This window comes from Cupressus sempervirens, chromosome 2 (assembly GCF_028749045.1).
Source record: "Cupressus sempervirens isolate cs-2001-9-10 chromosome 2, ASM2874904v1, whole genome shotgun sequence".
NCBI lineage: Eukaryota > Viridiplantae > Streptophyta > Pinopsida > Cupressales > Cupressaceae > Cupressus > Cupressus sempervirens.
In genome coordinates, this window is record NC_143119.1 from 426,263,321 (window position 1) to 426,335,409 (window position 72,089).

The 72,089-nt window shown below is 35.0% G+C and overlaps 1 protein-coding gene across 1 annotated transcript; it reads right to left on the reverse strand.

Annotated features, from left to right (window-relative positions):
* Positions 1 to 10,705: 10,705 nt before the first annotated feature.
* On the reverse strand, positions 10,706 to 15,315 carry LOC149572909 (uncharacterized). The gene is made up of 4 exons (XM_089815896.1): positions 14,193 to 15,315; positions 13,281 to 13,706; positions 12,477 to 12,720; positions 10,706 to 11,909 (listed from the first exon to the last, which is right to left on the reverse strand). Exons 1-4 carry the CDS (start codon positions 15,313 to 15,315, stop codon positions 10,706 to 10,708), a joined length of 2,997 nt encoding a protein of 998 aa, XP_089672022.1.
* Between the last annotated feature and the right edge of the window lie 56,774 nt (positions 15,316 to 72,089).

Sequence of the window (72,089 nt, forward strand, 5' to 3'; positions counted from 1 at the left end):
AGTGAAATCACTTGATCTATCATACCATGTCCCATAATCAGATGGTTCCTTCAAATATTTGAATATCCTCTTTACTACTGCATAGTGACACTCCATAGGATTAGCTTGAAATCTAGCTACACTCTCAACTACATTTTCTATATTTGGTTTGGCATGAGTCAGATATTGAAAACCTCCAATCATTGATCTATACTTCTTCTACTCAATTGTAGGTGTCTCATCTTTGCTAGATAACTTGTGACCAATTATCATTGGTGTACCAATACACTTACAAATTTCCAAAATCAAATCTTTGCAACAAGTCTTTTAGATAATTAGCTTGTGAAATAAATATTCCATCACTATTTTGCACAATCTATAAACCTAGGAAAAACTTCATTTCTCCAATCATGCTCATCTCAAATTCATTCTTCATTTCTTCAGCAAACTTATTGCTTGCTTCATCATTGCCTCCAAAGAATGTGTAATCAAAAAATATTACTATTATTTGCAAACCATTCTCAATTTATTTCAAATTCAAGTTATTATCTTTTTCACCTTTGGCAAATCTGAGTTTTTCCAAATACTTTTCCAATCTTGCATACTAGTTTCTAAGTGCTTGCTTTAAACCATAGAGTTCTTTCTTCAATTTGCACACCATATCCTTGTCATCTATCAAAGGAAACCCTTCAGGTTTTTAATAGAAACCTCTTCTTCAAGTTCTCTATTTAGAAAGGGTGATTTGACATCCATCTGATACACTTTGAATTTTTTATTTGTTGTATAACCCAAAAAAATTCTCACTACTTCCATTCTATCTATAGGGGCATATGTTCCCTCATAATTTATTTCTTCTTTTTATCAATAGCCTTTGCATACCCATCTAGCTTTATTTCTTACAACTTCACCTTGTTCATTCATCTTGTTTCTGAATATCAATTTAGTTCCCATAACATTCTTGTCTTTAGGTCTAGGAACCAATTCCATGTGTCATTCTTCACAATTTAATCTAGTTCTTCCTTTATTTCTTGAATCTAATGATCATCTTTACATACCTCATCTACACTCTTAGGTTTAACTTGAGAAATCAAACATAATTCATTATTTACTATATTTCTTGTCATCACTCCTTTGTCTTTGCTTCCAATTATCTTCTTTGGAGGGTGATTCTTTGTTAGGTTCTTTTTAGAAATAGGATTTTCTAACTCACCTCTTATCTCATCTCTTGGTTTAGATCTTTGATCTCCTCTTTGTTCAACAATTTGCACATCATTCTGTAAGTAATTGTTAGTCTTAAAGAAAACGTCCACATTTTCTCTAACAATTCTAGGACATCATAATTATAATCCATCATTTTTTCCTTAATTCCAAGCTTTTCATCAACTTTCGCATTAGCACACTCAACAATTATCTTAGTTCTATGATTAAATATTTGTAAGCTTTTATCTTCAATTAATAACCAAGAAACATAAATTCATCACTTCTCAGATCAAACTTACCAACATCATCATCTCTCTTTATGTAACACTTACTTCCAAAAATTTTGAAATATTGTATTGAAGGTGTACGAAAAAATCACAATTCATAAGGATTCTTATTCATACCTTTTTTGATCTGTACTTTGTTCATGGTATATACTATTGTATTGACTACTTCTCTCCAAAAGGTCTTAGATACATCATTCTCACACATTACTTCTCTTACTGCCTCTGATACTAATATGTTTCTCCTTTCTTCTATCTCATTCTTCTTAGGGGTCTTAAGTAATGATAATTGTCTCTTAATTCCATTCTCTTCACAAAAAATATTAAACTCTCTATAAGTAAATTCTCCACCTCTATATGATCTCAAACATTTAATCTTGACACCAAATTCATTCTCAACTCTATTCTTAAATAACTTAAACTTCTCAAATTCTTTCAATTTCTCTTTAAGAAATGCTACCCAAATCATTCTAGTAAAATCATCAACAAAAAGCATAAAATACCTTTCTCCATAGAATCATCTTTCTCTAGTATAGGGCCACTCAAATTTGTATGAACAATCTCTAGCTTCTCTATACTAGTGAACTTCTTGCTAGAAAAATGATACCTTCTTTTGTTTAGCCATGATACACTCTTTGCAAACAACATTATTAGGCTTCATGACCTTAGGAAAATCTCTAACTACAAATGTACTACTATCCTTCACAATGTTATCAAAATTTATATAAAAAAACCTTCTATGCCACAACTAGTTGTTATCCACTTTTGCAAACAAAAATGTCATCTTAGTAGGATTCAACTAAAATACATTATCTTTCAATCTTTTACATGTACTTATCATCTTTCCATATTTATCTTTGATAATGCAAGTCTTCTCTGTAAATTGTAGCTGATAACCTTTATCCACCAACTATCCAACAGTCAAGAAGTTATTAAACTATCAACAATGTAAACATCATCAATATTAGTTTTTCCACCAAGAGTAATAGATCTTATCCCTGTGATGTGACATGCTACATTGTACCAACTCTAACAATACCTCCATCATGATTTCTAAATTTAACAAACCTTTTCATATTAGTAGTCACATGTTGTGAACATCCACTGTCTATTATCCAATCTAATTTATTTTCAACTTGGGAAACTATAGCCTTTTCATCTCTAATTTCTTTATCAAGATCAATTTATTTTATGGCTACAAATCCTAGCTCATCATCACTTTCACTTTGAACTCTTTCCTCAAATTCCTCATCTTCATTTTCATATAAACAATTTCTAGGTCTTCTAGGCTTAAAATTTCCTTTATAATTTTTCTCTTTTTTAGGACACTTACATATATAATGACCAAATTCATTACAAGTCCAACATTTAAAGATTCTCTTACCATTTGGTTCTCTTCTTACTATAATACCCCAAAATTGGCACATTGCTATTTTAACCAATTCTGTTCTATTCAATCATTCCTAAGTCCTATTTGTAAGAATTTTCCTTAGGGAAAAATTCACCCAAGACCAAGAAGCACAATAACTAGCACAAAAGACCAATAGAGTATGATCAAAATAACAATATAAAATTTAATTAATTATAATTTATTGATGTACAAGTACACTAGGAGTGCCTGTATATAAAAGCCTCTATGATGCATCTAGAATATCTAGGAGTTAGCAATATGATAAGCCTCACAACTAAGCACATGTCCACTAGGATTGGGTTATCCTCCATTAAGCACAAGAGTTAGTGCAATGATGAGAGGATAAGCCTACAAAGGTGTGTCATGTAAAATGATGTTGTAGACATCATGTGCTTAATTAAGAGTGCAAACAACTGTGTTGTCAACATGATAACTCAGTTGATTATGCATGCTCTAGTGTTGTACACACCATGTGCTAAATTAGAGTTGCTTACTCCTGTGTTGTCAACAAGACAACTCATATGAGTATGCAAACTCCTAGGTGTCTAACCTAAGAAATAATAAAATAATGTATTTATCCTAAGTAAACTTAAGTAAAGTGTAAATAATTATTATTTACACTAACAACCCCCTAAGTGAAACTTAGGGGAATGCACTTAAGCTCACAAAAGCTATGATGAAATGCATAATGGGTCCTAGCTACTAGGCCATGTTAGGTACCCGGGTAAAAGTACAAACCCGTTTCACCCTTTTACAAAGGAAAAGGCTAACAAAAGTATAACTGTTCAACTTCAATGACATAAATATTGCATTATTATTTAGAATTTGAAAATAAAATAAACTAATGAAATGTGTAGAAATGGATGAAGTTTAGGATTATAATTTTTAATAATTATTTGCAAAAAAAATGATAGATTTTCCTATTTTAAAAAAATTACTTTTTAGTTGCTAAAAAATGCTAAAAATTAGGGGTCTAGTTCCCACCACAAAACTACAAGGAAATAAACATATTTCCTTTTGATCTTAGATTATGCTATAGATAATATATGTAGCTAAGACAATCAAAAACAAAAATTGACTTTAGACCTATATTTCCTCTTTTATAACGATTCAAATTTCAACTTATTCAAATTGATAGTTTTCATCTCCCACCACATTTTTGAAAATAAATCTATTCCAACCAAAAGAAAAATTATAGATTCTTGAAGAGGACTCTCTCCTCTAGAACATCATATAATTTTAAAATTTTTCTGATATGATTTGCTATTTTTTATCTCAAACTTGACATCTTTTAAAATATGTACTTGTAGAATTTTTTAATTAAAATACATTATATCTAATTAAAACACTATGAACTCTATATGAGAATATTCTTGACTATGAGCTCTATAAAATGGTGTTTATATGTTATTACAAAAATATCATAAAAAATACTAATAGTTATTGAAATGTTAGTTTTTTGAAATAATTTAATCTCTTTGGTAATTAGATACTATCTACTATAAAACATGCATTTAATAGACATTTCAAATTGGAAAAGTGTGAGACCATATATAACTTAGTTAGAATAATTTTAACAAGATTATATGCTTGAAAAAAAATGATTTTTAGATAGAAATACTCAAATTTAGTCATTTTGATTAGTCAACATAAAAGGTGACATGTCTTTGTAATTTCACCCACCCATGAACAAATGTAATGGTGAAATCCAATGAAATATCTCTACAAATAGGGAAAGAGGGAAAACCTCATGGGAAAAACCCTCCCCAAAAAAGAGAGATAAGTACAATAAAGAAAGATGCATGTATGGATGGAGTAATCAAGACCCCCGCTCCCCCCCCTCCCCATTATGACATACATAATGCATGTACAATAGGGAATCCCTCCATGAAATCCCTCCCTTAGTGAAGGATCTCCCGATCATGAGTGCTTGAAGACAAAAGAAAATCCGATTCCTACAAACAACATTTCTCCCTTTAGGAAGAAGATACACCAAATATAGGTGCAAGTATGCTTCCCATTGTGGATAAGAAGATGGAACAGTGATCCAGATGTAGTATGCAGTAGATGCTACCTCTGAAGTCTGCTTAAATGTTGATAAGTCCTTGATGAATGATGATGCCATGAACCAATCTGGTGGATGCCCAAAATTAAGGTGGTAAACAAGGCAACATGACTATGTATGAAGTTAAATCAAACTCTGAAGACAATGAAGCATCCTAATAGGAAGATGTAGGAAGAGAAGCAATGTCACCTCCCCTCAATACTATAGGCACACCTATGAAAGAAGCTTCTTGATAACTAAAGAAGCTACCTCACAATGAGTAAAGAAGTCTCCTCAATAAAGAGAAGATTGATTTCATTAATGATGTCTCCCACATCTTCAATGTGAGACTCCACAAACAACCCTGCAATGTCTAGTATAAAGTCATCCCATGAAGCTGAAGTAGGAAGACATGGTAATACCTATTGTACTGAATCAAGAGCATCTATGGCTAGAATTGGATCAATAGAATCAATAAGAGCATCAGGATGTGTGATCTCATCTGGAGTTGGAGTTACCATAACTGAAGTGACTAAAGATATAATGTCTACTAGAAAGGGATGAATATTTGGATCTCCATATGCTTCCGAAAGACCTAGCCAAATATCATAAGGATAATTGTACTTGTCAATGACTTTAACACAAGGATGAGTGACATTGAAATAAATGATGTCCAAAAGTCTTGCAACTAGTGACTATTGAAAGGAAGAGATCAATTCATTGAAACATAAATAAGGAAATACTTCCTTATGCTCTCTTCTTAGATGATCAATGATTAAGGCACTCCATTTTTTATAGTTCCTCTTTGTCAACTTCAGTTTAAGACCACGCCGACATATGAAACAAACCTCCATGAGATCAATGTTTGTATACACCCCCAAAAATGTAAAAATAATAAATCAACCCCCCCTAATGCATGATTTGGCACTTTAAGGGTAGTGCATTTACAATAGGCCACTTTCCAATTTTGGCCTTAGTGGACTTCTGATTTTCTTGTTTACAATCTCCTTTTGGAGTCCAAATTTGGAACTAAGAAATGTACAACAATTTTGAAGCAATACAATGCAAAGAAAGGACCTAATTCTAAAAGTGGTATTTTTTTCCATACAAGCCTATAATCTAATTGCATACATGGAAAGTAGATGAAAAATTATTCACTTTCAAAAAAAATAGAACCTAATTTGGAGTCCAGATGAGCCCATACTAAGCATTTGAAGTTGCAAAAATTAGGATTTGTGAGTTGAAAAAAAAATTATCAATAGAGGTATAAAACATCCTGCACCAATGTGTAGATTACAAAATTCTACCCCAAAACAAAAAAATTGCTTGAAAAAAGGATTTTGTATGAGGGAGATATCACTGTTTGAAAATCACCTCTGTAATTATTTTTCCTGAATCACCATCATCGCACCTCCAAAAATCAATTGACCCTAGATTTCACCTCAGATGTCCAATTTTGATGAAACAAAAGTCAATTTGTGGGTTTTTTGACCTTCTAAATATGATGCTAATATTTGATTGGCACCAAAAAGCTCCAATCTTGTCTTGCAAAAAATCTCTCCTACTAGCTTGATGGCCAATTTTTTTTGGACAAAATACATAGATCCAAAAAATAATAAAGGGAAATTGTAGAGACTGAAATGATAAAATATGCAGATTTGAAAATTAAATTCAAAGATCTGAAATGATCATACCAATTCTAAAAATTGGGCCTTTGTGTGTCGATTTGCAAAAAAATTTGCCTCAAATTTGACTATGGCCCAATATAGGAAAATTTATAGTTAAATTTCATCAAATTAATACTCTAGACACAATGGTGAGGTCTACTTTGGCTTTAGATACTCCCAATAGCTGCGGATACTATGGATCTGAATCGAGGTGTTCTCAGAGTAGTGAAGCAAGAATGGTCTCCAACGGCTATGAAATGATGCTCCTATGGCTTTGATACCATGTAATATTTTTCCTTAGGGAAAAACTCACCCAAGACCAAGAAGTACAATAACTAGCACAAAAGACCAATAGAGTATGATCAGAATAACAATATCATATTTAATTTATTGTAATTGATTGATGTAAAAGTACACTAGGAGTGCCTATATATAAAAGCCTCTATGATGCATCTAGAATATCTAGGAGTTAACAATATGATAAGCCTCACAACTAAGCACATGTCCACTGGGAATGGGTTATCCTCCATTAAGCACAGGAGTTAGTGCAATGATGAAAGGATAAGCCTACAAAGGTGTGTCACATAAAATGATGTTATAGACACCATGTGCCTAATTAAGAGTGTGAACAACTATGTTGTCAAAATGAAAACTTAGTTGATTGTGCATGCTTCAGTGTTGTAGACACCATGTGCTAAATTAGAATTTCTTACTCCTATGTTGTCAACAAGACAACTCATATGAGTATGTAAACTCCTAGGTTTCTAACCTAATAAATAATAAAATAATTAATTTATCCTAAGTAAACTTAAGTAAAGTGTAAATAATTATTATTTACACTAACACTATTTTACTAGACAATTCTGATTTTGATTATCACTACTTGACCTAAGTGTCAAATGTAGAAAACCCTAATCTGCATTAATCACACTCTTTATTTAATTCCTAAGGATAGACTCAAATAGCTACATTAAACGTATTAATTAAGTTTAATTTAATTATAAGTTTTCATACTTTAATTAAATTAAAATTACCTCTTTAGCTAATGTACAAAGGGATTAAATGTATTTAATTATTCAATTAATTAAAGTGTATGCATTTATGAGGTCATGTCTTATTTTATTAAATTAAATATTCTCTCCAAGTCTTCTCTTCAGTTTAGGAATGGAAATTCTGAGTGAACTAGAACTCAAAATAGAATTAACTTAGTTAACTCTCTCTCACACTCAAAAGAGAACCTGTTAACTCTCCATGATGCTCAAATTTGAAATAGTTAAGTTCACCTGCACAAGGAATTTTCCATTCTAATTGAATCTCATCTTCAATCTCAACCGTCGATCAATCCTGGGATTCTATTTAAGGAGCCTTCAATTCTTCATTAAGGAGTTTGAATTGATTTTGCACCGAATCTATGCTGAAATATCTATCCATTATTATTGCATCCATAGCTTTTACAATTTATAGTATATTAATATTATCTAGATTCTAAAATGGATTCATTTTAGCATAGTATGCTCTTTTATTTCTTAGCTTAATATGCATTTCATATAGTATAATTTACATTCACATTTAGCTATAAATCCTTCTTACTAGAGGTTTGGTTGCCACCTTCTTGTTCTGAGAGCAACGACAAAATCCATCTAGTTAGGAGGCAATAGGTCAACTTGCTAAGTCATTTCAGCTGAACAACTCAATGTTAATTTTGGGATGGTTTCACATGTAAGGACCATGTTGAAGTATGGTTGATTATAGGCCATAATTAATGCATACATTTCTTGCACCAATTGTGGGGCCAAGAAATCAGGTTTTTGGCCTCATTTATTCTTTTTTTTTTTGCATTTTTTATTACTTTGTCCCTATTGTCAATATAGTTTTCTAGATTCTCATGTGAGAAATCTCATTTTTGTGTGAAGAATATGAGATTTCACCTATTTCATTGCATGTCCTCACACAAAAAAGTGTATAAATGCATGATTTCTCATGTGGTACATGCCATTTTCTCACGTGAGCTTGTGTGGGATTTTGTGCAAAATTTTGCATCAGCAAATGCAAATGCAGTTTTTAAAATTTAGTTTTTATCATTATGTTTTAACTAACAGTATTTTCTAAAGAATTTTCATTCTAATTTCTAGTTTTCAAATAGCTTGACAGTGGTTTGCAAGATGCTTGTCAAAGATACCTTATCAAAATACTTGAAACATGTACTAATTGTGTAATTGTAGGACATTTGTCAAAGATACACATGTCAAAGAGATCTTTTCAAACCCACTTAAATGTCATTTTTTCTTTTACTACTTTCCTAAATAGTATAATTAGGGCTTGTGAACTTTGTAGGGTGCAAGATAGAGGAATAGGGGAGTATGCTCTTTGCTACTTGGAAGTTGATGCAGAGTATGCACAAGGGAAGCGTCCTCCTTCCTAGAATGGCTCTAGGACCTCCAAATGAACAAATGAAGTCTCCAACCTCTAAGACCTCTTAAAGTACTTTCAATACACTATAATCAACCTATCCAATAGGTTTCTTCACTCCTGCAACACCAAGAGTACTCAATCAAAGGTCTTCTCAAAAACCGGTTAAGGGTCACTTTCCCTCAACTAGGCCAAAAGTGACATCAGCACCTTCTGACCTTTCCCAATGGAATCTAATGCTTGGATCACCTTCACAATGCATAAGACACCACAAATTAACCAAAAGTTAAGCCTCTTCAATCTTGGAACACCTCTTTCCAATAGATGGCTAGAAGGCTCTTGTAGCCCTGCTGAACTGGTTTTTCCACCACAACTTGTGATTCATTCAAACAACCTGCAAAAAAAACATCATCTCTAAATACCCTTTATTGAGTTCTATTGATTCCCCAAAAACCAAATCTAGACTCCACTCCAGCATGCCCTTACATCTACTATGCTCTCAGACCTATTAGGCCTAAATAGGCTTGGATTACAAAGCAAGTGTATGGATAGGGGTACATGGGACAAAAATGGCTATTGGAGGATGTTAAGGAAGTCCAACTAAGACAAATCCACCAACTGGTTGCAACCCAGCATCAACTTTCCTTGCCTAATTCCAATGTCCTAGTTCAAACCAAAACATTGCCTTGAACTAGGGCTTGCAAGGATAAAGCACTCCCACCATGGAAATTCGGCCAAAACTCATGAAATGAAATGGAATGGTATATACAATGAGATTCATTGGGTTTCGTGCCAAGGATGGCTTATTTGTGCACAAAACAAGCCATATAGCACCAAACCCTTGGTTTGAGAGGGTTTTAAAACTGTTTTCACTAAAATTGATGTATCTTCCAAACCAGAACTCCAAATTGACCCAAATCAAATGAAAATGAATTTTAGAACACCCTACTTCCTTCCCCAATCATTAAATGCATAGGATCAGGGCCGTACAACACGTGTGAACTCTGCACAGGCTGAAAATGCACAAAAAATAGGGAGTTTTGTATTCATTCAAAGCAAAATCCGTACAATGAAGTTCCTCTGTCCTTTTGGGAAGAGGATCAATGTATTTATAGCCTAAGGACACCTAAAAAACAACCTCCAAGGCAGTTAGAGGTCAAATGCAACTAATTTGCAAAAGTTGCACAGTTTTTGCAAAAGTTGTCAAGCAACTTTTTGCAAAACTGCCGATATGAGCAACTTTGCATTTGAAGACCTCAAAACTCATTCTAAACTTGATATTAATGAGCATCATGGCTATTTAGGCCATATGACACCCTCCTAAACACCTAAAACATATATGCCCTATAGGCTACTTACATCCTTGGTTTATAGGGTCACCAAATAGGATGAAGTGCCTACACAAATGGGCTCATACTTATTCAAACCTTACATAAAACTTCATGAAACCTCTAATTACATCAAAAAGGTATGAGGAAGGATCTCCCATGTAAAAAAAATGAGTATCTCCATTACATGCTATTACATGCCAAGTTAGGCCATGTGGAACCATAACAAGCAATACCAAGAACAACCAAAATGAAGCACAATCAACTGAAACTATCATTGGAACCATCATGGCACTTGACAAGATGAAGAATGAAAACAAGATGAGAAGACAAGATGGAGTTTATCCATTCCTCCAATACCAAGCTTTGTGCTCTGCACCATGCTACCCCCCTCCAAAAGAACTCAAGTCCCTTGAGTTGGGGATAGACTCCAAAGTGTAACCTGCTTTTTCAATGTCTGATTGAGTCATCCAAGTGGCATCTTCATCAGGCATTCCAACCCATTTGACAAGGTAGGAATAGTAGGTTTCTTTCCTAGTCTTCTTGGAGACTCTCTTGTCCAAAATGCACTCTATTTGAGGCTTGAGTGCTTGAGGTAAAGGAACATCCATAAATGGTTCATTATGACCTGTACCTGCATCCACAACATTAGTAGGTTCTTTGAAAGCAAACAAATCTGAAACATTAAAGATAGGGGATAAACCAACATCCGGTGGAAGCTCCACTCTATATGCATTGTTCCCACACTTTTGTAGGATCTTAAATGGACCAATTTTCCTCATTTGCAGCTTGGTATGTGGCCATTTAGGAAACCTTTCTTTCTTCAAGTGGATCATAACAAGATCACCCACTTTGAATTGCACATCTCTCCTTTTCTTATTTGCTGATTCCCTATACTGATTTGCTGATTTCATAAGTTTGTCCTTGACTTGTTCTTGTAACTCCTTCATAACTTGGGCAAAATCTTGTGCTCGTGCACTTGTCCTCTCCATTTGTTTGATGTCTCTTAATTCAAGTATACCCCTGGGATGATTTCCATAAACAATTTGGAAAGGAGTCAATCCAGTACTCCTATTTACTGAATCATTGAATGCATATTCAGCTTGAGGAAGGATAGTATCCCAAGCAGCCCCATATTGCTGAGATAGACATCTTAATAGGTTTCCCAAGGACCTATTTGTAACCTCTGTTTGACCATTTGATTGTGGATGGTATGCTGATGAAAAATTCAGATTAGTACCCAATCTCTTCCACAATGTTCTCCAAAAGTGCCCCAAGAACTTGGAGTCTCGGTCTGAGATGATTGACCTTGGAAAACCATGAAGTCTAACCACCTCTTTGAAGAAAAAACCTGCAATATTTGATGCATCATGGGTGCTCTTACAAGGTATGAAGTGTGACATCTTGGAGAATCTATCTACCACCACAAAAACACTATCATTTCCAGACTTGGTCTTAGGCAGCCCCAAAACAAAATCCATACTTATTGAGTCCCAAGGTTTTTCAGGTATGGGCAATGGAGTATACAAACCAGCATTGGTTGATTGCCCTTTGGCCTTTTGACACACCATACAACTCTCTACAAACCTTCTTATATCAGATTGCATCCTAGGCCAATAGTAGAATCTCCTAACTTGTTCAAGTGTCTTATCTAATCCAAAGTGTCCAGACATAGAGCCACAATGTTTTCCCTTTATTATATTCTCCCTATAAGATCCTCTAGGGATACACAATTGAACACCCTTAAACAACAAACCATCTTGTATTAAAAAATCAGAAAAATCAGAATTATACCTTCCTTCTTTTGTTTGGAAAACCTTGTAGATTTCTTGAAAATATTCATCATGCTTGTAGAGATCCTTCATGGCTTCAATCCCTACACTCTCCAACTCAATTGATTGCACAAGTAGATTCCTCCTACTAAGAGCATCAGCAACTTTATTAGTCACCCCTTTCTTATGCTTGATTGTGAAGGTATATGCTTGGATGAATTCCATCCATTTCATGTGTCTTTGGTTAAGCTTTTCCTGCCTATTAAGGTAACTTAGGGCCTGATTATCAGTGTATACAATGAACTCCTTGGGCAGAAAATAGTGCCTCCATCTCTTTAGGGAATGAATCATTGCATAGAGCTCTAGATCATACACTGAGTACCTTTGCTTTGCTTCATTTAGCTTTTCACTAAAGAAAGCAATAGGCCTTCCATCTTGACTGAGAACACCACCAATATCTTTGGTGCTAGCATCACATTCTATCACAAAAACTTTGTCAAAGTTAGTAAAAGCAAGGACTGGTCCATCAGCAATTTTCAATTTCAGCAACTCAAAAGAATCTTGTGCTTCCTTAGTCCAAACAAAATGACATTTCTTGCCTCCCTTAATAGTTTCAATCATAGGGCCTGATATTCCACTAAAATTCCTTATAAACTTCCTATAAAAATTGCATAACCCATGGAAAATTTTTACCTCACTTGCATGTGAAGGAATAGGCCAATTCATGATTGCCTCAATCTTGGATGGATCCATTTTCAGACTTCCACTTGATATCACAAAGCCAAGGAATATTAGTTCTTGTTTTATAAAAACACACTTTTCAAGATTAATTCTCAACTCTTCTTCATGCAATCTTTTCAATACCAAATCAATATGTTTCATGTGATCATCTCTATCTCTGCTGAAAATCAGAATATCATCTAGATATACTACCACAAATTTATTGAGAAAGGGCTTCAATACCTCATTCATTAACCTCATGAATGTGCTAGGTGCATTGGAGACACCAAATGGCATTACAAGCCATTTATACAAGCCTTCATTTGTCTTGAATTCTGTCTTCCATTCATCTCCCTCTCTAACTCTAATTTGATGGTAACCGCTCTTCAAATCAATCTTGGAATAGAATGTTGCACCTCCAAGACAATCCAATAAATCCTCCATTCTTGGCATAGGGAATCTATACCTGATAGTAATCTTGTTGATGGCTCTTGAATCAACAAAAGCCTCCAAGTACCCTCCTTCTTTGGTGCAAGAACGGCTGGGACAGCACAAGGACTTATGCTCTTTCTTATGAGACCTTTGGACAGCAGCTCTTCAATTTGTCTTGCAATTTCCTCATTTTGTTGAGGAGTAAGCTTATAGGCAGCCTTGTTGGGAAGAGTGGCCCTTGGTATGAGGTCAATTGAATGACTCACATCCCTCTTTGGTGGTAAAGAAGAAGGTAAACTGCCTGCAACAATGCCCTTATATTTCAGCAGCAAGTCCTTCACTTCCTTTGGTTCCACCTTGTTCACATCATTGGTCATGGCTGCGTCCACCTTTGGTTTAGTAACAATTGCAAAACATGGCATATCATCAACCTTTAAGGACTTTAAGAACTCCTTCTCTCCTAGCAAAGTAATGTTACTAACAACATGATCATTTTTACCATCATCCGGTAATGGGTTCATGACATAGTTTACTCCATTTTTCATGATAGAGTATACATTGGTGTGACCATCATGCTTGGCATTTACATCATATTGCCATGGCCTCCCAAGCAAGAGGTGGCAAGCATCCATTTCCGTTACATCACAAAGAATTTTGTCAACATACTCTCCTAGTTGAAACTCTACCCATACTTGTTCATTTACCAATGTATGTTTATCCTTAGTTAGCCAAGAGGCTTTATATGGACATGGATGAGGTATTGTATTCAATTTCAACTTATTTACCATCTCTTTTGATGCTATGTTATCAGTAGAACCCGAATCAACAATCAATTTGCAAACTTTACCTTTAACCTTGCAATGTGTTCTAAACAAAGATTTTCTTTGTGGAGGATCAGATTGAAGAGGTACCTTAAGGAGTGTTCTTTGCATCATCAAGAACTCACCTTGCTCTGCATTTTCTGGCTTTGAAGTGGATGTGTGGTAGGAAGAACAACTTTGGCCATCATCATCATCATGGAGCAAATTAACTCTCCTATCTGCTGGTCTGCTGGTTTCTCCTGCCTTCATTGGACATTTGAAAGATTGGTGGCCCGGTTGGTTGCAATTAAAACACTTTCCAGTAAAGGTCTGATTTCCTCTACCTCTTCCATTATATCCACCTCTATTTGGATTGGATCTTCTTCCTCTAAATGATCCCCTTTGACTGAAATCAGATTCTTGTGTCTTGTATTCATCTTTATTTGCAGAATTTCTCCCATTGAATCTACCTCCTCTTCCTCTAAAATTTCTGTTGTTATTGTTACCTCTGCCTCTTCCTCCATTGTCACTTCTCCTCTTGTGTTTGTCTTCAATCTTCAAGGCGAGGTTGAAGCATTGATTGACCGATACCAAGTTGACAAGGGTCAACTCATCTTGTATGCTGAATTTGAGGCCATTCACATATCTTGCAAGTTTTTGTTTGTTAGTCTCATTCACCTTTGCTCTTAATGTTAGATTATGAAACTCTTGGGTATAATTGCTGACATACATATCCCTTTGTTTCAAATTTTGTAGCCTTTTATTGATAAGAACCTCATAGTCCTCGGGAACAAACTGCTTCTTCACCTCGGTCTTCATTCTTTTCCATGTGGTAATAGGCTCCTTCCCATCATCAACCCTTTCATTTTGCAAAAAATTCCACCAAGTGAGGGCTGGCCCCTTCATCTTGGCCTTTGCTATCTTCACCCTTTGACTAGGGGGAATACAATCACACTCAAAGTGATTGTCAAGTGCTTCAATCCAATCCAAGCACTCATCAGGGTTTAGTTTGCCATAGAACATGGGGATATCACCCCCTTTTGCACCAACTCTCTCTAGTGCTTGTAGAAGAGGTCTTTGCTCCAATGGTATCTCATTTGCAAAGGTGTCTCCTTCCACCTCTTCTCCTTCAGACTCATAATATTCACCCTTTTTGAGTTTTCTTTTGAGCCTTTCAAGCTCTCTCTTCATATCTCTGTTCTCTTCCCTAAATGCCCTGCTCTCGGCCATTTGCTCCTTAACCAATTTGGCCAATTCAGCATTTGTCATTCTCATGGGAAGCTCTCTTTCTCCATCTTCACCCTCAGATATATTGGATGAATTTGGTCAACTCCAAGGTCTTTCTGTGCTCTGATACCACCTTGATGCAGAGTATGCACAAGGGAAGCATCCTCCTTCCTAGAATGGCTCTAGGACCTCCAAATGAACAAATGAAGTCTCCAACCTCTAAGACCTCTTAAAGTACTTTCACGACACTATAATCAACCTATCCAATAGGTTTCTTCACTCCTTCAACACCAAGAGTACTCAATCAAAGGTCTTCTCAAAAACCGGTTAAGGGTCACTTTCCCTCAACTAGGCCAAAAGTGACATCAGCACCTTCTGACCTTTCCCAATGGAATCTAATGCTTGGATCACCTTCAAAATGCATAAGACACCACAAATTAACCAAAAATTAAGCCTCTTCAATCTTGGAACACCTCTTTCCAATAGATGGCTAGAAGGCTCTTATAGCCCTGCTGAACTGGTTTTTCCACCACAACTTGTGATTCCTTCAAACAACCTGCAAAAAAAACATCATCTCCAAATACCCTTTATTGAGTTCTATTGATTCCCCAAAAACCAAATCTAGACTCCACTCTAGCATGCCCTTACATCTACTATGCTCTCAGACCTATTAGGCCTAAATAGGCTTGGATTACAAAGCAAGTGTATGGATAGGGGTACATGGGACAAAAATGGCTATTGGAGGATGTTAAGGAAGTCCAAATAAGACAAATCCACCAACTGGTTGCAACCCAGCATCAACTTTCCTTGCCTAATTCCAATGTCCTAGTTCAAACCAAAACATTGCCTTGAACTAGGGCTTGCAAGGATAAAGCACTCCCACCATGGAAATTTGGCCAAAACTCATGAAATGCAGTGGAATGGTATATACAATGAGATTCATTGGGTTTTGTGCCAGGGATGGCTTATTTGTGCACAAAACAAGCCATATAGCACCAAACCCTTGGTTTGAGAGGGCTTTAAAACTGTTTTCACCAAAATTGATGTATCTTCCAAACTAGAACTCCAAATAGACCCAAATCAAATGAAAATGAATGTTAGAACACCATACTTCCTTCTCCAATCATTAAATGCACAGGATTAGGGCCGTACAACACGTGTGAACTCTACACAGGCTGAAAATGCACGAAAAATAGGGAGTTTTGTATTCATTCAAAGCAAAATCTGTACAATGAAGTTCCTCTGTCCTTTTGGGAAGAGGATAAATGTATTTATAGCCTAAGGACACCTAAAAACCAACCTCCAAGGCAGTTAGAGGTCGAATGCAACTAATTTGCAAAAGTTGCACAGTTTTTGCAAAAGTTGTCAAGCAACTTTTTGCAAAACTGCCGATATGAGCAACTTTGCATTTGAAGACCTCAAAACTCATTCTAAACTTGATATTAATGAGAATCATGGCTATTTATGCCATATGAAACCCTCCTAAACACCTAAAACATATATGCCCTATAGGCTACTTACATCCTTGGTTTATAGGGTCACCAAATAGGATGAAGTGCCTACACAAATGGGCTCATACTTATTCAAACCTTACATAAAACTTCATGAAACCTCTAATTACATCAAAAAGGTATGAGGAAGGATCTCCCATGTAAAACAAATGAGTATCTCCATTACATGCTATTACATGCCAAGTTAGGCCATGTGGAACCATAACAAGCAATACCAAGAACAACCAAAATGAAGCACAATCAACTGAAACTATCATTGGAACCATCATGGAACTTGAAAATATGAAGAATGAAAACAAGATGAGAAGAAAAGATGGAGCTTATCCATTCCTCCAATACCAAGCTTTGTGCTCTGCACCAGAAGTGATGCCCAAGAGCAAATCAGAAACCTAGAAACCTTTGAAAGATAGTACTTGAGGGAGGCAAGAAAGTTAGTGGTTCTCCTATATGAGTCTTTTCTATGAAAGGATGATGATTTCCTTTTAGGAAATAAAAATCTTGAGAAAGGATAAGTTAGGATAGATTAGGCTAACTCAATGATTAACATGTCTTGCATGTTTGGGCAAGGTGATGAGGTAGAGGAGTATACTCTTTTCCCTTGAGAGAAATTAGAATCTTAGACCCTTAGATCTGAACCACCAGTCCTAGTCAACCTTGAGAGGGCCTGCTTGAGCAATCCAACCTTTGAGAATGACCCAATGAGCACACTCCTTTTGTTAGAGATTCCAACTCACTATAATAAAGAACCTTTGTAGAGTGAAAGACTCCAAAGCCAGATTAATTTCTTCCTCTTGATTCTTGATATTGCATATCAAGAGGAGGCTCTATTTAATGTACTAGCTAATGCTAGCCCCAATCTTGCTAGTCAAGTGTGTTCACTTTTAGATGTTGGTGTGGGCTACTAGTCTTAACCTTTTTTGCAAAGCCAATGGGGATTAATATGAACGGAATCCAAGTAAAAACCTCTTAGTTAGCTACTACCCAGTTCACCTCTAAAAGGGGGCATAATCTTTGTACAAGGAAGGGGAAGAATCTCTCTTGTAGATTCTCACCATAGGCATGTACCTAGATGTTGGAAGGTGGTATACATGCTTGACCCTTGCCAGAAGGGTGTTAATTTAGCGTATATGTTATTAAGTAATTAGAATACACCAAAAACATATGCACCCTCTAGTGGGGTGACATGACTATAGAGATAGATGTGCTTATTATTCTATGGCCCCTATGCTGAACCAACCAAATCCCTTTATTATTAAAGCCTATAATTCAATTCTTACTAGGTGATAGGTTTCAAGAGAGCTAGTGTGAGGTGTGATGTGACTCAAAATGGAATTCTCATTTTGAGTACCATTCCAAAATTTTGAGTCACTTTGAGCCCTATAAATGCATCTTCTTGCTTGTGTACTTGGCTACCATATTGAGGCCTAAGACATGTTTTATGTTTCTAACACCTTGCATTCAACATTTCTATGTTTTTTATAATGATAAATTATTATTCTGAGTCATTCTATGAAGTTTTATATTGACCAATGTTCAATTTTGTAGTTTTGCCTAAGTGTCAAATAGCGACATGAGGCGCAATTTGCATTTGAATATCTTGTACATAGTAATGTTTCATGATTTTTCACTTTGAAATTATTTAGTATGCATATCAATGAACCTATGCTTCAATTTTTGAGTCATTTTGATATGTATAGATCAAGTTTTGAATCCCACAAAGTTGGTTACTTATCTCTGTCATGCTGATGCATATTTCTCAAAAATATGAGAAGCCCTATTTGACTGATTATAACCTTGACCTACTTGACCATACTGAGAAAATTAATTTTGCATTGCATTCTAGAGGTTACACACTTGCTATGCTCTAGATTTGAGCTTATGAAAAATCCATTCGATTAGTTTTCAAACATGATTCTGAATGCAATTTATAATTTTTACTGGTGTCATAAAATGCAGATTGGTTAGTACTCCTGTTCATGATGTTATAACTCTAAATTCATGATTTCTTGGATCAAATGGTTTCTACCACTTCATTACACTAAAAAATACTTCAAGTGTGCTAGCTTATAAATATTGACAAATCTATCTGCACACTTTCCCAGGGCTATTCCATTTGCAAAAAATACTTTTCAACTGATGTTTCTAGTTCTGCAATTCTAAGTACCTAACTTCATGCACTTGCCAAATGCATCCCATTATTTTCCATGAGCCCAAATCATAGATCTACATTCTCCTCATGGCTATGAACTAAGGCTCCAATTTTCAATCCCTTAAGCATCTTTTTGCCCAATTTCCAAAGCTAAAACCAAATACATTTTATGATTTTATGACAAGTTTATCTATAGGTAGTTTTGACTAGGCAATTTTGATGGTCGTCTTGAGACAAAATTTGACAAGGTGCAAGAAATTGCAAAAAAGAACCAACATATTAGTTTTTAGAGCCCAATTATCTATTTGGATCAATTTTTAACGCTAATTTTTAGGCCTTCTTATTAGCAAATTAGAGTTTGCAGATAAGTGATAAAACAAGTTCTAAAGGATAATTCAGTGCTTGATTTTGAAGTCAAACAGTTTGAGAAGATCAATGGATTAGTTTGCAATGTCAATTGTTTGAATACAATTTTTTTTAGCTAGACCCACTCTAGGTCCCGACTGACTCATGTCAGATTGTTAAGATGTTTGGGTGTTGAAAGAGACATTCAAAAGTTGCAATGTTTGCAATGATCAAAATTTAGATATATTCTTGCTTTTGGGATGAAAGGAAAATGTGGATTATAGGCAGTATAATTGGATTGAGAGATTGATGAGCTTGCTGGTCATACTTACTTATTTCTTGAGGAGTAGCTTGAGCTATCTGTTACACTTGTTTCATATGGTTTACTTCATGGAACTATTATTAATCAATTTCTATCATGTGGTAAAGAGAGGGATACTACTCATGAGCTTGCATCAAAGTTTGGCTTGTGCTGATCCTCCCATTACAATTGGATTGGCATTTATAAGAGAAAAGGTCCATTTAGATTTGATCCTCCCAACTTTGTTAAACTTCTCACACCATTTCTCATATAAAGAAGCTCATCATCCATAAAGGAGATGGCACTTTTTAGGGAGCACAGTCACAAGGAGGGCATGTGTTGCAAAAGCAGAGAGCATCCACTTCAAGTGTGTATGGGTGGCATTGTAAAACATAAAACTTCACTCTATAGTCCATGAAATTTCCATTGTTTAGATGCAAAGCATCCATACATAGAGAGGAGGTAGGAGCAATCTGTAATAGAAAGAGGATTTCCCACAACATTTATGACAGTTGGGGATAGAAGCCATAGCATACAAGAGTGGTTCATGTCATGTAGAGGAGCAATCCACAATCAAAAGATTAACCATTTAATACAGAGCAAGTGATCCACATGAAAAGAGGGAATAGTTAGATTCAAGGTAATCCAAAAGAGGAGCTAAATGGTTTGTGGCAATAGAGCACCCACCTCCATGCAAGGAACATTGATCAATTTTTGAAAGGAGCAAGTGTGTTGAGTGGTAGGGCATCCACGACAAGCAAGGAGTGGATTGAAGTTCACATTGATGCCATATACCTATGGATGGAGATGACATTGTAGCCATAGCCCATGAAAAATAGAATAATCCATGACATAAAAAGGGATAGTAGGCAAAAGAACACCCCATCATAGATACAAAAATCCATAGCATAAAAGAAGATCCCCACGCAAGGAAAAATACTCTACGATGTTGATGGACAATAAGGTTTGAAGAGGGCCATGATAAAAAAATAGAAGAACATCAAAACTATTGTATCACGTAAGGATTGGAGGTGGAATTCCATAGCTAGGAACAAGTGCATTGAGTAGTAGGGGAAGACATGGTAGGGCAGGGTCAATGAAGGAATCATAAGATCCCACATTTCTTATGGGATATAGATCTTTTGGTTTAAAAGCCCAAAGGCACAATGTGTAAGTGTCTAAGGAGTCTATGCTTATGGACACTATGGAGCTTGTGTGGAGGGGCCTATCCATCTAGCCAATTGAAGGGAGATAACGAGTCAGTGAGTTTTGACCATTTTAAATGCCCAAAATGGAATGCCACGTGGCACATCCAGGAGTCATTTCATAGGATCGAAGAAAGAATGTTGGGGAACTCTAATACTATGACCATCATAAGGTCAGGAGAGTCAAATTGAGATGATGTGATGCTACGACTAGGATGCCTATCATATGATCATAATATCAAAGGTCATTGTAATATCAAAAAATGAAAGGTTAAGTCTTAACATAATACGATTAGCGTAAGGTCAAAGGAGGAAATGTTAAGAGATAAGATGCTATGAGATTGTAAGATCATTGTAACATCGTACATTGTGAGTTCAAAGTTAAAATATTTCAAGTGTTATATAATGTTAAGTAATGTTGAGAGGGTCCCACCTAGGCATTTCAACAAATGGGATTCTGACAAATGGTGCCAATGGATTGGGCAGAAATGGAAAAGGAATAAAAAATTAATTTTCAGAAATAATTGAACTATTTCAAATGCACAAATTTCAAATATTAAAAGATTTAAATAAATTTAAGTTTTTATATAGTTTTAACTATATAGTTAATAGAAAATTTTCATTTTTAACTCTATTTATAGCCTGGGGGTTGGAATTTTGAATTAATCTTAGAGGCATGATTTTTGTCCAAGATATGCACTATAATATACCATTGGAATCAACAAGAGATGAACTATCCATTTTTGTATTTTGATTTTACAAAGGTATTCACTAGAAGTAGCTACAAGAGGATTTGTAATTTTGGATCATCCCCAATTTAAAATGTAGACTTGATGGTTCAGATGAAGTAATATCAGGATTAGATCAGATCTTGATGTGAACAAGTGTCCTGAGCAGTTGTAAAGGTAAAACTAAATTTTTTAGAGGTAGTTGGTGTAGTGCCTCTCCCATTTGACTTCTGTAAGTCATCCTGATGGATGCATCCTTGTTGATCTTTTGTTGTGATGGGTCATGATTGTGACCATTTGTGGTCTACGCTGTTGAGTTGTTTAGATTTATGTTTATGTATCAGTTGCTTTGTTTATGCTTTTGACTGATCTATGAGATTATGAAGTGATTTATGGTTCATTGAGGTTTGTACCAATGCTTACTAGGAACAATGTGGTTGTAGGACCAAAAAATGGGTTAAATGCATAACATACTATGAGAAAATCACAAAACTCAATCAACATACATTAGCAGCCACTAGTCTACCATGAAAGCCAAACTAATAAAGAAAGCAATAGAAACCCCCTTTTTCGCTTGTAGCTCCCATGTCCTTCTTTCTTCTCCAAATGATTGTAGCTCCAAAGTTTCCTATAGTGCACAAAAAATTGAAGCAAAAGTCTATGATGTGGATAATGCCATGAGAATACTTGAAGTTGTGATTTGAATGTGAGAGATGGAGTGAGAAATCTAAAAGAAATTAGGACCTATATGCTTCCAAGACTTCAAGAGGGCCCAAAATGAGAGAAAGAGTGTCCATTTTATAATCAACACTCAAAGTAAGGGCATTGGATTTGTCACCCATAGATGTGTGATGTGGCAAGAGATTCCTTTGAGAATCCATGATGCATATGATAAAATATGCCAATTGTAAGATTCTATGACACATGAAAGTCAAACTTGGCTAAATGCGAAAGAGAATCTATGACGCGTCATAAGACACCTCAACCCACTTAAAGTCAAGAATCTATGATGAATAAGCCAAATAGGGATGTGTGTAAGAGGTAAGAATATTTGATTATGACAAGTCTTAGGCAAGTGTCAAAGGAGAATCCATGAGGTGTCATATCCAAGTGTCATGATGATGCAATATTTTATGGAATATCCAAATTAAAAATCCCTTTATTGTACAAAATAAGAATTAGTAGAAAATGGAATTAATGATGGAAAATGGAACTTAGGAAATTGTACATTTCCATGGTTTATAGATAATGAATCAATTAATTAATAAAATTAATTAATTGAGGATGATAATTAGGAAGAATAATAGAATTAAATTATGAGTTATTTAATCCTATAGAGAGAATTAGTAAATGATTGGCCAAATTGATTAAATGAATGCGACAGTACCTTTGATGAAAATGTGAGAATGATAGATATGGAATAAGATGATGAAAAGTAGACCAAAGCCATGGTCAAATTGATTGATACATTGAAATTGATAACATGCCAAGGACACATGACATGAATTGGTTGATATCTAACATTTAATCGACATCGTAAATGCTATAGAATTGAAATCAATTGATAAGGTTTGATCATAATAACATCGATGAACATTGTCAATGTTATTAAAATGGTTGATGATGCCATGATCAAACATTGAAAGCCTCAACAATGTCAAAGATTGAATGACATGAATGATAGTTTGACCTAGCATTGAGAGCCATGATAGTACTAAGGTCAAATTGATAAGATTGATAGGTTAATAGGTTTCCAAGGCACTGAAAGCCACAAAAATACCTAGGAATTGGATAAATGATGATTGATTTGGGATGTTTGATAAATTTTAGGTTGATTAGGACTGATTCTGAGTGATTCCGAGTTGATTTGGGGTGATTCTGAGTTGATTTGATATGGTTTCGAGTTGATTTGATATGATTTTGAGTTGATATGAAATTCATGTGAAAGTGGATACAAATTATGAAATATGGTCAATCTGGCCAAAAGATCAAAGTTAGTAGAATGAGAAAATGGGACAAATTAGTATCTAGAAGTGATTAAGTCGTATATGTGAACCATTTTTGAGTGTCTACATTTTGCCCCTCTTTGATACAATGTGATTTAGAGCGTTGTATCAAAGAATGCTAATGAAAAAGCCACAACATGCCCCAGTAGGGATGATATATATGGGTGCCCCCTCAAGAAATTGACTAAGATAAACATATGATAAGTCAAATTTTCAACAGCAAGAAGACAAAACTATTGCAATTGACGGATCGCAAATCAGAGCTAAGATTTGAAAGTTATGAGGTCTAGAGTGCAAAACAGGGTCACTCTGGAGCCCGAGAATGATTGCATGGGTTACCACTCAAGAAAAACACAAAATGATGAAAATGATATCTCATGTTTTCCACAATGAAGATATGAATCCAACACAACTTATGGATTACAAATCTAAGTTAAAACGCAAAAGTTATGGGCTTCAGAGTGCAACATAGGGGCTCCGGGAGCAGTTCTGGGTATCCTAGGCCCCCAACTGCACCCAAAACTCAACCAAGTGCATCATTGATGCACTTGGTAAGCCCAAAAAATGGGTTAAATACATAACATACTATGAAAAAATCACAAAACTCAATCAACATACGTTAGCACCCACTAGTCTACCATGAAATCCAAACTAATAAAGAAAGCAATAGAAACCCCCTTTTTCGCTTGTAGCTCCCAGGTCCTTCTTTCTTCTCCAAATGATTGTAGCTCCAAAGTTGCCTATAGTGCACAAAAAATTGAAGCAAAAGTCTATTATGTGGATAATACCATGAGAATACTTGAAGTTGTGATTTGAATGTGAGAGATGGAGTGAGAAATCTAAAAGAAATTAGGACTTAAAGGCTTCCAAGACTTCAAGAGGGCCCAAAATGAGAGAAAGAGTGTCCATTTTATAATCAGCACTCAAAGTAAGGGCATTGGATTTGTCACCCATAGATGTGCAATGTGGCAAGAGATTCCTTTGAGAATCCATGACGCATATGATAAAATATGCCAATTGTAAGATTCTATGACACATGAAAGTCAAACTTGGCTAAATGCGGAAGAGAATCTATCATGTGTCATAAGACACCTCAACCCACTTAAAGTCAAGAATCTATGACAAATAAGCCAAATAGGGATGTGCGTAAGAGATAAGAATATTTGATTATGACAAGTCTTAGCCAAGTGTCGAAGGAGAATCCATGAGGTGTCATATCCAAGTGTCATGATGATGCAATATTTTATGAAATATTTAAATTAAAAATCCTCTTATTCCACAAAATAAGAATTAGTAGAAAATGGAATTAATGATGGAAAATGGAACTTAGGAAATTTTACATTTCCATGGTTTGTAGATAATGAATCAATTAATTAATAAAATTAATTAATTGAGGACGATAATTAGGAAGAATAATAGAATTAAATTATGGGTCATTTAATCCTATAGAGAGAATTAGTAAATGATTGGCCAAATTGATTAAATGAACGCGATCATATCCTTTGATGAAAATGTGATGATGATATAGATATCGAATAAGATGATGAAAAGTAGACCAAAGCCATGGTCAGATTGATTGATTGATCAAAATTGATAATATGACAAGGACACATGACATGAATTGGTTGATATGTAACATTTAACCGACATTGTAAATGCTACAATATTGAAATTGATTGATAAGGTTTGATCATAATAACATCGACGAACATTGTCAATGTTATTAAAATGGTTGATGATGCCATGATCTGACATTGAAAGCCTCAACAATGTCAAATATTGGATGACATGAATGATAGTTTGACCTAGCACTGAGAGCCATGACAGTACTAAGGTCAGATTGATAAGATTGATAGGTTGATAGATTTCCAAGGCACTGAAAGCCATAAAAATACCTAGGAGTCAGACAAATGATGATTGATTTGGGATGTTTGATATGTTTTGGGTTGATTAGAACTGATTTCAAATGATTCTGAGTTGATTTGGGGTGCTTCTGAGTTGATTTGATATGGTTTTGAGTTGATATGAAATTGATGTGAAGAAGGATACAAATGATAAAGTATGATCAATCTAGCCACAAAATCAAAGTTAGTAGAGTGAGAAAATGGGACAAACTATTATGAAGAAGTGATGAAGTCATAGACGTGAACCATTTTTGAGCATCTACATTTTTCCCTTCTTTGATACAATGTGATTTAGAGCGTTGTATCAAAGAATAACTAATGAGAAAGCCACAACATGCCCCAGTAGGGATGATATATATGGGTGCCCCCTTGATAAATTGAATAATATGAGCATATGATAAGTCAATTTATCAAAAAAAATAAGACAAAACCATAGCAATTGATAGATCACAAATCAGAGCTAAGATGTGAAAGTTATGAGGTCTAGAGTGCAAAACAGGGTCAATCAGGAGCCTGAGAGTGATTACATTGGTTACCACTCAATAAGAACACAAAATTATGAAAATGATATTTCATTTTGTCCACAATGAAGATAAAAATCCAACACAATTGACGGATTTCAAATCTGAGTTAAAATGCAAAAGTTATGGGCTTCGGAGTGCAACATAGGGGCTTCGAGAGCAGTTCTGGGTATCCTAGGTCGCCAACTACACCCAAAACTCAACCAAGTGAATAATTGACGCACTTGGTAAGCCCAAGTGCACCATTAAAGTACCAAGTTCATCAATGAAGCACTTGGGAAGCCCAAGTGGTCTCAGAAAGTGCAAAAATGTGCTCGAGAAGGCTCTGGGGGCCAAAATCAACATGACGGGGGGCAACTAGGAGCCCAAGAGTAATTGCAAGGATGAACACTCCATACAGTGACCAAATAATAAAAATGATAGCTCACTTTGTTCACAAGAAAGATATGAGTCCAACACAACTGACGGTTCATAAATTAGAGTTGAAATGCAAAAGTTATGGCCTTCGGAGTGCAACCTAGGGGTTCCGAGAGCAATTCTGGATAACCTAGGTCCCCAAGTGTGCCCAAACTCTACCAAGTGCATCAATGACGTAGTTGGCATGAGAAATTTCATCAATGACATAGTTGGGAACCCCAACTACACCTTGAAAGTGTAGATTATGCCCTTAAAGGCTCCGAGGCCCAGAATTAGCTTGATTGGACTCAGAATGCCCCGAAACTTTGCGTGCATGCCCAAAATGATTGAAAGATGTCATAACATGAGGGAAATAGTAAAAAATGGTCATATTTGGTTAAAGATGATGAGAAAAATTTTAGACTAAGGTTGAACTAGGTGGAAAGCCACAGAAAGTTGATTGACAATACAGGATGATGCAGGAATGCATGAATGCGAGATGAAGATGATTTGGTGAATCAAAATACATGATTATGGTGATGGAAAATGAAACAAAGAAGAAAGATGAGATGAGGAGATGTTAGTATGATAGAAAGACTTTTTCTTGTAGAAAGTGCACTATATGTCAAATGGAGCTTTATTTTGATATGGCAAATGGAATGCAACACATCATGGCATAAAAAGCCAGAGTGCAAATGCAAGCCTTTTGTGTAAACAAGCATGATGTAGACAGAGAATGACCTTGTCCTTTCTAAGGCATATGTACATGCCCCAGAATCTCAAAGGTGCATTGTAATAGACAAAAATGGAAAAAGATGACCATGAACCATCCCGGCCAGTCTCATAGATTAGTTTTATATCATCGAGTGGCATAGGAACATGATCAAAGAAAAACAAAGAAAAAAATAAATCACTCACTAAACAACGTGAGCCAACAGCTATCCTTGTCCATTATTAATTGCTTTTTAGTGTTTTAGGTGTTTAGATGGTGTTTGATAGGTTGATAATGTGATAGAACTATTTGTGGATTTGGTTGATAAGTTCATAGTGATCTATTGGATTGATTATTGGTTTACATTGCTCAGATAGTGTGATTGGCATTGAAGTGTAGTGCTTTGGGTTTTTGGCTGCAAAGTGCAAGTGTTTACACAAAAGGGGTGGTTATCCACAGTGAGTATGTACAAGGTTTATTGCAAATTTTGGATGGGTTTTGTGATTTTTAGGGTTTTTGAGGATATTTGATGTTTTTGCATGACTAGTTTCTTCAGGACATTTTACGATTTTTAGGGTTTATTTCAGGAAATTTTATGATTTTTAGTGATTTTTTCAGGATCATATTTGAATGTTTAGGATTTTTTTAGGACATTATGTGATTTTTAGTGATTTTTTTCAGGATCGTATTTGAATTGTTAAGGATTTTTTTAGGACATTATGTGATTTTTAGTGATTTGTTCAAGATTGTATTTGAGTGTTTAGGATTTTTTTCAGGACAGTATGTGATTTTTAGTGATTTTGTCAAGACATTTTATGATTTTTAGGGATTTTTTTAGGATCGTATAAGCATATACAAGTGTTAGCTCCAATCCGTTATGTGATAGGTCCAATGGATAGAAAGCACTTAGGGATATGCCCCTAGTTCAAATTCAAACTCATGCACCATGTAGGTAATATGCCCCCAGACAAGACACACACTATGCACAAAGGCCAATGGTAGGGTGTGTGTGTAGACTGGTGATGCTTAGGCAAAGTAACAAAGGACATTAACCAGTTTGTGAGCCATGATAAGGGACTAAGGATGTCTTGCAATATGAAGGATATGATCAAGGAATGATGGAGGGGGAAAAGACAAGATGGGATCTTGATAGATGGAGGAGCAATACTAATTACACATGGTGCCTATTTGCCAGGTTTTCACCATGGTACTTACCCAAAGCGCCTATTTGCCAAGTTTTCACTTTTGGACAAAATTTTTCTCTTGACTCAAATTTTTGTGCCAAGATGCGTGTTTGCCAGGTTTCCATCAAGGCATCCATTTTTTCATGACTTTTTTCACTTTTTTCTTTGCTTTTTTTTCATGAATTTTTACTATTTTTTTTTGATATATTTTTTTTTCATGACCTTTTGCTATTTTTTTGATATTTTTTCAGGACTTTTAGATGAAATCAAGAATATCACTAACAAATGCCGAGAAGATATCTGTTGTTGGTGCTGCTAGCTAATGAGCTCTAGATCCATGACTGACCATAACTATGGAGGATTTGTTCCGAGTTTGTAGCTAAAATCAAACCACTAGAAAGGCCTCGAGAGATACCATTGTGTACCGTATGTAAGACAATGTCTATCTCTTGCAAATCAAGGCATCTAAGGATAATTGGGTCAATAGAAATGTCATGTGGGATGTCATTGATGTGACATATGCAAAGGCTTGTTGGATAAAGGGCTGATTTTGGTTATAGGAAAAATTAGGTAGCTGGATTGGGGGATAAACAAAGGGATATAAGGGAGGGTTGGGAGGGTTGAGACCAATGACCTTCCACATGAATGCTGATTGAGAGAGCTCCAAAAGACTTTGTGACATGTTGAACGCTGGAACACTGATATTCATGGCATCATATTTTTCATTTTGTATCATTGGGAGCTTCTTAGCTTTTGATTTTTTATGGTCTAATGGTGCTTTTTGGTTTTCACCAAGAGACCTATGCTTGCTATCTTTTTCTCTTTTTGCTTTGTAACTAGAAAATGGAGTTGGCTCCCCAAAATATGCCAATGTGTTCTCTTTAGGAGAAATTGCTTCTTTATGATCTTCAGTCATAATGCCTTCAAATTCTATTATAAGAGTGTCATTATTGTCAAATCAATCAAAAATTGGTGGTCCATGTTGGTCCCAATCCAAAGGTTCAAGATAACTTGAGGAGATGTCATCATCAGTGTTGAATGGGCTTTGGTTGAAGGTAGATATATGGGTAACTGATTCAACTGGGTCATTGGGGTTATGCTCAGAGGCTAGGGGATTGTTGGTTTCAAGTGGGATATCCTCAAATGCCTTTTCATCATTCAAAACATCCATAGTCTTATATGTAGGTACCGTGGTACTAGGAGGACCTATTCGTAATGGTTTAAATCCAAGCCCCAAACTAGGAGGTTGTCCTTCTGTTGATAGGTTCAACGATTCCTTGTTTTTGAGATCCAAGACCACTATAGCCATCATAGCCTTGTTTCTACATGATGGTAAACCCAAGTCCATACTTGCTAGGAGATATCAAAGTGGGTTCTTGTTCTACTTTTGCTTTCTCAATACATACGGATGTATTCTCATTGATAGAAGTATCATTCTTTGTACTAATGGGAGAAAGTGGTGACTCCCTAATGTGAGAGACTTGAGACATAAAGTACTCTCCACACCCATTGTCTTCAATCTTCATCTTTTCCTTGGCTTTACTAAGCAGTATATCGGCATCCACATACTTAGAGGGATTTGTGGGTTGTGCTTCATTGTTTGTTGGGATTTGGAATGCAGTAGCATCTCTTAGATTAGCACAAAACTGGAAAGGATCTAGATCATCGAGGATGGTAACCTCTATGTTGTGATAGTAAAACTTCAAACATTGATGATATGTAGAAGGAACTACTTTCATAGCATGAAGCCAAGGGCGTCCTAGTATCATGTTGCAATTCATTTCAATGTCTAGGACATGGAAAAATGTGTCTTCAGTAGCTGGACCAACTCTGACAGGTAATGTGATGATGCCCCTAGAGAAGCATTCACCATAATCATAAGCTTTTATTGTGATTCTTTGAGATGGATCCACATCATCTTCAGAATAACCCAAATTGTTGACAACCTTAAGAGTACAGATGTTTATTCCTGCTCCTCCATCTATTAAGACACATCTTACTTTGGCATTATGGATGAAGACTTTGAGATAAAGGGGATCATTATGGTTAGGTTTGTCCTTAGGAATATCTCGAGGGGAAAAGGTGATATGTTGTGATGTGGATAGGTTCCCAACCATGGCTTGGAACTGGGCAACATCAATGTTATCTGGGACAACTGACTCTTTAAGGGCTTGATCCAAGATCTTCTGATGTTGGGGAGATGCACGCAGTAGGTCCAAAATGGATATTTGTGTAGGGGTTTTTTCAAGTTGTTCAACAAGGCTATAATTAGATGAAGTAGGAGCAGTAGGTCTACTTGGAGGTGCAGGTCTAGTAGAAGCAATAGGTCTAGATGGGGCTCTGGTAGGGTGATCTTGCTACGATGTGTAGTGATAGCACAACGAGGGTCTTTAGCCTTCAATGTGAATGTGGATATGTGAAAGTTAGACTCATTAAAGAAATTGATGGTGTAGTCATAGCCGGTGCATGTGTAATTCACATTACCTTGTGAGTTTGAGTTTGAACTTGAGGTTTTCTCTTTGTCATGATTACCCAAAGGATCTTTGAAAATAGTGTGATCAGAGTTGGATGCTAATAGTGATAGATCAACTATGATTACACCATCATCAATAAGGTCTTGTATTGCATGTTTCAATTGGAAGCATGATGAAGTCTTATGTCCTTTGGTGCGGTGGTAATCACAATACTTTTTGTCATCCCACCAATCTACTTTAGTTACTGGTTCATCTTTGATTGGGGGTAGCTGTAGGAAGTTATTACTCAGTAACTATTGTAATGCAGTCTCAAGTGGTATTCCCAATGGTGTGAATTTCCTATCTTTAGTTCTAGGATGTCTTTGAGGTTTGTCTTGCATGGAAGTCTCATTTTTCTATTGTGGAGCTGATGTTTGATTAGAGGTTTGTGAATTTGTAGGGTTTACACCTTTCAAAGTTAGTTGAGGTTGCATTGTGCTAATCGTGCGGGCGTCTACAATGCCATCATTAGTCACATTCTTGTTTTTGGAGAAAATTTTTTCCTTGTCATTAGACGAGTTGGTGTTTTTGTTTTCTTTGTTTATCTTGAGGATTCCCTTATGGATAAGAGCATCTTCAATACTAGCCCCTTTTTTCATCAATTTAGAAATGGTGCTTGGACTCTTGATTTTTAGTTCATACATTAAGTCCAAGACTAAGTTTTCAATGCACAAGTTTACTTGTTATTGTTCAGGAATGTCTAGTGAGCATTGACTAACTAAGCTTCTCCAACGTAGTAAGAATGTGATGAATGATTCTCCCATCTTCTGTTTAGTTGAGCACAAATCAAAAAGTGTCACCTCATTTGTAATGTTAAAGGAAAAGTGGGAGATAAACTTGTCTGCTAGTTTTGATCAAGATTTGATATTACCAGGAAGTTTGGAGTACCATTCAAGTGCAGGCCCACCTAGAGAATGAGGGAACAATCTCATAAGGTAAGTGAGGTCATCGCTAAGTTTATTACATGAAGAAAAAAATTCTCAGATGTGATCAATAGGGTTTCCTTTTCCTCGATATTTTTCAAACCTTGGAGCCTCAAAGTGTCTTGGGAATGGAGGCATATACAAACTTTTATCAAATGGGTTAGGACATAGGTCCCTTTCTATATATAGAGCCTGTTTCTTTTGGACTCCCAATGCCTTGACTTGTTTGGAAATTTGTTTGAATTGTTGTAATAGTTCTTCATTGGGGTTTTGCATGATGGTCTTTCCTTCAAGTCTTTTGTGTCTGTGAGTAGACTGTTTGCTATGGCGAGAACTATGTCTACTTTGTTCTAACATTTCTGTGTCTGATGAGTCTAATGAAGTGTCGCTAGGTGGTGGAGGTATGTTGGCACCTTGAAGACAGAAAGGTCCCTATTGTTGGGGAACTTGTTGTGGTATTTGATGTGGCACTTTTTGTGGGATTGACTGTGATTTTTGTACCATGTGTTGTTGTTGTGCCATGTGTTGTGGTTGTTGTTGGGATACCTCTGTTGGTTGTATGTGAGACCATGTGTGTGCTTGTTGTTGTAGAGGTTGTTGTGGCACATGTTGTTGTTGTAACAAATGTTGCTGGTATGCGATTTGTTGCTCAAGGCATCTTTGGTATTCCAACTATTTCTTGAGTTGCTCTTATTGTTTAGAAAACATCCTTTTTTGTTGTTGGAATTGCTGCTGAAAATTGTTGTTCATAAATTGTGTCTAAGTCAAGTGGGTTCACATGGGACTGCGTATTAGGAATGTTGGATGTTTGCCCCACTTGCAGTTGTTGTCATTGTGGTTGATGTTGTTGTTGATATGTGGGATGTGTGTTAAGTTAATGTATACTTGATTGCGCCTTGGAAGTGTGGAATCCTTGTACCACTATAGATTGTTGTTGTCATGGGGGTTGACTAAGTCCTTGAGAATTGAACGTCACGTTTCAATTGTGGTTTTGGTACCTTTGTGTGTTAGATGTTCATGCTTGTGACATAATATTGACTTGACTATGAGATGTGTCCTTGTTGGGAATGGGCGTAATGTCAATAAGATTTTTCCTTTGTGTGTCTATTGGGATGGTTGCACTTGATGTTTCACATGTTGTATTTATGAGAGGCTCCATAGCATTTGATGTCATAGCACTTGGTAAAGTTAGGAGCAAAGGTGTACTTTATTGATTTGCCTCCAAAGGAGGTATGTTTGGCATCCCTAGAGCACAAGTCCCTTTAGGTGCATCTTGTTGTTGCATCATGTGACTAAAATCATGTCTTAATGTCCTTTTGGGGTGTTTAGGGATTGGTGGTATTTCATCAAACAAGGGATTAACATTGATGTGTTCAAATGTACTTTGGAGGATTTTGATAGTTGACTCTTGATGGGACCTTAGAGGTGCCATTATTATGTTTGAAAACTCCAAAGGTTTTTTTCACTTTTCTAAGTCCAAATTTATCATGGGTTGTATGTTTTCAATAGTTCTGTTGGTTTGATGTTTGGACTTAGGACCTTCCAAGTTTAGGTTAAATTTGATAATTTCTTGGGCTGCCAAACGTTTGAAGTTCTTGTAAAAACTTTTGTCTTGACATGCCCTAGCCATTTCTTCATCAGTGATGCCATAATCAGTGTTAGAGTCATCACTTAGGTGTATAGTACCTTTTTGTATGTTTGATGTGTTAGGTTGGCTGAATTCAAAGGAATGTGATTGTTCATCTTCAGGTGTGGTTGGTAGACTTCCTCCTCCTAGTGGTATTGGCATGAATATAGGTTCAAAGTCAGGATTCCATTGAACCATCCCATGTGTGGGGGAAGTTTTTGGAGGAAATCTAATGGTAGGTGCATTGTTCAAGGTTTTTTGTGCCATAGCTTGATTATGAGGATCTTGCGGATACATGTTCAAGGGGTCTACTAGTAATGGTTGTGATGCCTCGATTTGGTCTTTGTCAAAGGTTTTTTGGGTTTTCTTGCTCTTTTTCTATCTTGGGTGAGGTTTTGGTTGTGCTTGTGCCTCAAAAAACAAAGGTTTATAGAGTTCCTTAGATATTTGAGCTGATTGTGTGCTAGTAAGTGCTGGCATGATACCGAAGAGTGCAAATGCAATGGAATTTTTGAGTGTTTTGAGTGATTTAGAGTGGTGGATATGCAAGATATGAGTGTTTTTTGGATTTTTAAGTGTTTAGGAATGTTATGCAATGTGAGAAAATGCTAAATGAATTATGGTTTTGATGTAAAAAGTGAAAATTTCATAGGGATGTTATGTAAAACGCAAAATGTAAGGTGATGTTTTGAAGTTTGACTAGAGGGGATGAAAATGACTCTAAGGTATGACAACTAGGGTTATGTTTTGGACTTCCTAAGGATGCTAAAGGTTGGTGTGTGCAAGGTATACTATGCAAAGGATGGTTTCCAAGGGTTGATAATGATGTTTAGGATATGGAAAATGAGGGTAAATGATCAAGAAGGCAATTTGGTTGATGGATAATCTAATAGGGTTTGGTAGTGAGAATGATGCTAAGGTTTGGACCATGCAAGATGAAGGGGATATACCACTAGGGTAAGTCAAAATGATGTTTGGGGATGCTAGGGATTTGATTGTGCTATGACAAGGTAATAGGGAAATTTTTGAACTTAGGTAAAACCTTTTAGAAAGTATTTTGTCTAGGAGTTTAACCTTGTGATAAAGGACTTTGGATCTTGACCAAAAACTAATAAAAGATGAAAAGATCAAATTGATAAAAGATGAAAAGGTCAAATCTATCAAGACATAGATAGATTTTGACCCAAGAAAATGACAAGAAAAGATAAAAAAGACTATTCAAGATCCATTGTTCGTCAACATGAGGAGATACTCTAAGACTCATACTTTGTCTAGATTTTTGACTAAATTCAAAAGGTTTTGGGGGTTCAAAATGATGTTTTGGGGACTCAAAATGGTGTTAATGCTGAAAAAATATGTGATATGGACAATTCCTATAATTTAAAAGGGGATTTTGGGTGCAAGATGCAGTTTTGGGCCAAGTGCAAAACAGGGAGGTGTAGAGGCTCCTAGATGCAGTTTTGGGGTCCTAAAGTGCAGTTCAGAGGCCCAAAATGGTCATGAAGGTACCCAAGTGCACCCTAATAGTGCCAAGTGTGCCCTAATAGTACCAAATACATCATTGATGCACTTGGAGCTAGTTTGGGTGTAGTTGGTAGTTTCTAGGCGCAGTTGGTAAGTCAGAATGAAGGTTTGCTGATTTTGAGAGGTATGGTTGCCAAACTAATATGCAAGGAAGCTAGGATGTTGGGGTTGATGTTAGAATGGTTTGGGAGATGAAAAATAGAAGTTATGACCTATATAATTATGTCTTAAGTGAAGGTGATGAAGACTAGGTGATGTAGAATGTAGATCTGGGCAAGCTAGTGCAAGGGGAGCTAACCAGGTACCTGAGGACATTGTTGAAGCCCCAAAATGTTATCTGGAACCCAAAATTGGATCTCAAGACCACCAAGTGAACCCAAATAGTGTAGAATATGTCAATGACATAGTTGGGGCCCAATTGGGCGTATTTGGTAGTTTCTGGGTGCAATTGGTAAATTGGGCTGAAACTAAGGCAATTCTAGGAGCTATGATTTTAGGATTGATATTACAGAGAGGCCAATAGTAGGGGAAAGTGTTAAGAATAGTATGAATTCTCAAAATGATGGTTAGGACACCTAGAATGAGGGTTAAAGTAGTCAAGATGATGAATAGGTATGCAAAGATGCAAGGTGGTGAATGCAAAGTGTTGATTTTGAGATGGGAATGCAAAAGACTAAGGGAGGTAAACTGAACCTAAAAGGATGCAACATGAAAGGTAATAGGTAATAAATGAGGACTAAAAGGTGCAATATGAAGTCTATATGATGCATGAATAAGGCCTATACTAGGGTGAATTCAAGTGAAGTCTATGCAAGTGTGAGATCTATGTTTTGCCAAGCATGTTTAAGAGCACAAGTCGCCATGTTTTTCAAGGTTTGAGTGTGTTGAACCAAAATTTGCAAAGTTTGATAAAGGTTGAAATGTTTTGGCCATGTGTGATATTTTGAAAAGTTCAAATGATATCCAAGGTGTAAATTTAAAAATTTGGCTTTTATCTTGATTATGTTTTACACACACACAAGACACATTAAGACAAGAATAGCTGTTGTTAAAAGTTAACAAACACACCACAACCTAGGCTTTTAGGACCGTATCCATTGAATTCCTACTTGAACCAAAGTTTAGTCACGCTTATCCAGAGTAGACAACCTAGGATCTTGGCACCACAAGCTCCCCCTTACAGCTCACTCACTTCTCAGGGCTACCAAGATCCGCTTCCCAAGGGGCATGACTTCCCAAGGGACTGTTGCCTCTACTAAGGACTGCAAAAATGTAGGATGTCTTCACAGGCATGGGTGACCCCTTGAGCTAGTGGATAGAAAGGATTTTGGCCACTAAAACATAATTTTTTAGTAAGGGCATTCTATTCAGCAAGTGAATGATAAACTTCCACAGAAGGTCTCCTAGCCTCAAGAATTGGGGTTTGACGCACCACAAGGGTACTGGAGGAGAGCTATCACACAACAATACCGCCGACACGGCTTTCACTGTAATTGAATTTTATATAGCGGCTAGAATGTTGACCTAGCTTTTAGCCCATTACCGCTCTGAGGTCATCCCCTGGCATACCCAATATCGAGTATCTTGGTCCAAGGCAGGCCTCTTATAGAAGTTACATGGATTTCTCTTACACCCAAGATCCACGAATGGCGAGGGGAGAGGATACCTCCAATGCAACTCCTAGGTATTTAACACCATTGACATGCTAGGAAAAAAAAAAAAAGGTTCTTTTTAAGCACCAAACGAAATGTTATCTAATCTAGGAAATCCACACACATAGTTTTGAAAGACACACAAAGTCTTCGACAACATCCTACAAATAAAGCATTAGTAGTTTATGATCATGTCTTCATCCCATGATTGCCACATGTTGCAAATAGAAAATTAGTAACACAAAATAATCTAATCTAAGTTCCAAAAGGAAATAGAAACCTTATGTGCAGATTCTGATTAATGCATATGCTTACTGTGAACCCGGGTGTGCTCTGACAGAGCAGATTGCTCCCCAGAAGGCCAAAATAGCTCTAAACATCCCCAAGTGCACCCAAATAGTGCAGACTACATAAATAATGTAGTTGGGGCCTAGTTGGGCATAGTTGGTAGTTTTAGGGTGCAGTTGGGAAGTTAGGTGCAAAGTGTGGGGAAATGGTGCCTAGACAAGACCTAGAAACTAAAATTTTCAAAGCTACACTCCCAAGTGTGCCCAAATAGTGCAGATTGCATCAATGAAATAGTTGGGGCCTAGTTGGGTGCATCTGGAAAGTTAGAAACAATAGAAGGAGGTTTTGGTGGCTTCTAAACTTCTAAAACTGTTCCTAGGGGTCCCAAGTGCGCCCTGACAGAGCAGAGTGCACCCTAGGACAGCAAGCTAATAGAACGCATGAAACAAGAGCACATAAGCCTTTTACTAGACCCACTAATTAATCTAGGTGTGAAAAGGAAGAGCAGATAGTCGTTATACCCTTCCAAGTGAGCTCCTTCCTTGCACCTACAAGCACAAAACAAGAAAACCCAAGTTAGATATGCATGTTCATGTCGGGTTCACCAAATGTAGGACCAAAAAATGGGTTAAATGCATAACATACTATGATAAAATAACAAAACTCAATCAACATACATTAGCAGTCACTAGTCTACCATGAAAGCCAAACTAATAAAGAAAGCAATAGAAACCCCCTTTTTCGCTTGTAGCTCCCATGTCCTTCTTTCTTCTCCAAATGATTGTAGCTCCAAAGTTGCCTATAGTGCACAAAAAATTGAAGCAAAAGTCTATGATGTGGATAATGCCATGAGAATAGTTGAAGTTGTGATTTGAATGTGAGAGATGGAGTGAGAAATCTAAAAGAAATTAGGACCTAAAGGCTTCCAAGACTTCAAGAGGGCCCAAAATGAGAGAAAGAGTGTCCATTTTATAATCAACACTCAAAGTAAGGGCATTGGATTTGTCACCCATAGATGTGTGATGTGGCAAGAGATTCCTTTGAGAATGCATGACGCATATGAAAAAATATGCCAATTGTAAGATTCTACGACACATGAAAGTCAAACTTGGCTAAATGCAGAAGAGAATCTATGACGCATCATAAGACACCTCAACCCACTTAAAGTCAAGAATCTATGATGAATAAGATAAATAGGGATGTGTGTAAGAGGTAATAATATTTGATTATGACAAGTCTTAGCCAAGTGTCGAAGGAGAATCCATGAGGTGTCATATCCAAGTGTCATGATGATGCAATATTTTATGAAATATTTGAATTAAAAATCCTCTTATTCCACAAAAAAAGAATTAGTAGAAAATGGAATTAATGATGGAAAATGGAACTTAGGAAATTGTACATTTCCATGGTTTGTAGATAATGAATCAATTAATTAATAAAATTAATTAATTGAGGATGATAATTAGGAAGAATAATAGAATTAAATTATGGGTTATTTAATCCTATGGAGAGAATTAGTAAATGATTGGCCAAATTGATTAAATGAATGCGATCGTATCCTTTGATGAAAATGTGATGATGATATAGATATCAAATAAGATGATGAAAAGTAGACCAAAGCCATGGTCAGATTGATTGATTGATCAAAATTGATAACATGCCAAGGACCCATGACATGAATTGGTTGATATGTAACATTTAACCGACATTGTAAATGCTACAATATTGAAATTGATTGATAAGGTTTGATCATAATAACATCGATGAACATTGTCAATGTTATTAAAATAGTTGATGATGCCATGATAAAACATTGAAAGCCTCAAAAATGTCAAATATTGGATGACATGAATGATAGTTTAACCTAGCACTGAGAGCCACGATAGTACTAAGGTCAGATTGATAAGATTGATAGGTTGATAGATTTCCAAGGCATTGAAAGCCACAACAATACCTAGGCGTCGAACAAATGATGATTGAGTTGGGATGTTTGATATGTTTTGGGTTGATTAGGACTTATTTCAAATGATTCCGAGTTGATTTGGGGTGATTCTGAGTTGATTTGATATGGTTTTGAGTTGATATGAAATTGATGTGAAGAAGGATATAAATGATAAAGTATGATCAATCTGGCCAAAAAATCAAAGTTAGTAGAATGAGAAAATGGGACAAATTATTATGAAGAAGTGATGAAGTCATAGATGTGAACCATTTTTGAGCATCTACAGTGGTATCATGAGGTTGTTTCGTGATTACCCTGAGATGTGTGCAGAGATTGCACTGTGTACTTTTTACCATGCTACACTGGACTAGGTTACTGTAGCAGTGGGTAGTTATATTTATGACTATGGTTGTTTATGTGTTTTAAATGCCTTTTTAATGTAGAGTAATCAATCATCATTAAATTCTTAAGTAATTAGAAATGGATTATTCATGTTGGATTATTTGGTTATGTGCTGCAGACATTTACCTTGTGATATTTTGATCTAAGAGTTATGTGTTACTTTATGATGATTTACATTTGAGACAACCCCAAGGTCAGATGTTATACCTTGATTTCAGTATCATAGATATTAGACTTCTATTTTGTTTAGTTAATCATATTGCATGATGATGCCATTTTGAGATGATAGTGTGTTTTATGATGATATCTGGTTATTTGGAATTTGGACATACCTCTGATTATGTTAGGTGATGGATTTAATGCTATGGTTATTTACTTCATTCTTGTGTTGTTATGCTTTATGCGAACTTGAGTGATGTAAATAGATTATTTTAATATAATTAAATAAATGGTTAAATTAGGTGATTTAATGCATTTATTGCTTTGGCTATGTTATTATATGCAATTGCACATGATAATGTTGTTTAGTGTGCAGGATTTATATCCTTGGCAATGGCACATGGAGTTAGTGATTAACCCATTCATATTTTACCAATGTCATCCTTGTATGGTCGATGTATCCTTAATTAAATGTTTAATTTAAACCTTTTCGAGATTATCAAATCTGAACTCATTTGCATTATGTGATTTGACCAGTGAGCGTGTCTGTGCATTTAGAGTTTCGCATTGTCGCGAAAGTTGTTAAGGACATTTCTGTGTTTTTGGGTTTTTGGTCTTTTGATTGATTTATTTTAATTTTTGGTAGCTTTACCATAGATGAATTCCTATTTATAGGAATAGCCTATTTTCATTTGGTTCGATTTGGGGTTTAACTAGGTTGGCTAGTTAAATGACCTAATCGATTATTCACCTAAAAAGTGAATAAGTATCCAAAGAGGAATTTAATTCCTTACTTCTCACTTTTGAATTAGAAAGTTGGAGAGTAAAACCCAAAATCCTCTTCATGAGGATTTATTGTGGGAGCTATGGGCATGGGATCATCGTGAGGTTGGGCTTGTTGGATCCAGCTTAGGGAAACCTTCGATTGCACAATTTTTAGCTATTTTTGTGAGATATTTATTTTATGGTTCAAATTCCTGTTTTGCCCTTTTGGCTATGAGGTAGGGCTTTCCTGTTTTATTGTTTCTGCTCTGTTTTTGCTTTTGTTTTTGGTAGCCATTTTTTTGGAGGCTGAGAACTAGTGTTCCCCTCTGTTTTTGTATGTTAGTTCTACCCAGTTGGGTGGGTACGAGCATTTCCTTATTTTTTGAGATGAGGGTTTGGAGTTTTATGTTGTTATGCTGGCCATTTTTGCATACGGTGTCCAAACTTGATTATTTTTGGATTTTTGGGGTTTTTGTGCCCAAAGGCCAAATGGGTTTTAATTTTTCTATTTTTTCAAAATTTGGAGTTTTTACCTCATTTTGTGTGCCACCTTATTTTCTTAGGTTTTCTTGGCACAATGTGGGTCGTGGACCTTGATGATCCATTTGGATATCAGTCAGATCACTATTGCACTTTTATGTTGCATTGGGATGCATATTGCATCTATACTCCCGATGTTGTGTTCAGTTGAGTGATTTTATACCTGGTGTTATCTTTTCTTTTAGACCTTTGCTTTTGTTTCATGAGTGCTAGGATTCATGTAGAATCCATACTCTCAGATTGAGGTCGATTGATTAAGTTCATGATGTTTGGTCTTGTTGTATCATTGGGATTTGTGTAGAATTCATTCTCTTAGATTGAGGCCAGTTGAGTGATTTCATGATGTATGGTTTTTTTTGACTTTGGGATAGAATCCATTCTTCCTGTGTTGCTTTCAGTTGGGTGTTTTCTTTGCATTGTGTTCTCATCCTATCTTTGTGTTTTGATCTTTGTGATGGTGGTGTACCACACACGAGTACATGCATGTAAATTTTTTAGGTGACTTGCAAGGCCTGATCTTCCATGGTAGTTTTGGAACTTATGATCATTGGGGTCAGGATGGGAGTATGCATGCCCATGGACACTTGTCTTAGGATGAGCATGGGTAGGGTAGGGTAACATATGGAGGGGGCTTCTATCTCACAACCTGGTAACCTCAGTCCTATAGGGTTGGCAGAGGATAGGAAGTTTTAAATAAGTTATAACTAAATAAAATGTGTAATTGGTAATAAAAAAAAAAAACTTAAGATAATAAAATGTGTGAGCACCCAATTAAGTTCGAGGAGACAATGTGTGAGCACCTATTTAAGTTTGAGAACACACGATCTAAGCTTGGGCTTTTTGATGCCAAGTGAATCTCCATGATGTCAGCCCTTACTTAGTAGCCTATTGAGTGTCTGACTAGGGCCTATACTCCTTGCATTGTCTTAGGTTCTTGGTTGCAACCATCATATTTTCTGGCGTGAGTGTTAGCCTTCGATGTTGTTTTTGTGTGTTTGTGGTTGGATCATTATCTCCATTAGCATGACAGGTGTGGACCTATGGGTTCTACATGGTTGGGAGGCATAGCTACCTTCACCACTGCTAGGGACCAGTGTACAGAGATGGTCTTATCCTAGTGTGATTGTTGTTGGATGTTTTCACTTGGTACTTTGAGTTTCAAAGTATTCTTTCTTGTGATTTATGCTTTCATTGGAATGCTTGGATATTATGTTTAGATGATGTTAGTTTACTTGATACATTCCCATATTATGATGTTTAGCATATGATTAGATGATGTGAATTGCTATAGTATCATATCTATTGCTTATTGATGTTTAGCATGTGATAGGTGATGTTATCTATTGTAGGATTATCTTATGCTTTTCTACTAGCATTTTAGATTGCTTATGGTTATATGGTTGCATATTTTAGTAGTGACATCCCTATTATGATAGTACTGATGATTTGGTCATTGGCTTGGGATGTTACGCATGGGGGATGTCTAGGATCCATGATGGTCTTATGATGCTATTGACGGTTGGGAGGAACCGTGTACTTAATTTGATTTTTTATTTATTGGGATATTATCTCTATACATTGTGATGTTGCTTATGTTCTCTGTGATGTTGCTTTTAGTATGATCTTTTCTTCTATAGTTTTAGATGGTAGATGTATGTCCTTCTTGGTCTTGGCATCTTGTTGATTATGCTCTTGAGTGTTCATTCATCAATTTACATGGATTCGATACTCTCTAGTGTGGAGGTTTCCATTTTTTTATGCTTTTTATTTTCATTTTTTTGTTGCGCTGATTTGTTTTCTCATGTGGGAATCTAGTTCTTCATGTGAAGCCGTGCAAGTCCTCACACAAGAATGCAAGTCCTCGAGTGAGAGTTCAAGTCCTCGCACGAAGAGTGTAAGTCCTTGCGCGGTGTGAAATGAGTCCTCACGTGAAACCATGCACTTTTTCATGCATAGTAGTTCACTTTCTTGTGCCAAACTCGAGACCAATGTACTTTCTCACGTGAGAAATAGGGGCTATCTAGGCTTTTTGGATGCAAGTTTGGAAGTTGGTTTTGGAAACCCTTTTGGGTTTTACACCTTTCTAGATCAAAATAGATTTCCTAAGGGGTTTAAAATATATCATTTAAGTATAAGATATATTTTAATATATGTGATGAATCTTTTGGGATAGGTTTCAGACCTCTCAGAGATAAGATAAAGATTTTAGGAAATTTCAGGGCTTCAAAAATCCAGACTTAGCCAATTTTTAGGGCATTAGGATTTCAAGCTTAGCCAAATTTTAGGTTTTAGCATTCTACCCAAACTTGGTGTTTTGTTGATGAGTGGTCATTTCTTGAGCCCTCATCATGTGCATTGTCTTTGTTGGCTTTGTTTGTGTGTGTCAGTTTGGTAGTGGCATTTGGAGATTCCTTGGTTTTTGGGATGGTGGTGAAGTCTTCTGTTGTGATTGTTGTGATCCCTGTATGATGTTGTCATGTGCATTCATACTTGTAAAAAAAAAAATTTCTTAGCTTGTATTTCATCCTTGTTTCTAAGGATCTTTGGGCAGGGCATTACAGTTGGAAGCAATGAAGTTTTTACTGACAGTACAGTTGAATTTCATGGAAAAAGTAGATTATGACAAACCAAAATCAGATTTGAGGCTCTAGCACTTATTATTATATATATCTAATATTTTCTTCAGAGGATTTTTTGGTGATTACTTTAAACAGATACATCAAATATTTCTACCAACATCATTTATGGTTTTGATTGCTAGCAGATGAAGAAGATCAGTTTTAACAACATTAAGATGAAGATAATTTTAGTAGGACACATGTAAAAATTAGATGGCATTTCTAGAAATTTCTTCTCCTTTATAAATCTTTCTTCTCTACTCTTTGTACAGGTTCCAATTTTGAGATTTTCTCCCTATTGTGAGACTAGACAGGTTCCAATTTTTATGAATAGTGAGAACACAAGTTTGGCTTTAGTTCTAGAGTTGTGATACCATTTTCTTCTTAATATTCCTCTATTATGAACAAAAAAAGTGTATTTCTTTTGAAGCATTTGATATTATATAGTCATTCCTTGGTGTTATTTTCTAAGTTTTGACATACAAATGATATATTGGTTTCAATGAGATTAATACAAGAGCTTCATTTTTCTTAGTTTTATTCTAATTCTCATCTCTTTCCTCTATTATATATAGTGTTTTGTGTTTAAGAATAGAGAGCTTAAACTCAATTACAATCCCTTAAGATTATATGTCTAGATAGATTTGCTATTGGAACAAAGAGCCGAGTAAATGCTTGTTTACAATGATATGGTTGCAGGTTTCACCAGGAGGATTTTACAATGAGTATGAGAGTTTTTATGAAGATAGATGTCTATTTGTAAGTTAAATAGATAGATCAGATATTTGAATATATGAGTATACTTTTGGTGTCCATGTGTATGTTAAGGTTTAGTTGATGCAAAATGGATAAGGGACTAATCAGCTTAGAGATTGCATGTTCTCTATTGTTGCATACCAAGGTTATGCTAAGATCCAAATCTTTAATTGAATATCAATTTATCATTTTATATACTAAGAACTAAAAGTGTTGGTCATTGCTTATTTGTAGTTAATTTTTGGTTGTATTTAGCTACTATGATCAAGAAATTTATCAGCAAACCGTAGAAGAATATTGACCATTTCTACTATAGGGGATAGTCTTGTAGAGAAGAGTGTCAACTTAATAAGATCAATCCCTAAGGTTTTCCCACCTTGGCCCTATAGAGCCTAAAGTGAAGTGAGTTCTAATGACTCTATTAATGTTGGCCCAAAAAAAAGATTTAGCCTACTAAATATAGGATTTAGCTCATCCTTAGGCTTGTCCCTATCTTATGTTACCTGGTATCAGGTTTAAACCTACTTGATATGTTCCTCTACAATTTTTGGTTTTAAGGATAAAGTGTGTTTGTTATTGAGTGTTTAAACTTGTCCAAGCCTATCAAAAAAACTAAAGGTCAAGAATCCCCTATCCCTCTGAGTTGCCTTGTCCTCAGTTGGATTGTTTGCAACTGTTGCTTGCTTCCCATGTCTATCTAAAAACAACTATATTTTTGAAAAACATAATGTTGTCCAAAAACTTGAAAACCATCTTGCTATCTATCTAAAACGTGTAAACACAATTAACCATCTATCCAAAACTATCTGAAACTTGCAAAATCTCTTCAAAGTTAGTCAAAGTTGTCAATCTAGTCCCCTTTCTTGTGCCTAGTTTTGCAAATTTTTGCACGAGAATATTTTTTGTCACCATTTCCTTGCATGGCTCTATGGAAGTCCTCATCAAACTCCCTATGAATATTCATGCAAGATTTTGCAAAATAATATCTTTTTTATGCCAAAGCTTTGTCTTTTTATCAATCTGTCAACTTCTTGCGTGGCTTTGTGCAAGTCCTCATGCAAGAAAACTATCCAAAAATTACTATTTTAAATCTTTGCCCAGTACTTTGTGTTTCCTTGTGCAATTCCCTAAGGATTCTCACACGGGATCTTGTCTTGAAGATGGTTAAATTGTTTTGTTAGAGATATTTGCACTCTAATTCTAATCTGTATCTACAACATTTTACCACTTCTCTATCTGCAAATAGTGTCAAACAATGACTTCTTGCTTAGCTGAAAACTTGTGATCTACACAAAAACTAGTCTTATTACTCAGCTATCTTGTCCTTGTCCTTTCATATTTTTCATACTTTTTGTCATGATAGTCATAATCTTTGGCTGTTCTAACCATCACTCAGATGACTCATACCTAAGTATACAACACTCTTATCTTGCTTTTTTGAAATTGCATTGCAGTGTGGTCCTTGTTTAGGCTTTTTCTTTTTGTTCTTGTCTATGACTATGGAAAAAAGAAGAAAAAATGTGTTTTATCCCCATAGAGTTAGATGAGATAGAGCTAGGGGTTGTAATCATGGTAGAGTTTTCTTCTTAGTTTATACATGGTTTGTGTCCAATTCATCTAGTGAGGAGTCTTCATGATCTCCTTCACTTGTCAGATCAAATTGTGTCTAGAGAACATTTTCCATAAACTTACAACAAACTAGGAACCTTTTGTATCAAGAGGATCTTGAAACTAGCAAAGGTCATACATCTCCAAATGACACAACTAAATTCTTATTCAGACAACTTTTTCAACCAACATACACTAAAACTTATCAAATACCTACAATGGATGATCAAGAACTAGAACATGGAGAACATAGTAGAGACCAAGATCAACACAAGAATGAAAGACATAAGGAACCCTTTACTGATGAGAATGAGGAAGAGGTAGAAATGCTCCCCAAACATATTGAGAAATGTTGTAAGGAAAAAAAATTCTAGAAAGTCATGGAAATCTTGCTTAACAAAAAGAAAGAGAAATACTTTCTCAAACTTGCTCAAGAGGGAGCCAAGCTACCTCATCACTTTAATGTTGAAACTATCATTGCACCTAAATAGGAAATTGAAATGTCTAAGTTGTAAAAACAACTGAAGATCATGTGAGAATAGTTAGCCCAAATGATGCATGATAAGGACAAACCTACAAAAACATACACCCTAAACAATTTTTGTCCATTTCCTTTTGACAAGAATAATGACATGCCTCCTTTTACAAGAGGAGTTGAGTTACCTAAGTATGATAAATAGTTTGGAACTTCTGATCCCCAAGATCATTTGGAAGAATTTGGTGCCTTGCTTATGGAATTTATGCATAATCAAACATATCTCATGCATCTATTCCCAACAAGTCTAGGTGGTTAGGCTATGGAGTGGTTTTCATACTTGCCTACTAGTATCGAAATATTTGATAAGATTGCTAACCTATTTGTCCAACAATACTCTCACAAAATACAAAACCCAGTTAACATACGAGACTTGTGTAACCTTAAATAGAAAGTTGAAAAACCTTTCCTCACATTCCCTCATAGATGGAGACATATTTACACAAAATATTCATGCAAAATCCCTGAAATGGAAAAACTTGACATATTTACTAATAATATTTTACGTTACTTCAGGTATAAAGTTCAATTTCAAGGTCCATGCACCTTTAAAGACATGGTCACACAAGCTATCCAAATAGAGGAATTCATGGTAAAAAAATGGTGAACAAACCCTTGAGAAAGATACTAAACAAGGATCAACCTCTAATAAGGACAAATTAGAGTACGTGAACAAGAATTGAGAGGTTGTGCATGATGGAGTTATTGACAACATTACTCCTAAACCTACCAAGGCATCTAAAAATGTTGATAAACCTCCTTCTGACAATAAGATGTCTAGAAACAAACTGAAGAACTCTTCTTGGAAATGCCCAAAACAAGAATATACATCTGTTGGTGAACCTGTGGATGTGGTCTACAAGACCTTGCTACAAAAGAAGCTCATTTCTCCATTGGATAACTCTCATCCCTATGATCCACAAGCATGACCACCTTGGTGGAATGAAACTACATTTTGTGAATACCATCAAAACAAAGGTCAAACAATTAGTAACTATCCCAAAGTCCAAGACTTAATCGATGATGGTCATATTGTTGTGGATGGACATAACAAGAACTCATATCGCAAGGCTTTCAAGTAGCCATTCCCATCTTATGAAGAAGGAGAAAAATCAAAAAAAAAATCTCAAAATAAGATGAACTATACATACTCTAATGATGATGATGAGATAGTCCACATGGTTGAACTAGTGGATGCTGAGTATTGGGACATTATCACCATGAAGGGAAAACAAGAGAAAACTAAACCTAAGACACCATTTGTCTTAAGGGGTCCTACATCCAAAGCATTTGACAATGAACCATCACAATCTTGTGCCAATGCTGTTACACATTCCTAAGCCAAGTTAGTGGTCAAAGGCCCTCTGCCTTCTTCTCCTAATCTAAAACAACACAAAGACAAACCTCTTGCTGGTCCATCTAGAAAGGGAAGAAAACCTACAACATCATCTGTGACTGCTAGCTATAGTATACTTGATCAATTACAATGAAGAAATGCTCAAATTATGATATTTCAATTGCTCAAAATCTTGCTTGCTCATAGGCAAATTCTTAGCAAGCCTTCATTGAGGCAAACGTACCTCAAAATCTTGATATTGAGAGGTTTCAATCTGTGGTAGGCCATCTGACTTCACCTTTCTATATGTCATTCTCAGAGGATGATGATTATTCACCGATTCATCTACATAATCAACCTCTACACATTAAGGTCATGATACATAATAAATTTTTCTATCATGTGCTCATTGATAATGGAGCTAGTTTAAACAATGTCTTTGTTTCTCTACTTAGACAATTGGACTATTCTAAAGAGTCCATTGATTCCCATCACAAGATAACTATCAAAGTGTATGATGAGGTTGAGTGTAAATATTTGGGTCTTTTTATGTTGCCTCTCTGGGTTGGTCCTATAGAAAGGGATGTCACTTTTCAAGTCCTTGACATTCCATTAGCTTACAACATACTACTAAGAAGACCATGGATACATGAGATGTGAGCCCTGCCCTCAACTTATCATCAATGTGTAAAGTTCACATTACATGGCTTTGAAGTCGCCATACTCGCAAGTACTAGCTATACCTATAACATGCTAAAATATGCTAAAAACTTTGTACCTACTAATAGGGAATCTATAGACTATCATGATAATAAGATGAAACAAATCAAGTAGTCACTCAAGCTGAAAGAAACTAGAATGGGTGAATATCACATAAAACTAGTTCTATCATTGACATCTCTTCCTTAGTCACTCCATTATTATGGGAGACCATCTAAAGTGAAAAGACCTTTTGTATTAACAACTCAAACTAAGTACAATGGTATATTTGTCAAAGAAACTATACCTCTCAAGGAGGAAGATGAAAATAGAGCCATTGCTACATGGATATACAAAGAGGAAACTCCAATTGACCTTACAAAAAAGTCTTGTGAAATTACTCCTAAAAAGTATGGTCCAGGTCTTAAACTCATGAAATGCTTTGGCTACAAGGGGATTGGCCCTATTGGATGCAACAAAAGTGGGTTGATTGATCTTTTCAAAGTGATAACTAGAAGGAATCAAGATACATTTGGTCTAAGCTTCAAGAAGATTCCCTTCCATCTATGGATTAACAAATTTATACCAGAACCTGAGAATTCATTTAAAAATGTGCCACAAGCTGAGTTTGATGACCATGAAGACAACACTAATGATGAGTATCCTTATCCTTATCCAATTCCTAATGATCTTGCTAAATTCTTCATAGAACCAGATGACATTGTACCATGTGTCAACACTATGAATACTGATAGTGATTCTTCTGATAACACTACTGATTCTCCTTGTATCCAACAAGAACAAGGAGAGTCTAGTCATGCTCTACTCATTAAGTACCATTGCAAAAATCCAAATGATTAAGGAGAATATTTCCCTATCACTGTTGGGGAATTCTACAATCTGTCACCATGTAACATAGATAATCAAGAGTATAAATTTGACTCTCTCTCAAGAGCAAGTATAGATAAAGACATAGATCAAGTTTATGTCTATAAAAATTTGCTGAAAATAGGTGAATTGTCTGGAGTTAGGCTAGATGAGTCTTATCTAACTAGTGTCATGGAGTCTTCAATTAATGATATTAGAACTCAAAGATATTCAAACAAACTTGTGGACAAAGCTGCTCTAGGTCTCAAATTTCTTGTCCAAGCATTTGATGATTATACCATGAATGCAATCAAACCCACCACATCTCTTTCACTCACCTATCCTGAGCTCATAGACTAGAATTCCAATGCATCTGGTGAACTCCCTATATTCTAGAATGACTATGCTCTTGCTTGTTACTTAAAAATTGTTGAACTTGTAACATCTTCCACCAGTGAATATAACATCAACATGACTGAAGCTAGCATCAAATATCATAGTCATACAATAAAAAATAAAATAAATTAAAGGTCTAATGGTGAAAACCACTTTGTGATAGTATCAAAACCTAAAATAGTAAAAATAAAAGATATATCCAAAGGTGAAAACCTCATTGAGGTGCCTACGAATGAGATATTTGATGCACTTCCTAGTCATTTTCAAGAAAGGTCATCAGTGTTAATAGAACCAACATAACTAATCAACTTGGGAACAAAAGAATATCCTCACATGATACATCTCTTACAGTTACTATCTCTAAAAAAAAAAGAGGAATTCATTGCTTTCTTCCAAGAGAAAAAGATAAATTTTGCATGGACATACTCAGAAATGCCAAGCTTAGATCTTGACCTCATAATGTATCATCTATCTATTGTGCCAAGAGTTAAACCAGTTAAACAAAAATGTAGAAAAATGCATCCTCATGTTGCAGTACTGGTCAAATCTAAGTTGGAAAAGCTACTGAAAGCTAGTGTCATTCATGTTATTGATTATGCTAAATGGATTTCAAACATTATTCCAGTCTCCAAGCACAAAATTTTTATCAGAGTTTATAGAAATTTCTAAGATCTAAACTTAGCATATCTGAAGGATGATTTTCCACTCCCTAACATTGATATGATAGTGGACATGACAACAGGACGTGAAATGTACTCATTCATGGATGGATTTTCTAGTTATAATCAGATCAAAATTGTAGTAGAAGATCAAGAAAAGACTACTTTCACTTGTGCATGGGAAACTTTCTATTGGAACGTGATGCCATTTGGTCTTAAAAATTCTAGTGCCACATATCAGAGGGTAGTTACTATAATTTTTAATGACATGATGCATAAAATAATGGAAGACTGTGTTAATGATTCCTTGGTTAAGAGCACAAAACACAACACTCACCTTTAAGATTTGGGACCCATCCTAGATTGTATGGAGAAATTCAGTTTGAGACTTAATCCCAAGAAATGTCTATTTGGTGTAACATATGGGAAACTACTTGGTTATATTGTCTCTACAAAAGGAATAAAGGTTGACCTAGAGAAAGTTCAAGAAATCATGGATATGCCTGCACCTCTTAATATTAGTCAAATGAGGGGCTTACAAGGAAGACTTCAATCCATTAACAGATTCATCTCACAGTCGGCAGATAGGTCATAACCTTTTACCAAGACTCAAAACAAAGGTGTGAAATATAACTAGAGCCAAGATTGTGAATAGATTCTAACAAAGATAAAAAAATACCTTGCTAATCCATTAATCTTGATGCCTCCTATTCATAGGAAGCCTCTTATCCTATACATCTCAGCAATAGAGTCATCTTTGGGTGACTTGCTAGCTCAAGAAGAGAATGATAACAAGGAAAGAGCTATCTACTACCTAAGTTGCATGTTGATTTCTTATGAAATGAATTATAGTATTATTGAGAAGGCATGCTTGGCAGTTGTCTTTGCTTCCCAAAAGTTGAGATACTACATGCTTGCTCATACTACATGACTGGTTGCTAAAATTAATCCACTAAAATACTTACTTAGCAAGGCATCTTTAATAGGAAGGTTGGCTAAGTGGGTCATGATACTTAGCAAGTTTGATATTCAATATGTTGAATGAAAGGTTATCAAAGGACAAGCTATTTTTGATCAATTAGTGGAAGCACCAATGCATATTCTTCTTCCATTAAACATTGACTTCCCTGATAAATTAATTCTAATACTCACACACCAAACTTGGGTGATGTTCTTTGATATTTCCTTCACAAAATAGGGATCCGATGTTGGGCTATTGTTCATATCACCACAATGATATTCACTACCTAAGGTGTACAAGATTTTTTTTCCTTGTATAAACAACATTGTAGAATATGAAGCCCTAATTAATGGCATGAAAATTGTAGTTGAATGGAGAGTGGATGAGTTAAACATCTTTGGTGATTCATAGCTCATAATCAACTAGGTCAATGATGTATATTAGACAAAGGATGAGAAATTTGTCCCTTATAAATGCATGGTGGATGACCTAAAGAAATACTTTGCTCATATCACTTTTCAATAGATTCCTTGAGTAGACAACAAAGTGGCTGATGCCATAGCTACTCTTGCTTTCTTGTTACAAATGCTAGAAAATGATCTTCGACACAAGTTCCTGGTGGAAATGTTACTCTACCTTGCCTATAATTCTCCTAAATCTTAGATGATCTATTCTATTATAGGACATGACTCGTCTGACTACCACCATATATACTCTTACTTGCATGATCAAACCATCCCAAAAAATCTAACTCAAAATGAAAAATGTCACCTTATTCACAATGCTTCATGGTATGTTATTAGCTAATGACTTATTTTGGAGAGGTCTTGATAGAACACTCATTAGGTATCTAGAACCCAATGAGTCCAAATGCACATTAATTGATATACACAAGGGCATTTATGGATCTCACTCTAATGACTTGACACTATCTCATAAACTTATTAGAGCTAGTTACTATTGGCCGAATATGGAGCAAGAGGCAATCAAATATGTAGAGTCATGTAAACAATGCCAGCTCTATGGAAATTTGATTCCACTGTAGCTAGGGAGCTAATTCCATCTATCACACTATGGCCATTTCAACAATGGGCCTTTGATCTTGTGGGTTAGATTCACCTATCCTCTTTAAATGGACACAAGTCCATCATTACAACAACATAATACTTCACTAAGTGGGTAGAGGCAGTCCCTCTCTCTATAGAAAATGGAAAAACCATAGCTCTATTCATTATGAATTACATCATATGTAGGTATGGTGTACCTTCCTCCATTATTAATGACAATGAAGGAAAGTTTAAAAACAAGGATCTTAAGGAGTTATGTAAAAAGTTCAGAATCACACAACATTAGTCTTCTATTTATTACCCCCAAGGTAATGGTCAGGTGGAAGCATCCAACAAGGTGATCCTTAAGATCTTGCATCACACAGTTAATAAATTTGGAAGGGACTGGTACCTTCAGATTAATCCAACTTTATGGGCTTACAAAACAAGTATTAGAACTCCAAGGGGTACAAAACCCTTTCCTTTGGTATATAGAGTGGATGTTGTGCTTCCCATTGAGGTCAAGATTCCAACTCTAAGAATCTCCATGAAGGGCCTCATTACTAAAGATGACTATAGAATATCTTGGCTGCAAGAGCTAGAATTATTAGATGAACATCAACAAGTGGTGTGTGATCATCTTAGAGCTTATCAATAGCATATGTCTAGAATGTACAATAAGAAAGTTAAGCCATGTGACTTCCAAATTGGTGATCTTGTTCTGAGAGAAAACCCTAAGAATCAACAACAACAAGTACAAAAAGGGGAAGTTTGAAGCCAACTGGTTTGGTCCCTATATAGTCATTGTAGTGTTTGGATGTGGTGCTTACCAACTTTTTATAGCCAAGGGAGAGGTGCTTAAGGATCCCATCAACACTCTCCATCTAAAGTGGTTCTATAGTTGATATGATTTCAAAAGCTCTCTTTATATACTTAAAAGTCCTGAAAAAAGAACTATCTTGATGAAAACCTATCAATAGGCACTTTGATAGTACTAAAAACATTTGAAAAATAAAAAAATACAAAAAAAAAAAGAGAAAAAAGAGAAAAAATTGGAAAAACCAAAAAAGTTGCATTGATGAAAACCTAGTAAATAGGCATCATGGTAGCAAAAAAAGAACTTTTGCTAAGAAGGTGAAAACCTAGTAAAAAGGAACCTCTTTTTCTCAATGCTATATCTTGCAGCCCATCTTTTGGCCATTTTACAATTACTTTCCTTCTTTAGTTTTTTATTTTTGCTCATGTATCCATGGATTGAATCTTGTCATAACTTGGGGGTAACACCCAACAGTGTCATAGGAATCCCTCACAATAGTCACCAGTTGTCCTAATTGTGTCTACCTGTTATTGCTAGTGTCACTTTTTGATATTTCTCTCATGGAAGATCTCTTTTGTGTTAGTCACTACTTATTCTAACTACATCTGCCTACTATCACTTGTGTCACATTAGAGATTCCTTTCAAGATCTCTCTCACATCAGTCACTAGTTGTTCTAACTATGACTACCTACTGACACTAGTGTCAATTTGTGAGATTATACTCATGGAAGATCTCTCTCACTTTAGTCACTAGTTGTTCTAACTACATCTACCTATTGTCACTAGTGTCACCTTTTAAGATTCTACTTATGAAAGATCTCTCTCACATTAGTCACTAGTTGTCCAAACTATGTCTATCTACTATCACTCAATTTCCTACTAAAGTCTTCTTACCAAAGATTCCTCTTTGACTTCAATCACTAGTTGTTCTAATTGTGTTTGTCTACTATTCTTACCCTACTGAGATTTCTTTCAGGCATTTTCTAACCATTGACACTTGACATCAATCCTATAACACAAAAATTGAAATAAAAATGATTTATTTATTTGAGATATGCTAAGCTTTTCATTGTTTGTTTTGCTTTAGCTTTATCACGTCTCTTTGAGCCACTCGATGATGTCACTTTTGACTAGAGAAGCAAGGACTGGGGGCATGATCTTTTCTTTTCTTTTTGTTTCTAGTTTAGTTCCAATGGTTTGAAGCATCTGTATAAAAGGGGTGTCCACTATAAGAGCCTCCATCTTTTATTGGATGTCTGTATGTACCTCAAATCTTTTTATATTGATAAATTAGTAAGGTTGGTTCTTCTCCTTGCTTGTTCAAGTGAACTCTTCATGCTATAGTAAATATTGATACTTGTCCTACTAAGTAAATGTATGGGTCACTATGAGTATGCCTAACACACTTCTATCTTAGGTTATAAATGCAAGGGTCATTATAGAAATAATACTTATTGATTACTTAGCATAAGAAGGACCTCTCATGTATCTAGTTTGTTTGCATGCAAGAAACATTCTGGTCATCCTAGCATTTATGCTATGATGCTTATGTTTTCCTGCTACATTAAAAGGGACAAATGTTTTGGTCATTTTTGCTTCTTATGCCTCCAATGGTTACATTTAATCCTGACAAAACTAGATCATGTGTCATATTCATATTTCTATGATTGTAATGTCAGTGGGAATTGTACAACATATGAGATTTAACTAAACACTCAGTGATGATAATTATCGAAGGTTGGTAACCAAAACTAGGGTTGCATCTAGCCTAAGGTTGCATCTAGCCTAGGGTTGCATCTAGCATAGGGTTGCATTGCATAAGAACATGGTTCAATTGCTGATCTACTTGCATCCTTTATGATGAGGGATTGTGGGCTTCTTCAAAGTATCATGCTTCTTCATGACCATACAAGCATTCAATTCCTTGGTTCGTCCTCTTGATCTTCATGGAATACGTATCACTATCAACAAAAATGGAGCACTACATGAGATAATAGTTCATTCACATTTTGCATTTCATACATAATTTCATTAACCATCTCATCTACACTACATTCATACATCACATCACATTTGCATTCATAATAATAAGCATAAACATCTCATGTATGAAAAACTATAAAGAGAGAAAGTGACACATGCAAAGCTACTCAAACCAAAAAATCTCGTATATATATCAAGTCCAAAGTGTACATTGGTGCAAAAATGGATGCTACTTGAGTGCTATCAATCTCAAAAATGGTACAAAATAGTGCTAGCACACCAATCAATACATAGCTAGATCAAAATAGGAATAAATAAAGCTAACTGTCTCCTTCCCCCTCACCCTCTGCTACTAGCGGTAGAGGAGGAGAAGGCATATCTAGTCTCACCAGAGGTTGTGCACCTCTTGACTCTCATGCATACTATGAAAATCTAGTCATGGCACTACTGTTGCATATGTTGTAAAATAATATGTTGCTCTAGCTGATTGCAGCTGAATCTCATCTTGCTACTACTCTAATCTTCAAGCCTCTCCACACAACCTATATATGAGGCTCATCTAGTTACCACTGTGCTACCCACACTCTATCTCTTGGTCTCCGTAGGGCCTCCTAGGTCTATGCTAAGATATCTCTACCCTAGGCCCCTATAGCAGGCTAGTCCTATATCTCCTCATCACCCTCACCTTGCTTAGTTGGTTACTCAGTTGGCCACTCTACCTCTATCTGTGGCCTTTGGGTTTCTTCTCCAATAGCTCCTAGGGAACCCATCTAACCTTAAGGACATCTCTATCCTGTACCACTACCACCAACACTTGGGTCTATTCTCATATGTTGAGGAGGAATATGTACCTGGCATGTCCTATGCCTAACTCCCTCCTACTCGGGCTACTCTGGTGGTGCCTTTGGTGCCTGTACTAGTTGAATAGGTCTACCCATCCCTACCAAGTCTGTGAATTGAGGGAAATGATGACTCAAAAAATAGGCTTGATATGTGGGAGTCGTCCCCCCATTTGCTACCACTACCAAGTAATCCCACTACGTCACAACTAAGTTATGCTTATCAATCATCGACCTACCTAGGTCTAATCTAGGGGACCACCCATAGTCTAGATCTATTGCGAGCCATGCATATGAGAAATACTCCTGAGATATATCCTATATATGGTTGACCATATTATCGCCACACACAAGTTAATGGGAATCTCTCTACAACCTACATATAGCAACCTATCAGTGGTTGAGATGTGAACATGTAACTTAGCTCTATAGGTGTATCATCCCATGCCTCTATTTCCCTCCATGGTCACATTACCATCGCTACTAGGTCATCCAATCAATCTCTCCACTACTCAATCTTCCCTAGAGCTGTATGGGTCAACTAGCCTCTATATCGACATATATACAGCCCCATGGGCTGCCTCTCATCTTTAAAAATGGGTCTAGCAATGGGAAAATGCTGCCATGCCCATACCTAAAGAATATAGAACCCAGTGGCCATGCTCTTCCTCTCATGATATATTATCTTGTGCATCTTGTGGAACATCTGGGCAAATATGCACTAACCCCATCCATATCTCACAGGTGCATTCAAAATCAACTACAAAATCCACCCCCATCCATACTCTAGTCCATGTTGACCTCTATCCAGCATTAGAAAGCAGCTGATAAATATAGCCAATACTAATGGCAACTTGTGGGTGGGACCATATATATGCACTAGCTCCTCCCAACTAATGGCTCTACCCATGATCAGGTCTTCCTAGAAGATGGCCCTTAGTGCCTCTGTACTAGTCCATGGCATTGTATCATAAAAAACTTGTGGCCCATGGAATGAGATCTATTGTATCCTATAGATGTCCTTTGAGGTGATGGTAATCTCTCCCTGGGGTAGATGGAAGGTGTTCATCTCCGAACGGAAATGCTCAACCAGTGTAGTTAACAAGTCATGATTCACTAGCAATGGTGGAATCTGACAAAGATATGACAATCTGAGCCTATCAATATATTCCATGTCAACATCATGTAGCTGATGCAAAAGAGCTCCATAAGGTGGGTAATGGGATTTGAATTTGACATCAGTAAAGGTAACCTACACACATGACACAATAGACAAACAATAAATATCAAATAAATGAACATGACAAATGAAAGCACAAAATTACATTGACAAACCAAATTTTAAAACCTTAAAATTGCACTTTACACCAGAATTTTGCATGAAAATTCATGTTCTCATGTGAGATTGCACATCTTCACGTGAGATCCCACTTTAACACACAAAAAGCGATCAAACAACAAGCAAAAAATTTACCTTTTTTAGGGCTTCTCGCACAAAACATGGGCATATTTTGTGTGAGGAAACCCATAACGCTAAGCAAAGAAGTATTGGCCTAGTACTTCTTTAGGTGAATGATGATTGGCTTCATGCAAGGAGAGACATTCTCACACAAAAATTGATACAAAAAAATTTAAAATTAACCTAAAAATGTGCTAAAAAAACTCAAAATGTGTGAAATTTAAAATACAAAGTGGGATTATCAATTACACACTAGATGTCCATACTTCACTGACCAGCTGTGTCATTGGGAGTACTAAAATCGATGTGAATGCATGGAGACCACCATCTTTCTCCTCAGAGCTCTCTTCTCCACAAAAGACAAAAGCACAAATGAATTGAAAATGACCCTTTGGGCCCTTATATAGGTTTTGACCTAATTTTTCAAAGTGCTCTAATTGGCGTGAAAATTACCCCCTAGCTAATTTAGCTCCTCTAAACCCATTTTTGAGATTGAATTAGAAATCTAACACACTTAAATAGCTCAAAATCACATTTTAAAATTTTGGGACTGACAAGATTGAATGCCTGTGCAGCCCATTTTTTTGATACTTTGTGAATCTTGGAATCCATTCAAGTCACATCTTTCTTCAAATTCTCAACATTTTTGGAAGAAGTCAACTCTAGTCAAATCTAGTCAACTTTGGTCAAACTTGGTCTTCTGGACCTCAAAATCACTCCAGATTGACTCCAAATTTTCTTTAGATTCCTCTAATCCATTCTACATTTTTCAAAATCTTAGCTTTCTTTAGTATTTCTTAACATACTACTTTGTATCACATTTCTAGTGTGTCATCTTTCAATTTTGCTCTCGAGGGGGCAGGATGATTGCATCATTGAATCTTTCAAAACTAACTCTGACTCAATCTGAATCTTATGTCCTCATCACTTGGGGCATCTTGTTCCCCTCTATTTGGCATCATTTTTCATCTATCTCATCTTTTGATCAATGATCACATCTTATAGTAGTCATTATTAAAGTTTGATGAACAAGTATTGGGACAATCTAAACCCCAACTCCTAAGGATCAAGCCTCATTCTGGGGATGATTCTATGACTCATGATTGGATCTTGTTATCTTTTATGGACTAGTATCTAGGTGTTCTATTTGGACTCTGGGGGATTAATCTCCATTCTAAAGATAATTCCAAATTCTTGCTAAGGATTAAGCTTTGTTTTGGAGATAATCCTAACTTTTGCTGAGAATTAAACCTTATTCTAGGGATAATTCTAAGCTCTTTCTTTCAATCACTATAGGTATTAGGATAGTCTAACCCTAAATCCTAAGGATTAAGCCTCATTTTGGGGATAATTCTATGAATCTTGATCAAATCTTGTTAGCTTCTAATGGATAGGTATCAGGATAGTCTAAACCCCGACTCCTAAGAATTGAGTCTCATTCTAGGAACAATTCTATGAAGTTTGACAATCTTTACTCTATCAACTTTGGTATCTAGGTGTTCTATCTAGATCCCATAAAGTTAAGCTTCATTCTAGAGATAACCTTAAAAATCTTATCAATCTTGGTATCTAGGTGTTCTGTCTGGATCCCCTAAGGTTAAGCCTCATCCTGGAGATAACCTTAAAAAGCTTATCAATTGGTCTTTGTATCATCAATTTTAGAACCAATCTCATTTTTGGATCTATGCTTCATACTTTTGATTTCTTTGAATCAAACGTGTTTCTTGCACATTCGTTCAAAGAGGGGACAATGTAATACCCCGAAATTGGCACATTGCCATGTTAACCAATTCTGGTCTATTCAATCATTCGTAAGTCCTATTTTACTAGGAAATTCTAATTTTGATTATTGCTACTTGACCTAAGTGTCAAATGCAAAAAACCCCAATCTGCATTAATCACACTCTTTATTTAATTCCTAAGTATCAACTCAAATTAGCTACATTAAACCTATTAATCAAGTTTAATTTAATTATAAATGTTCATACTTTAATTAAATTTAAAATATCTCTTTAGCTAATGCACAAAGTGATTAAATGTATTTAATTTAATAAGATAATGTCCTCATTTTAATTATTCAATTAATTAAAGTTTATGCATTAATGGGGTGATATCCTATTTTATTAAATTAAATATTCTCTCCAAGTCTTCTCTTTAGTTTAGGAATGGAAATTCTAAGTGAATTGGAACTCAAAATGGAATTAGCTTAGTTAACTCTCTCTCACACTTAGAAGAGAACTAGTTAACTCTCCATGACACTCAGATTTGAAACAATTAACTTCACCTAGACAAGGAATTTTCCATTCTAACTGAATCTCATCTTTAATCTAGACCGTTCATTCCAATTGATCTCGACTATTGATCAATCCTAGGATTCTATTTAAGGATCCTTCAATTCTTCATTAAAGACATTGAATTGATTTTGCATCAAAACTATGCTGAAATATCTATCCATTGTTATTGCATCCATAGCCTTTACATTTTATAGTATATTAATATCAGCTAGATTCTAAAATGTATTCATTTTAGTGTAGTACACTCTTTTATTTCTTAGCTTAATATACATTTCATATAGTATAATTTGCATTCACATTTAGCTATAAATCCTTCATACTAGAGATCTGGTTGCCAGCTTCTCATTCTAAAAGCAATGAAAAAATCCATCTAGTTAGGAGGCAATAGATCAATTTTCCAAGTCATTTTGGTTGAATGACTCAATGTTCATTTTAGGATGGTTTTGCATGTAAGGACCATGTTCAATCTTTCTATCTTCTTTAGCTACTACTAGCAAAATCTCCAAGGGTGATTGCACTTTTGGATAAGCATGGATAGACACTTAAGGAACTAAAAGCTATCTCCACTCTTGTCAATTCTCTAGACTATCTCAAACTAGCTTTTATTGCTTCTAATCTTTCAAGAAAAATTTCCCTAGTGAACTTCTTAGTACAGGGTATCAAAAGCTCAACCATTTGTGCTACTTGCTTGAATGGTGGTGTTAAAGTTTTTAGAATCTTCCATACAATCTAATCTTCTTCCTTGGATCCACCACATGATTTTATTCTTGCAATAATCTTAGGTATTCTATCAACATAGCTTCTCATAAATTCATCTTCCAACATCTTAGCATCTTGAAACAAGCATATCCAATTCTATAATCTTACTCTTTTTGTATGATTATCTCCTTCAAAAGTAGATTCTAAAGCTTTCCAAATCTTATGAGATGATACTAGTGATTTTACCTGACTGTATTCATTTTCAGGAAGAGCTAACATAAGGCTTCTGTAGCTCACATATTTTACATGAACATATCTCTTTTTGCTTCACTACATTCTTCAAGCTTCTCTTCTTTCACAATTTCCTTGTCACTCTTTGTCAAAAGCCAATAACTTGGACATATATATAGCAAGTGAGTCTTCATATTTTCTTTCTAGCTATCATAGTTAACTCCATCAAACTTAGGACTATTCTTTTCTAAAGTGACTCACCATTGATCTCCCAAAGTTGTTAAGCTTTCTCTTCAAGGACCTAAGGCTTTGATACCAGTTGTTACAATATATAGTCCATTAATATAATTGAGAAGGGGTGGGTGAGTCAATTATGAAACTATTATCATAATTATCAACCTTATTAATCCTTAACCATATGAGCAATATAATCAACAACTATTACAAGATACTCATACACAATAACAACACATATGTTAACTAGGGAAACCCTTGATCAAACGGAAAACCCTAGTGGGGATGATACCCAAAAAATTATGTACTAATATAAATACTCATTGTTAGAGGATGGACCCTATTAGGAGTCTATGAAATACATTCAGTACATATCAGTCCCTTTTAGGAGACTTTGAGTCCCTATTAGGAGATTCCAACCCTATTAAGAGTTGTAGAAGGTAGATGAACCCACTGTCCAAATGATCTCTCTATTATTTTTTGTAGAATAATAGAGATGAACTATAGTTCTCCTTCCAACTCTTTCTCTATCTTATCAACTGGACATCTTCTCCTTCTGATCTTGATACTGGATCACCAACTTTGCATCTAATAATCCCTTGGATCGCTTACTTGCATTTACCACATACTTTACTCTTGTTCATACTCTTCACACTTCTTCAATAAAAACACATATATCTTATACAAGGAAAATACTTTCCTTTATACCATGTCCTTAAAAAAAAATTCTTGAGTCAGCGTTGAGGCTTTCTCAATTAATTGTAATAGGACCGTCTTAATATAATTAAATATATTACAACTACACAACACTAGTGGCTCATATAATAATCCTCTATTTTTTTGTAACTTCACATATTCCAATTCTATCTTTGTTAGGAGATACAATCCAATCATCAGAAATTGCTTCTTAGGTACCATGTATCTATACTACTCTATGTAAATCAAGCATATCTTCTACATGTCTTTGACTTACTTAATGTGCACTTAACCTTTTCATCAAGGCACAATGTATAACGCCCTTAATTGTGCTTCATGTGAGCATCAAAACTCTTTCGATACAACTTCTGTCTCTGTATGCTACTTTGCAAGTCTTCATAGAAACTATACTATGTTGTCATCAATGACAAACATAGTCACAAATGCAACATACCAATCATGCCACATGCTCACAAATGCTTAGGATACTCTTGCAAATGAATACCATTAGCATTCATTCTAACAGCCTTACCCTCTCTTTGTTGAAATATTTCTTCATTTTCCTCTTCATGTCATGCTCTAAATTCTTCCTCCACCCTTTTTTCATCAGAGCTCAATTGTTCATAAGCTGGAATATCAGGGAAAGAATCTAAGGGTTCGTAATTATCCATTTTCATTTCCAATGTTTTATCTTGTAATATTTCTTGTGGATTTGTCTAAATATTTTCATGTCCTTCATCTTGAGACAGTTCTTTTGGATTCATTTGAATATTTTCAACTACATTTGGAGATTCCTAAAAAGATTGGTTTGTTCCCTCTTTTGAATGCTCTACTTTAGGAATATTCTCCTTAGTAGGAGGTTCTTGTGAATCTCCTACTATTTTACTAAATTGATCTATAGTTGTATCGTTTTGGTCAAAAAAATTAGTTTCTTTCTATTCTTGGCCAACTTTATCCTTCACAATCTTTTTTTTCCTATAAAATTTTGATTCCTTTTTAAACTAGATATTTGATGTCAGATTTTTCTTGAGCTGAATAAAACCTTGGAGAATGTCGAGTCATGAAAGGTATTTCCTTCTTCAATCTTTTCTTTTACCAATTCTCCTTTAATCTTTTAGTTCTAGATGTATGTTTTTCCTAAGTCTTGGGTTTTTGTATCTCCCTAACCCTCAGTTTTTGTTTCTCTTGAATCCTAGTTTTTTCGGCATATTGAATTTTGGGTTCTCATTTAATATTTTTAACCTTAGAAATAGTACTTCTACCTTCCCTTGTTAATAAGTTATACCAAGATGCTTCCCCTATACCATCTATTACTAAACGATGTTTCAAAATCAAATGTATGAGGGGTTGATGTCTCACCTCTTTTTACTTCATATTGGCCTTAGGGATTATGGATGATAATTGATGAAAGAGAAATTCTAGAAAATTCACCTTCAATTTAGGCCTCTTCACCATATCACACATGGTACAACATTTTCAAACTAGGGCCAATCACCATTATGTACTAACCTTCACAAGTGAAATATTTCATAAGCACTACCATCATAGCTTGCCATGGTTTTGGAAATGATACTTTATTCACCGCTTGAGTGTTACCATTGCTTTTGATGAATTTTGGTCTTTTGTCATCTTCCTGAGCATTATACAATTGATCAACCAATTATTCCAAATTCATGGTTTGTTTAGTAATTATTTACCCTTCAATTGGTATACTAGAGAGCTTACTTATAATGTCTATGGTAACATGAATGATTCATCCACAAATCCTAGTAATGTTCAAATGAAAGTTCTAAACAAATTCATCTACCAATCCTTCATATGTTTTGAGAAAATTTAACCACCTTGTCCACTGCAACCATTGTTCCAATTCTACACTTAATTCCAACCTGTTTGGTTCAAATTTCCTTTTTCTACCCATCTGATCAGCTTTCACAATAGAATTCCTCAAAAAAAAAAAAAACATAAGAGACAAAATGTTGATTATCAATTTTGGACAGACTGGAGGCTTTTTGTAATTTTTAGTTAATAATAGTACTTGTAATAATGATTGCTCTAATTAATAGAGCAATTCCTTCTTAAACCATAAGGAATAGATCATAATAATATATTTCAAATCTTGCCTTAAAATTAGCAAAACCTTTTTTAAGTACTTATGATGTGAGTTTTTTCTTTTTCATATTTTTGGCAAGATCAAGCATTAATTACATCTTATTCCATTTCATTTTCCCTCAAAACTTATCTAAGAATAATTAATCATGCATAACTACTAGTATGAATACACATGTTCCTTATATTACTTCCTTAAAAGTTAATAGTTAATAATGAATAATGAAAAGTTCAATAAAATAAATGCATTCCTCTTTCCTTTCAAATTTGTATTTTGTCTTTTCTTTGCATGTACAACTTTTGTCAAAAACAAATTTGACAGATGTCATTAGGGAGTTGAGATATTGAATCCGAAACTTTTTGAAAATACCTCTTCCATTGATAATCCAATTTTTTAAAAATACTTCTTCCATTGGTAATCCAAAATTGATAGGAGTGCTCTAATGTTTTTCAACTAAAATTCTTCACTTTTGTTTCTAATTTTCAATTTCCCTTCTAATGAATTGTCATTTCTGGTTTTCAATTTACTTTTTTTTCCATGTCTTTTTCGAAGAATAAACTGCCATTTTGGTTTTCAATCTATTCTCTTTATTGCTCTCTTTTTTTGGCATTAATGTTGAATTGATCAACATGGAAGACATGTTCTCCATAGTGAAAAATTCTATATGTGATTGCAATACTACCAAAAAATTATTTCTTGATATTGCTTTATGGCAAAGTTTCAATCTATGGCCATTTATCAACATGGTTTTATTTTCACCATCTATGGGAATCAATTGAGAACCAGCATTCGAATATACTATTTCCACCTAGTATGGCCCCATCCATCTTGTATGAATTTTTCCCTTGAATTCTTGAAATTTTGAGTCACACAACAATGCCCAATCTCTTTATTGAACTTTTTTAGTTTTGATATGCTTATCATACCAAATTTTTCTCTATTGCTGAATTATTTATGTATGTAGCAATGCTTTTAATCTCATTTCATCCAACCTATTTAATTTTTGAATTCTTTCTTTCCCAGCTTGAGTTAATGGAATTCTATGGCCATGACTAGTGTTTTCCCATAGACCAATTCATATGGAAAAAATCTAGTAGTTGTCTTCCATGTTGTATTGTAAGCCCATACTAGTTTATCTAGTCTATTTGACAAGTCTTGTTTATTTCATGTTATTGATTTAGTTAGAATGTTCTTTAGTTCTTTGTTCGTCACCTTCACCTGACCATTATCTTGTGGATGGTAGGGAGATGATTTCCCATGAGTTATTTGATGTTTCTTCATGAATAAATCCATTATTCTTAACATAAATTTAGGTCCTTGATCAGAAATAATTATTCTTGGCACTCTAAATTTTTGAAATATGTTTTTGTACAGAAAATTTACAATTCTTTCCTCACATGTTGTTGGAAGTGCTTTGACTTCTTACAATTTAGTTGTGTAGTCTATAATTATGAGAATATGATGATTCCCTTTTTAAGGTGGAGTAATTGGTCCAATGAAGTTGATCCCCCATTTGTCAAATGGCTCCAAAGCCATCTGAGGTAGCAAAGACATTACATTATGGAAAGGGGTCTTCCCTTTCTCAAGCATTCATCATAGTTCTTTATATAGGATTAGACATATCTGGTCATTGTAGGCCAAAATTATCCTAATCCTAAAATTGTTTGGATTGTTCAAACAACTGAATAATGGTCTACTTCTGGAGTATTATGACAAGCATAGATGATGTCAGGGCATTTTGTTTCCTGCACACATTTTCAGAGTACATGATCAGGGAAATTGTTACAAAAGTCCTTCAATCCATACATAACTAGAGCTTTCCCTAATCAACTTCATTTTTTGTAATGTTGTAAAAAACACTGGACATCTTCCTATTACAAGATAGTTAGAAAGATTTGTAAACCAAGGGGAATGCATAGAAATAAAAAACACATGTTCATTTGGAAATATGTCATTAACTAGTTCATCTTTTCCTTGCAAAACCATCCATGAAAGGAAATATGAAAAAACATTGTCCTTTCCTACTTTGTCAACAATGGTTATGTCAAACTCTTGTAATAACAATAACCATCTTATAATTCTTCCTCCCACAATTTCTTTATTCATCAAATATTTTGTAGAAGAATGATAAGTGTGAATGAACACCTTATATCCTATTATGTAATGTCTAAATTTATTTATAGCACATACCACAACAAGAAAATCCTTTTTAGTTGTATAATTTTTCTCAGGACTCAAGTTTTTGCTAATGTAATATATTGCATACATGTTATCTTTTTGTCCTAGGACTACTCAAACTACATAATTTAATGCATCTGTGTGAATGTGAAAAGGTTCATCCCAGTTTGGTCCTTTAATAACTAGAGCAATCATTAGTGATCGTTTAATATTTTCAAAAGAATTTTGACAAGCATCTGTTCATTAAAGACAAAATATTTGTTTAGTAGGTTAAACAAAGGTCCTTCCATTTTGCTAAATCCCTCTATAAATCCATCTATAGTTCCTTCCATATCCTAAAAAACTTCTCACATAAGTTCAATTTGCAAGTGTGACAATTTGTTGAATTATCTCAATTTTACTAGGATCAACTTTTATTCCTTCTTTTGAAATGTAATATCCCAATACAATGGCTTCTTGTGTCATTAAAGATCATTTCTCATGATAAGATAGTCTATGATCTTCACATCTTTTCAACATCTTGTCCAAATTTTTCAAAGCTTTGTCAAATTTTTACCCATGAACTGTACAATTATCCATGTAAACTTCTACACAAGAAGTTTTAGGATCCAAAAAAATTGCAAGGATTGCTCTTTGAAATGTGGTTGGAGCATTACATAACCCATATAGTAAAAATCTATAAGCATAAGTACCCTATGGGCATGTGAATGTAGTCTTATTTCAATCATCTAGAGCTACCTAGATCTAATTATAGCCACAGAACCTAGTAAAGAAGTAAAAGTAATTGGTTCCAACAAGATTATCCAAAACTTGATCAATAAAGGGTAATAAAAAGTAGAATTTTTTAGTTTCCTTATTGATCTCTCTACAATCAACACATACTTTCCATTTCCATTATTTTTTGGAGTATTAACCAATAGGGAAACCCATTGGCTATCTGAAATTGGATAAATAATCCCTACTTTCAATATTTTTTCAGTCTCTTCTTTGACAAATTCTCTTAAAGATAGATTTATCCTTCATTGTCCTTGTTTGATTAAATTAACATTTTTAGTGTAAATATGGTGCATACAAAATTTAGTATGTATACCACACATATCCTTATAATCCCAAAAAAAATCTTGAGTAAATTATGTCATCACTTATTTGAGTTTCTTATCTTAAGTCATTGTTAAATGTGAAATGATTATGAGGGGTTTATCTTTTTGTAAGTAAATCTATTTTGTTCAATTACTCTCATTTTCAACTTCTTTTATCAATGAGTTTAGAGGGTATATGTCTTGATGAAGATGATGTGGAAACATATTTTCTTGTTCAATTTCTTGTTGGTTACCATTCCTTCCCTCTTCTCTCAAATCATTTTGAACATTTCTTGAAATTCTTTGAAATGTTCCTTTAATGTTATCATTTCCAAATTTACTACCCCATTTTCATCATCTTCTTTCTCATCATCCACCCACAAGGGAGAATTTTTCATAAGTGTAGGTTTGATGGAAATAATGATAATTCCTTTTGTTTTAATCTATTTGATATTTTCACGCTTCTTGATTGACAATCTATCAAAGCTTCTATTGTTGCAAGCCAAGGACATCCTAGAATTATGGAATACCCCATATCTCTCTGTCTTTCTTTCAAAACTAAAAATTCAACATGATAACCCCATATTTCTAAACTCACTATGATGTCTTCTAGACTTCCTTCTAGTTGAGTAGTATAATTATTAGCTAACATCAACACAATGGATGTGGGTTCTATGTTTGTAAGTCCCAAGGACTTTACTATGTCAGCTATAATTATACTAATTTCTTCTCCCAAGTCAATCAAGACATTATCAACTTTTATTTATCCAATCTTTAAAGTAATCAGTGGTGTCCTTGGATCACTAAATTTTTGTGGAAGAAGTCTCCAAGATAAAACATTTGTGATTTTAGTTCCCACTTGGACTATGGAAGATACTTTTTTCTTTCTTCCAAAAGTCTTTATGCATACTGTTTTAATCAATTTATTGATCTTAGAAATATCCTTGATAACTTGTAGAAGTGGAATTTCAATGTTAGTTTTCTTCAATTCCTTCAATAACTGAGAGTCTAATATGTCTTCATGATCTTTCTTATAATTATTGTGTGCTTATTGATCCTTAAACCTTTCAGGTTAGGGTACCTTTCTTGACTCAATATAATCTTCTTGAGGCTTAGTTATTAGGGGTATATTAATTTCTTCAATTTTTTCTTTTTCCTAAGGTTTGACATAAGTTGATACAAGAATAGTTATGTTTCTTAAATGTATTTCATTCACCTTTATAAAGTTAAGACTAGGAGGATTGTTATCAAAAAGTATTGGTTTGTCTATTCCTTGGATTAGGCACTAGTTGGGTAGGTATTTGAGGTTGATTTACTTGCCCATTTGCTTGATTTGGCATAGGATTCACATTTGGTCCATTTCTTATCAAAGTTCTAATTTTTTTTCCATTATGGATTCTGATGTTGGGTAGATTGCCATTGATTATTTGGGTTTTGCCAAGGAAGTTGATTTTGCCAAGGAGGTTGTTGTCCCTAAGGCATGTTTGAGGGCTGATTGTTCTAATTATTCCAACTAGGGTTGTTCCATTGGCTTTGATTATTCTATTGGTTTTTTCATTCTAATTATTTGTTCCTCCATATGGTCCTTGATTTTGATTCCTCTGCCAAGCATAGTTTAAATCTTGTTCAGTTTCTACTGCCTTGTTTTTTAATATTGGAGAGAATTTTACAAGCCTTCGTACCATTTGAACTATCAAATATAGAACAAACTTCAATAATATCTAATGGACATTCTTGTAGAAAATATTTTCCTTTATATTTTGAGTGGTAAATAATCAATAGTTTAGAATTCCTCCTATCTGATTGTCCATTCAAATGAATAAGAAGATGTCTTAATATTTTCTATTTCTTCCATTACTTGACTAACATTAGGTTGTACTCCCTTTTTCTTAGAACCCCTTACTCCATATCTAGTTCTAGAATAAATACAAAAGATATCAATAATCTCCTACAAATTTTAATTTATTAATGTCTCCCTTACCCATCAGATTTAAAGAATATCTAGATTCATCATCAATTCCTCTGAGAAAATGGTCTTTGTGATATCATCTGTCAAACCATTCCCACATCTCCTATGGACAAATTGAAATGTGTCAGCATAATCTTCCAAAGTTTCATCCTCCATTTACCTCATTCAAGATAGTTCTTCCTTCCTATACATGACCCTACAATAGTCTTGATATTTATCCAGAAATACACTTTTCATCTCTTGCCAAGGTTAAATGGATCTAGGTTGTGCTAGAATTCTTTTGGAATAATTGAGAGGTGGGGGGGGGGGTGGTGAATTAGTTATTCAAGTTCCTTATGTACAAATAAAACTTTTCACAATTCAGTGAACCCATAAAACATTCTTAACCATGCATACATTCATTTTGTATCAACTAAAGCTTATATGTTTCTGTCAAATCAACTTGCAGAAATGTAAAGCATGAAATGCAACACATCCATCAACACATTTGACACAATGATTTAATGTGGAAACCCAATTTGGAAAAAACCACCAGTAACATGCTACTCCATTTTCACTCTTCTGAAGTGATGCCCTGTTAAAGGCCAAACCTATTAAAGGTTACAATACACATTGTTAAATGTGACCCAGTTAAGGGATTTCAATCACCCTACTAATAGTGAGCCTTGTTAGAGGAATTTAGGCCATTCACTTGGAATACCACCCTGTTAAAGGATTTTCCAATGACTATTAATTCAACCTTACTCCAAACGATTTTCCCTAGGCTAATACAATTGTTAGAAAGTAATAGTAGAGCTTTGATCTGATAAAACTTACAACCTTTACTTGTAGATTATAGATCTTTGTTCAGTCCTCAACTCTACTTGGCTTCCAATCTTTGTAGCTCTAACAACTTGTTCACCCTTCAAGCATTCATCATTTAAAGCCTTCTTGCTTAGTACACCATTGCAGACTTCTTCACTTCGGTCACTTGATGAAGCAAAACCCCTTTCCTTTTCCTTATCATATTTTTGCATCACACTCTCTAACTCTTTGCTTCATGACTAGACATTCCTATATATAGGAAATTAGAACATTTTTCCACTCATTATCCATCATCAAAATTAGGGTTTTTGATGGATTAGGTAGGATATAATGTATCTACCCCATATCTTGTCTTCTCTAGAAATTTCTCTTAGAATCCATTTGAATTCGCCTCCAAAATGGTTCACATAAGATTTTGTGCCACCAGCTCATCAATCTTATCTTTCTCCTGATTCACAAGTTCCAAGAAAATAAACTTGTCAACTTTTATTTGGCAAATCTTTGATCTTTGTCATAATGCAATAGCTTGGCATTATCGATCTTCTGATGCTTAGCACATATAGTGTTACTCAACATCAACTATAAAATCACTCAGCATCAACTTGTGCTTGGCATCGACTAAAAAGTTACTTGGCATCTACTAACTTGCTTGGTATCCACTAGAATTTTCTTTCACTCGGCTCCAACTAACTTTTTGGTTGGCTTCAACTAACTTTTCTTGACACCTACTATCTACTTGGTCAAGCTTGGCAAATGAACTTTGTTTAACTTTATTCTTCCAAACTTTGTAAGTGTATCTAGTCATTTTGTAACCTCAAGTAGATCATCAATACATTATGTTATCATTGTCTTAACCGATTCTTGTACTTCATTACATAATCATAACTCAACCTTTCCTCTAGGTACTTTTGTTACATTTTGTTGATCAAACCCTCCTCATCAATCAACTAAGTGATAGTACGTGAAACATATAAGCAATTGTCTTACCAAAAAATGGCAAGTTTGACATCAATGATAAAACAATGATTGAAATACACAATCTTCTTTAGCAATCTTTCTAATAAAATGATCTTTTCAATCAGATATTAACATGTTGAAGACCCATAAACCATATTAAAGAAGATTCCTTTAATATTGAAGGGAAAATTTTTAACTTTTGGTTATTAGATGTATAATTATAGGTATGATAGAAGAAATTGATGATGATCCTTGGAAGTCTTCCTGGGAAAATTTGGAAAATTAGCTAGTGAGATATTTTTCATAGGAGGTTCATTGTCCCCCCTATTTATATCTATTGGATACTAAAATGTTCTACTAGGAGGTGGATTATCTCCATTGTGATCACCCATGTTTGCTTCGTGATTATTTTCAAGTTGTTCTTGAATTTCTTCACGAATATCTTCTTCAATGTTGTTACCAAATATATTTTCTTCCTTGTATTCTTTGTTAAATGGTTGATTGTTTCCTTCCCCAAAAATTTTTGTAAGGGGAAAATAGCATCCTAATTGATCTCTAGGTCATTCATCTCATCACATCAAACTATTTCAACACAAGATCCCTATAAATGCTGATAGATTAAATGGACAAAGTCCTTCAAACTATTCATATGGTTAATCCTCGACAGTGATGCCAAAAGTTATGTGCAAAGTCATTATTTTGTCAATTTACATCATTTAATTTCTCATTCAAATGTTGACGAAGGCATATACAAGGTTGTCTTCTATAAAGATCATTCAATGAGACTTCACTGATTTGGGGATTTTTGTGCAATAAATAGTGACTAACTTGTTTTGCTAACTTAATCTGGAGAAATCTGTAAACTAAGCTTCTAAGTTCTAATTTACTCCTATTTTAAAACTCAAAATAGATTCCTAACATGTTTCTTCCTATCTTATCAATCTAAAATAACAATAGATTTTACATCTAATCTATTCAAAACATTACTTTGCCAAAAAGAAATGATGTTAACCAATAAAAAATAATGATTTAATTGAACTAAAACAAGTAATCTAATTCTAAATAGTCTTTATCAAATTTTACCATGTCTTTATCTACTAAAAATTGTTCACTTAAATCGCATTTTTATTTTAACATGTTATATACTTAGCAAAGAAGAAAACAATTTATATTAAAAATAATAACAAACTTTCCAAAATATTGTAACAAAATCTACCTTATCATTATGATCCATTCAAGTAAAATTATTTCCATTTCCAATGCATCCAAAACATGAATAAGGTCAAAAATGATTTCTTCCATTAGTAAAGCTTCTATGTTGAGTTTGAATTTAAGTCTTCTCTTACAACTATGAAATACTAACACAATTCCTAAACTAGCTTACTAAACTATTAAACTTTCAACTAATTCCCTAGAAACTATTACACCTTGCATATTCAATATATAGTAGTGATGGAATATATAGTATTCCTTATTTCAGAAAGAAAAATAATCAATCTGCATGTACATGATTGACTAAAACAAAAGATGAAAAAACTATGAGTTCTTTTAAGTAGAATAAGTCCACCAAATGCATGCCAGTCATTCATAAAATTATGCATTCATGCTTTAGTTGACTGGTTGTTTTCTTCAGTTCTATCATGCAATTTTTTAGTTGACTAGATCTCTTGGTGTATATAGTTTTATTATTC

What these genes read in the sequence shown, in the direction of transcription:
- LOC149572909 (XM_089815896.1), bottom strand. Translation starts at nt 15,315, where the DNA reads ATGACAAATGCTGAATTGGCCAAATTGGTTAAGGAGCAAATGGCCGAG. An exon ending in GCCAGAAAATGCAGAGCAAG is followed by an intron (nt 13,707 to 14,192) that starts GTGAGTTCTTGA and finishes TTACTTTGCTAG; the next exon opens with GAGAGAAGGAGTTCTTAAAG. An exon ending in CTAAATGAAGCAAAGCAAAG is followed by an intron (nt 11,910 to 12,476) that starts GTACTCAGTGTA and finishes TGATATAAGAAG; the next exon opens with GTTTGTAGAGAGTTGTATGG.